General features: G+C 53.2%; 14 protein-coding genes across 14 annotated transcripts; 5 read left to right on the top strand and 9 right to left on the bottom strand.

Moving 5' to 3' along the window:
• Positions 1-16,685: 16,685 nt before the first annotated feature.
• MIND_00270000 (Fatty acid synthase subunit alpha) lies at positions 16,686-29,338 on the bottom strand (the record flags this gene model as incomplete). The annotated part of the gene is made up of 19 exons (XM_037359573.1): positions 16,686-17,505; positions 17,550-17,737; positions 17,785-18,199; positions 18,252-18,358; positions 18,407-18,617; positions 18,667-18,747; positions 18,794-19,304; positions 19,349-20,055; positions 20,105-21,158; positions 21,208-22,839; positions 22,891-23,092; positions 23,144-23,239; positions 23,284-24,148; positions 24,200-25,035; positions 25,090-26,007; positions 26,059-27,460; positions 27,508-27,811; positions 27,864-29,223; positions 29,276-29,338. The coding sequence occupies 19 exons, from the start codon at positions 29,336-29,338 to the stop codon at positions 16,686-16,688; spliced, it is 11,772 nt and encodes a 3,923-aa protein (XP_037224668.1).
• Positions 29,339-29,442: 104 nt separating this feature from the next.
• On the top strand, positions 29,443-29,864 carry MIND_00269900 (uncharacterized protein; the record flags this gene model as incomplete). The annotated part of the gene is made up of 2 exons (XM_037359572.1): positions 29,443-29,644; positions 29,701-29,864. Exons 1-2 carry the CDS (start codon positions 29,458-29,460, stop codon positions 29,862-29,864), a joined length of 351 nt encoding a protein of 116 aa, XP_037224667.1. The 5' UTR covers positions 29,443-29,457.
• Positions 29,865-32,414: 2,550 nt separating this feature from the next.
• MIND_00269800 (uncharacterized protein) lies at positions 32,415-33,005 on the top strand (the record flags this gene model as incomplete). The annotated part of the gene is made up of 4 exons (XM_037359571.1): positions 32,415-32,566; positions 32,614-32,685; positions 32,737-32,768; positions 32,815-33,005. Exons 1-4 carry the CDS (start codon positions 32,544-32,546, stop codon positions 33,003-33,005), a joined length of 318 nt encoding a protein of 105 aa, XP_037224666.1. The 5' UTR covers positions 32,415-32,543.
• Positions 33,006-36,160: 3,155 nt separating this feature from the next.
• Positions 36,161-37,136, bottom strand: MIND_00269700 (uncharacterized protein; the record flags this gene model as incomplete). The annotated part of the gene is made up of 3 exons (XM_037359570.1): positions 36,161-36,491; positions 36,538-36,734; positions 36,777-37,136. The coding sequence occupies 3 exons, from the start codon at positions 37,134-37,136 to the stop codon at positions 36,161-36,163; spliced, it is 888 nt and encodes a 295-aa protein (XP_037224665.1).
• A 1,065-nt stretch (positions 37,137-38,201) lies between these two features.
• MIND_00269600 (uncharacterized protein) lies at positions 38,202-39,494 on the bottom strand (the record flags this gene model as incomplete). The annotated part of the gene is made up of 3 exons (XM_037359569.1): positions 38,202-38,612; positions 38,662-39,297; positions 39,351-39,494. The coding sequence occupies 3 exons, from the start codon at positions 39,492-39,494 to the stop codon at positions 38,202-38,204; spliced, it is 1,191 nt and encodes a 396-aa protein (XP_037224664.1).
• Positions 39,495-39,857: 363 nt separating this feature from the next.
• MIND_00269500 (uncharacterized protein) lies at positions 39,858-40,190 on the top strand (the record flags this gene model as incomplete). The annotated part of the gene is made up of 1 exon (XM_037359568.1): positions 39,858-40,190. The coding sequence occupies exon 1, from the start codon at positions 39,912-39,914 to the stop codon at positions 40,188-40,190; it is 279 nt and encodes a 92-aa protein (XP_037224663.1). The 5' UTR covers positions 39,858-39,911.
• Positions 40,191-42,891: 2,701 nt separating this feature from the next.
• MIND_00269400 (Forkhead box d1) lies at positions 42,892-43,801 on the bottom strand (the record flags this gene model as incomplete). The annotated part of the gene is made up of 4 exons (XM_037359567.1): position 42,892; positions 42,945-43,330; positions 43,380-43,512; positions 43,566-43,801. Coding segments are annotated over 4 exons (756 nt in total).
• A 794-nt stretch (positions 43,802-44,595) lies between these two features.
• MIND_00269300 (uncharacterized protein) lies at positions 44,596-45,595 on the bottom strand (the record flags this gene model as incomplete). The annotated part of the gene is made up of 2 exons (XM_037359566.1): positions 44,596-45,036; positions 45,086-45,595. The coding sequence occupies 2 exons, from the start codon at positions 45,593-45,595 to the stop codon at positions 44,596-44,598; spliced, it is 951 nt and encodes a 316-aa protein (XP_037224661.1).
• A 1,492-nt stretch (positions 45,596-47,087) lies between these two features.
• MIND_00269200 (Glucoamylase) lies at positions 47,088-49,177 on the bottom strand (the record flags this gene model as incomplete). Its single annotated transcript, XM_037359565.1, has 9 exons — positions 47,088-47,110; positions 47,162-47,287; positions 47,333-47,597; positions 47,647-47,922; positions 47,967-48,395; positions 48,441-48,586; positions 48,634-48,685; positions 48,740-48,964; positions 49,019-49,177. The coding sequence occupies 9 exons, from the start codon at positions 49,175-49,177 to the stop codon at positions 47,088-47,090; spliced, it is 1,701 nt and encodes a 566-aa protein (XP_037224660.1).
• An 887-nt stretch (positions 49,178-50,064) lies between these two features.
• On the bottom strand, positions 50,065-50,448 carry MIND_00269100 (uncharacterized protein; the record flags this gene model as incomplete). Its single annotated transcript, XM_037359564.1, has 1 exon — positions 50,065-50,448. The coding sequence occupies exon 1, from the start codon at positions 50,383-50,385 to the stop codon at positions 50,065-50,067; it is 321 nt and encodes a 106-aa protein (XP_037224659.1). The 5' UTR covers positions 50,386-50,448.
• A 4,577-nt stretch (positions 50,449-55,025) lies between these two features.
• On the top strand, positions 55,026-55,487 carry MIND_00269000 (Anaphase-promoting complex subunit Apc11; the record flags this gene model as incomplete). The annotated part of the gene is made up of 4 exons (XM_037359563.1): positions 55,026-55,028; positions 55,076-55,262; positions 55,311-55,412; positions 55,459-55,487. The coding sequence occupies 4 exons, from the start codon at positions 55,026-55,028 to the stop codon at positions 55,485-55,487; spliced, it is 321 nt and encodes a 106-aa protein (XP_037224658.1).
• Positions 55,488-55,714: 227 nt separating this feature from the next.
• On the bottom strand, positions 55,715-57,324 carry MIND_00268900 (uncharacterized protein; the record flags this gene model as incomplete). Its single annotated transcript, XM_037359562.1, has 9 exons — positions 57,175-57,324; positions 57,106-57,123; positions 57,029-57,051; positions 56,826-56,976; positions 56,491-56,779; positions 56,383-56,443; positions 56,316-56,337; positions 56,009-56,266; positions 55,715-55,957 (listed from the first exon to the last, which is right to left on the bottom strand). The coding sequence occupies exons 1-9, from the start codon at positions 57,217-57,219 to the stop codon at positions 55,715-55,717; spliced, it is 1,110 nt and encodes a 369-aa protein (XP_037224657.1). The 5' UTR covers positions 57,220-57,324.
• Positions 57,325-60,934: 3,610 nt separating this feature from the next.
• Positions 60,935-61,978, top strand: MIND_00268700 (uncharacterized protein; the record flags this gene model as incomplete). The annotated part of the gene is made up of 3 exons (XM_037359561.1): positions 60,935-61,135; positions 61,195-61,399; positions 61,452-61,978. Exons 1-3 carry the CDS (start codon positions 60,950-60,952, stop codon positions 61,976-61,978), a joined length of 918 nt encoding a protein of 305 aa, XP_037224656.1. The 5' UTR covers positions 60,935-60,949.
• Positions 61,979-62,431: 453 nt separating this feature from the next.
• On the bottom strand, positions 62,432-63,207 carry MIND_00268600 (uncharacterized protein; the record flags this gene model as incomplete). The annotated part of the gene is made up of 2 exons (XM_037359560.1): positions 62,432-63,022; positions 63,076-63,207. The coding sequence occupies 2 exons, from the start codon at positions 63,205-63,207 to the stop codon at positions 62,432-62,434; spliced, it is 723 nt and encodes a 240-aa protein (XP_037224655.1).
• Positions 63,208-64,036: the final 829 nt, after the last annotated feature.

Here is a 64,036-nt window from a genome sequence, read left to right as displayed (position 1 = left end):
TAACGATCTCGGGCTTCTTCTCGGTGCGTATTTCTTCTTCTCTGCCGCTCGTTGTGCTGACAAATGTTGTAGAGCCTCGTTTGCCTCATCGCGGCATTCATCGGCCTGTCCCTCGTCAAACCCGCACCACACTACCAAGCACCTCTCCCGCGGCCAAAGCCCGCGCGGGTTGCTGCTGCCAACGAGAGTGCAGACGAGCGCCGCCCTTCGCTGTTCAAGCGCTTGTTGCAAAAATGCAAGGGGTCGTTCAAATCAATCACAGCGTCCAAGGCAGTTGAAGCCCCCGCTCAACCCTCTTCCTCGCCAGCCAAGCGACAAGCCCCTGCAGTGTTTACTGCGTGGAGGCGCCACATCAAGCTGCCTGCTTGCCAGTGGAGACGCCACATGACCCTTGTGTCAAAATACCTCTCCACGCGCAAGCTGCGAAAACAGCAACAAGAACCTGAGCAGCAGCCTGAGGCAGCGCACCCCTCACCAGCGCTAGCCATCACGTGTTGAGGGTGTGGACGACAACCACTTCGGACTTCTCGTTTACTTAACACTTTGCTCTGTCGAGAAGTCTGTATACCACCTTTGTGTTACCTCTGTTTACTTTAAACAACCAATGAATGAATTCGTTGCAACCATTACTTGTACTTCCAATGTTCACAGTCTACATAAGTGACCCGCAAGGAAAGACAGGGGACCATTCGTCCCTTAGACACCGACACCCATGTTGCCCCCGGTCCTCTCCCCGCTGCATTGTCTGCGGCTGCGCTGCCCACACCTGTTCCCTAACAACGTCTTTGCGCGCCCGCTCCCGTCGGTGCAGCGCCGGAAGGAGCGGCGGCTGGCCGCCCCGGGCCGGTCGATGCTGAACCCCGCATGGACGCCGCCCCCGTCGGTGCTCACAATCCCGCGCTACTACGGCCGACAGCGCTTCTACGGTATGTCCATCATGATGCTTTCTGAATCGGCGACAGTCGCTGACTGACGTCATTGGACAGCGGCGCAAGCGAGAGAACGGCCGCCGCCGCCGCGCCGGAAGTACCGGCCCGTGGACGGGATCGTGCCCGCGCAGTGGGATGGTTGGGGCGAGATCTTGCAGCTCTATGAGATCAGGGAGGCGGCGAATGCGAGGCAGCGCAGGTGGGAGCGTCGGTTGAGGCGGGCTCTGCGCCGCGGCAGGAAGAAAGGGACCGAGAGAAAAGAAAAATAAGGAGACAGTGCACGAGCCCGGGCCGGCGCCGGTGGGAGCGTCGGTAAAAAGGGAACTGAATCTCTGAGGCTCGTTTGTAAATTTGTACATAAAGTACATGCTGAAGGACGAATGAAGACAACAACATATTATTATATGGGTCCCGACATCCCAAGCAGCTGAGAGTGACGGCCCGAGTTAAAGTCAAAGTCTCCATATGGACTTAGGGGCTTTGTGACTCGAAGCCCGTTACTTGCCTTTGGTCGATGTCGACGACGACGACGACGACGCTGTCACTCTCACCTCTGGAATTCCTGCGCTTCCGCTGCCCGCACCTCTTCCCCAACAACGTCCACGAGAAGCCCATCCCCTCCGCGCGTGAGCGCCGGGAACGTCCGGCCCGCCGACCGCCGTCGCCGCCCTCAACCCCGCCTGGACAACCCCGCCGCCGCCGCGGACAAGTGCCGAGGCTCTCATGCGCTCATACTGTGTGTACTTACTTGCGGCCATCCATTCGTTGCTGATTCCCGCGGGCAAAGGGACACTGTGCAGGATGCGGCAGCCCAACCCCCCGAAGAGACGGAAATATCGGCCGGTGACGGGCATTGTCCCGGAGCACTGGGACTCGTTCATAGAGTACTTCCAGCGAATGCAGATAGACATTGCGACGAAAGAACGGCAGCGTCGCGCGGAACGAAGGCTCAGGCGGGCATTGCGACGGCCCGGGGTGGAGCACCAGAAGGGAGAAGCCGGGAACAAACACGTGATTACTAATAATACTATTGGTCAAACAGCGAGGTTCTGAAGAGTAGGCCGACGCGCGGCGGGAAACCAGAATACTACGGTTTTCTGGATTCAGAGATCAATCAAGTTAACGCCCTCACTCGAGATTTTTTCTCTCAGTCCCTTTTTTCCTGCGCAGAGCCCGCTTCAACCGGGCGCCTCCCACCTCCGCTGCCTTGCGCATGCTGCCGCCCTGATGTCGTAAAGCTGCAATGTCTCGTGCGTATTATCCCACTCCGCCGGCGTGAACCCGTCCACGGGCCGGTACTTTCGGCGCGGCCGGGGCGGCTGGGCTCGGAGACGCGCCTCTGCCCCCGTGTCAGTCAATGTGCTCCGCGCCAACTTGAATGGCATCATGATGGACATACCGTAGAAGCGCTGCAGGCCGTAGTAGCGCGGGAGTGTCACCCGCGGCGGGGGCGGCGTCCCATGCGGGGTTCAGCATTGACCGGCCCGGGGCGGCGAGCCGCCGCTCCTTGCGGCGCTGGGCCGAGGGGAGCGGGCGCGCAAAGACGTTGTTGGGGAACAGGTGTGGGCAGCGAAGGCGCAGACAATGCAGCGGGGGGAGGACTGGGGGCAGCATGGGAGTCGGTTTCAAGGGAGGAATGGTCCCCTGTCTTTCCTTGCGAGTCCCTTGGACTACATATGTCGATTCATGGGCGGGCACATACGAGAAATGGTTGCAATAATTCATTCACTGGTCGTTTAAATAAACAGAGGTAACACGAAGATGGTATACAGACTTCTCGACAGAGCAAACTGTGAAGTAAACGAGAAGGCCGAAGTGGTGGGCACGAATGTAAGGTTAACGTTGTCGGCCACACCCTCAACACATGATGGCTAGCGCTGGGTGCGGGGTGCGCTGCCTCAGGTTGCTGCTCAGGCTGCTGCTGTTGTTTTCGCAGCTTGGGCGCGGAGAAGAGTTTCGAGACAACTTTCAGATGCCGGCGCCACTGGCAAGCAGGCAGCTTGATATGGCGCCTCCACGCAGTGAACACTGCAGGAGCTTGTCGCTTGGCTGGCGAGGAAGCGGGTTGAGCGGGGGCTTCAACTGCCTTGGAGGGTCTGATTGATTTGAACGACCCTTTGCATTTTTGCCACAGTCGCTTGAACAGCGAAGGGCGGCGCTCGTCCCCACCCTGGTTGGCAGCAGCGACACGGGAAGGCCTTGGCCGCGGGGGAGGTTCTTGGTAGTGTGGTGCGGGTTTGATGAGGGACAGGCCGATGAAGGCTGCGATGAGGCAAACGAGGCTCTGCGACATTTGTCAGGACAAAGAACAGAATCGAACAAGAAATACGCACCGAGAAGAAACCCGAGATCGTTGAAGGGAAGGCCTTAACCTTCATAACAAGCGTCACCGTCTCCTTGTTGGAGGAGAACGACTCGGCGACGCTGGTCACGGATGATCGCCGACTGCGAGGCAGCATCGAGCTCGCTTCAGATGAAACACTCGAAGCGACTGAGGACTTGCGAGAGCGTGTCTGTTTCGGCACAGAGCCCTCATCGAGTGGAGTAACCTCCTCGACCGGAGTCTGGATTGTCGACTCCTTGTAGTCGGGAGTAGCGAACTCGGGCGGCGCCACAAAGTCCTCAGATTGCTTGCGACGACGGATATGGTCGACACCAGCATGTGACAGGCGCCGAAGTCGTTTGGGAGTGTGGCGAATGGTAGCCAGCATCTCGGGGACAAACGGTGCCGGGGATGGAACGGAAGGCAAGGACGTTTTAAAGTCACAGTGCTTCGCAGCAAGACGGGCAGTCTCAACAGGTGAGCGGGTTGCGAATGTGTACGACATAGTAGAGTGTGGTTGTGGTTTGTAGTTGAGAACGGTTAGCGGGAGGGCCATGCTTTTATACTCGAGCGCCGCTGGATGTCTTAGACCACCCGCTGTCTTACCCAACGGAGCGGATGGACGGAGTGCTCCACGCTGCCCCAGATCGTCCCGCGTGGCACAGGTCTCATGCTTCCGGCCGGGCGTGGATGAGACTGGGTAACCAAGAGTTCGGAGTGGTCTTTTTGTGGGACATCTGGTATGATGGTTGTTGAAAACTAACCCGTGCATGTACGTGTTGATCATAGTTGATCATAGGTCACAAGAGGAAAGCCAGCCACGGCTGACGGGGTCGCATCAGCAGCCTTTTCTTTCCCAACGCCCCAGTCTGGGAACGGGCCGAGCGCCCGACGGAGCTGCTAGACATGACGTCAACTTGAATCTGCGACCACGGAGGCAACTCAGACCTGTGCGGTGGAAGCAAAAGTGTCTCGCTTCACTTCCGGTCGGATGCGAGTGGCTGGGGAGACAAGACATATGCGGGGGGGTCTTTTGCGGGGTATCTCCTTGGTGGGGCAGAAGAGCAACCCATCCGCCATGATGGTGGTTGGAAACCAAGCCCTGTTGATGACATCGGCTGATATCAGTCACGAGAAAACGTCAACCACCCTGATGTCTGCAGTCTTTTCTTCCCGACCACGACCACGTCTTGAAATTTTTCGCGTCTTTGTGGACTCTATGCACGACTCTAACTCGTGGGCTGAAGTGCCCGATGGGGGATGCGAGACATGACGTCAAGGCAAGACCTGTGCGACGGAAGCAAGTCAAACCAGTGTAGGGGAAGTAAAATGTCTTACTTTGCTTGGCTATAAAACCCTCCTGGCTCGTTGGACTCTCCAGCTAAATCGCTCTTGCATTTGCACCACTACCATCTACCAAACCACTCTTAACCCCCGTTTTAACCAACACACCATGTCGAGCACTACCATTCCCGCTGCCTTCGACAACAGCTCCGTCTCCTGTTCATCGAGCGAGCAAACAACCCTTACTCTCCGGGAGCGCCGGGGCTTCAACCTCTACCTCTCATTCGCCCCCGCGTTCCCCAAGATCGAGCCAAAAGGCCAGCTTGGACCCACCCACGCCAACCTCCCTCGTCGTCGCAAGCGGAGCAGCGTTGTCTCAGTCGAGATGCCCTCATCAAAGGCCGCTGCTCCCCCCGCTGAAAACACAGCGTACTTCTCATAGACGATGGCAGGAGTTTGGTGGGGTGGAGAAAGTTATCGCGTTAGCATTTGGCGTGGTTGCGCGCTGGAGGGACATTGTGCCCGATGCTATAAAGGGGCAGGTCGAGCAACTTGAAACGAACTTACCATAACTATAAACCACAAATGTTCTATGCTAGTCCTGCTTAACAATCTTGTTTTGCGTTTGCTTCGTTCATATCAAGTACTTAGACGGTGGTGATGAACTTGAACTTTGGAAGAAAACATTCGATTGACCGAGTAGACAAATGACAATTGCTCCATATCCAAATCGTTCACTACAATAGTTGGCCACTTTTTTTTCGTATGACATTACAGCCTGAGTGAAGTTGCCAATAGAAGCTTGATTGACCGAAAGCGCAAGGACAACCGGGATAGGAATAAAGATCGAAATCTGAGAGCCAAATGGAAAGACTTCTCGAGTTTCGTCACCACTATGACTTGAAAGTGTAGCCAATCACAGTAGGTTCGCAAAGCATTGTGTTCGAGAACGAGTTTACTAACCAGTTGAAGAAATGGGCCGCATTGTCGGCTGGTTTGCCTAAAGTAATATCATTGAGGAGCCAACCTTCGAAAGACGCCGTGATGACGTTGACTGGCCCATCTTAGACTGAAGGCACCCATTTGACTGCAAAATCGAGGGTGTCGATAGAGGCACGAAAGCCCATTGAAAACGATCACTGTATGTTAACGGAGGCACTTTTGTGTTTTTGTACCATTACGAACACGCCGAAGTTTGCGATGCTTTGTGCGAAGTCTTCAGACATATTTGATCTCGTACTGGGCATGCCGATTTCCAAGCACTTGATCCATTTGAGCACGAACATCTTGTCGGGGTGTTTGAGGAGGTAGTAAACCATGAATGTTATCATGCCGGATGAAGCTTCATGGCCAGCAATGAGAAATGTCAGAAGCTGAGCACATTCGTCAGCAAAAAAAATGTAGAGAACTAAGACGACATACATTCTGTGCAATGAACTCCTCATACATGGCTTGTTCCGCTTTTGAGGTCCCAAGAAATGAGCATCGTATCAGGCAAGTCACGTTTCTCGACAGGATTTTGCTGACGGTTCTTCACGATGGCGTTCGCCAGCTCGCGCATTGAGTTCATATCTGTAATGCTGTAATAATTGGTGTTAGTCTTGCAAATAATCAACTGGAACGATTCGGGACGTGTTGCTCGTCAGGAACCACACTCCAGAAGAAAGTCGCCCAGTGCAGTTGCAAATTCGGGTTGAGGTAAAAAGAATTCAAGGTCAGGCGGTAGGACATCGAGCGGAATGTCAATTTGTGAGAGGGTAAGACGAGTGAAGTCGTCAACGACATCAATGGTAGCTCTGGAGCCAAGACGCTCCCACTACTAGTAAATATTTCACGTCAGAAAAAGGCAGGAGGTGGAACTCACTTTAATCAGAAGCTAGTAATATCGCGCATCTCTTCCATCGTGTCATTATAAGGGTCGAATGTAGGCATCCAAGGCGATGTTTGAAGCATTACGGGGGGGGGGCTAATTCCCTCAGGAAGTGTCGACTTACGTGCAATTAGACTCTTCAGGCTGAGCTGTAAACAAGCCATCCCCAGTGATATTACACACTTCGCCGAGCCCGCTGCTAACACGTTATTGGAAACGCTTCGCGTCGTATACTTCATTGGTAAGGTGATATGACGGCCATTTGACGACTCTGTTTCTCTAGAGTCAACAGACAAACAGAGTCGGGAACGAAAAACTCACATGGCTTTGTGAGTTGATAAATCTCCCCGTACTTCTTTTCCAGAAGCGAAAAAAATACTGCATGGGGACCCTGCGGTCCACAGAACTTCAGAAGTCCCATTCAAGTCGCATTTCTGAGGAAAGGCACGGTGCTGGCTGGTCAATGGGGATGGGGATCGTTTTTTCGGAGTCAGAGTCAAGTCAGAGTTGCGCGTATAGTCCACGACAACGCGAAAAATTTGAAAATCGCCGCCGCGGTTGGGAAGAAAAGGCTTGTGTAAGACGTCCTAACGTGTTTGACAATTCTCTCTCGTGAGATTTCGATACCATCAAGCTTGGTTTCCAACCACCATCATGGTGGGTTGCTCTTCAAGGACTCTCCAAGCCAACTGATACCCCGCGAAAAGGAGACCCCACAGTGCCTTGTTCGTCATGTCTCACAACTCCGTCGGGCACTGCCTCGGCACGTTCCCGGACTGTGGCGTTGGGAAGAAAAGCGACCCGTGGTTGGCTTTCCTCTTGTGACCTATGAGCAACACGGGTTAGCTTTCAACGACCACCACACCAGATATCCCACAAAAAGACAACTCCGAACTCTTAGTTTCCCAGTCTCATCCGCGCCCGACCGGAAGCATGAGACCTGTGGCACGCGGGACGATCTGGGGTACCGCCCACTCCGCTCTGCTGGGTAAGACAGCGGGTGGTCTAAAACATCCAGCGCACTCAAGCCTGGCCTTGCCTCTAACCTTTCTCAACTCCAAACCACAACCACACTCACAAACATCTGGCCACATGTCTTTCACATTCGCAACCCGTTGACCTGTCGAGACCGCCCGTCTCGCTGCGAAGCATTGTGACTTTAAAACGTCGCTGCCTTCCGTTCCGACTCCTGCACCGTTTGTCCCCAAGATGCACACTCCCAAGCCCATTCGGCGTTTATCTCATACCCGTATCGATCACCTCCGTCGCAAGCAATCTGGCGAAGAGCTAGAGGAATTTGCGGCGCCGCCCGAGTTCACTACTCCCGACTACAAGAAAGCGACAACTCGAGGAGGTTTCACCACTCGCTGTCGAGGGCTCTCGCAAGTCTCAGTCACTTCGAGTGTCTCTTCCGAAGCGAGCTCGACATTGCCCCGCAGTCGGCGGTTGTCTGTAGCAAGTGTCGCCGAGTCGTTCTCCTCAAACAAGGAGAACGTGACGCTTGTCATAAAGGCCAAGGCCTTCCCTTCAACGATGTCGAGCTTCTTCTCGGTGTGTATCTCTTGTTCGACTCTGCTTGTTGTGCTGACAAATGTTGCAGAGCCTCGTTTGCCTCATCGCGCATCAGCATGTCCCTTGTCGGGCCCCGCACCAAACCACCAAGCACCTCCCCCCGCGGCCAAGGCCTGCGTGGGCTGCTGCTGCCAATCAGAGTGAAGACGATCGTCGCCCTTCGCTGTTCAAGCGACTGTTGCAAGCCTTGTTGCAAGCTGTTGCTGAGGGTGTGGCCGACAATCTTACATTCCACCTCGGACTTCTCTTTTGATTTGCTTTACTACTATGTACGTCGAGAAGTCCACATACCAGTTTTGTGTTACCTCTATTTCTACCTAAAATCAAGTCGTTTCAATCAATATTGTTTTCTATTGTTAAAAGACAGGGGTTGGGTTATGGATTTGCCCTCCACCACCACCGTGACTGTTCTCTCACCGCTGACATTTCTACGTTTCCGTTGCCCCCACCTATTCCCGAACAACCCATACCAGCGGCCGCTGCCCTCGGTCCGAGAGCGCCGGCTGCGCCCACTACCACACCCATCACCGCTCAACCCAGCGTGGACACCTCCGCCCGCGCCGCGCAGCCGCTTTGAGGAAGCCCAGCGTTTGTTCAGTTCACTGCGGCGGCGGAGCGGGGTCGAGCCGGTGCGCCGAACGCGCCGGCCGGTTGACGATATCGCACCGGAGCACTGGGATTACATGGACGCCTGGCGCCAGGATCTGCACATAGAAAAGGCAGCGGAGCGGCGGGAAGCGACACGGGGAACGTCGATTGAGAAGAGCATTACAGAGAACATAACAATCGCACTACACAACTAGAGAAGGTGACTATCCTTGCTGACTTGGAGTTTCGACTGGCATTTGTACCGTAATGTTGTTTCCCAAACGAAGAATCCGCTTCACTTCGGTCTTAAATTTCTCCAAGAGCACCTTTTTTTCGTCATCGCTTGCACTGGCGGCAGGCGGAAACTCTGAGTTCATTCCACTGTAAGGGCAACCCTGGAGACTCCGACGAAAGCCTAGCAGGGGAGGATCCAAAGCGTGAATAAAAGCTACGGGAAATACACGGAGGGACCGACCTAGCAGGGGAGGATCCAAAGAGAAGAAACTCTAAGGGTCCGCCTGCTAGGGCGCCAACTATATACTGGTCGTCCGTAACTGCCGACGTAGAGCGCAGAAGGCCTGAGCGGCGTCGCAGGCTCTGTCCCAAGGTGATCGTTGGGAGGGTCTTGACGGATCGGTGATTGTGCGGGCGAAGGAGGCCGTGGACGATGGTCGGGGTGGGTCGGAGCGTCCGAGGGGGCGCCGGTCGGATGCGCCTCGGATGCGTTCGGAGGGTCCGAAGGAGGCCAAGGGGGTTCCCCTGACATCACCCCCCTTTGAATGCGGCGTCCCCGACGCATAATACGGAAGGGCAGCAGCGAGTCGAAGGTTGCTGAGGCGATGTGCCGTGGTTTACCCGGTATCTCCGATAGAAGTCCGCAATCTTGTCTGGCGCAAAGACACGGTCGAACCGAACCCACGAGTCGTGTGAAGCATCGTAGCCCTTCCACCTGACGAAATAGTTAAGACGCTTATACCTTATCCTGGCATCCAAGATTTCCTCGACTTCCCATTTGGGAACTCCGTCCTCTAGTTCGGGGGGCGGTTCGTCGTAGCCGGGTCGTCCATCGAAGGGGTCGTCCTGAGCGGGCTCGAGCTTAACAACGGGGAAGACGGGGTGGAGCTTGGAGTAACGCGGGGAGGTCTAGCTTGTAGGCACCTTTGCTAACCTCTGCGAGCACCTTGAACGGTCCAAGGCGCTTGTGGGAGAACTTCTCGGAGGGCCGAGTCGTTCTAATGTCAGAGGCGTCCAACCAAACCTTATCACCAACTTGAATATTCGGAGCGTCCGAATGTTTCCGATCGTAGTACCGTTTATACTCGTCTTTGGCTTTAACGAGTGCGGCCTTTGCCTCGGAGACGCCGTTAGCTATCCGATCGCGAAACTCGTTTACCGACTCCAACTCTGAGCGGGCGCCTGGCTCGAAACCCATTCGGGAAGCCGGCCAGTGTCCGTCATAAAGGGTACCTGTTGAGTGGAGGAGTGAACGTGGTTGTTATAGGCGAACTCAGCGGCAGGGATAAGCTCGTCCCAGTCGTCTTGTTGGTAGTTGGTGAAGATCCGGATGTACTGCTCGAGCTCTTGGTTAACGCGCTCGGTTTGTCCGTCGGTTTGCGGGGTGGTAAGCCGTGGAGGTAGCCGGTTTGACGCCAATTAAGCGCCAGAGTTCGCGTGAAGTCAGCGATGAACTGCGAGCCACGGTCCGAAATGTACTTCTCGGGGTTTCCGTGGTGCCTCCAGACGTTCCGATAGTACAAGTGGGCAGCTCCGACCGTCTATTGTCGTATGGCACTCAGTGAAGTGGGCGCGCTTTCCGAGGGCGTCGACCACTACCATAACCGCGTCATACCCATGGGCCTCGGGCAGCTCGACAATGAAGTCTACAGTGACAGTGTGCCAACGTTCGGGCGGGACCTGGTCGGATGGAGCTCTCCATGCGGAAGCCTTCGGAGGGCCTTCGTGCGGCAGCATAAGTCGCAGGTCGCGACGTAGCGTCCGATATGGCGAGACATCTGCGGCCACCAGTAGTTGCGCGAAAAACCAACTCTAAGGTCTTGAACCGCCCGGGCGTGTCCGGCGACTCGCGTATCGTGGCAGAGCTCGATGATGCGCCTCCTTAGGTCCTTGTCTTTAGGGACTACAACCTTGCCGCGGAAGTACAGGAGGTTGCCGGAGACGGCCCACTCGTCCGAACGTGATGAGCGGGGGCCCCGAACTTGACCTCGGACCTTCAAGAGTTGCCGGGCCGCAAGCGCGACGGGCTCCTCTAGGTCAGGCTCACCGGATAGCGCTTCCTTGATGTCGCGGACAAGTTCGGAGCCAGGCCCAGAGACGGTGACGGCCTCAAGCGCGCAACGTGGAACAGTTCGGGCGTAAGAGGGTGACATCCGAGTTGTCGTCGGAGATACCGTGGTCGGGCCGGGCGAGAGAGAGCATCGGGACGGCCCATCTGGCGACCTGGGACGTGGTGCAGCGTAAAGTCAAACCTGGAAAGGTACAACGACCATCGGGCTTGCCGACGGTTAAGGTGCTGTGCCTTTCGGAAATACTCCAAATTCTTATGGTCAGTCCAGATCTCGACCGGATGCGCGGCGCCCTCGAGGAAATGCCGATACTCCTCGAGTGCGCTGGATGATCGCGAGCATCTCCTTGTCGTGAATCTCGTAGTTGCGCTGGACATCATTTAAGCTTTTGGAATAGAACGCTACAGGGTGCCACTTCCCGTCCGGGGCGGATTGTTGTGAAAGAACCGCCCCGTCGCATAATCTGAGCTGTCTGCTTCAAGTCGGAAAGGCCGGGAGTCGTCCGGGATCGCTAAGACGGGCTCTGAGACGACCGCGTCTTTGATAGCTTGAAAGGCGGCGGCCGGCGTCTCCCCAGGCCCATTTCTGGTCTTTCTTGGTGAGCGCGAAGAGGGGTTGCGCTAGGGCCGAGAAATCCCGAATGAACCTGCGGTAGAAATTAGCAAACCCCAGGAACTGCTGGACGTCCTTCTTGTTCTCGGGCGGAGGCCATGCGGAGACTCCGGCAACCTTAACGGGATCCATTTCGACGTGGTTGTGAGAGATGATAACCCCCCAGGTACTCGATTGACGATTTCTCGAAGTCGCACTTCTCCCTTGCGAAGGTACAGCTTGTGCATTCGGAGTCGCCGAAGGACTTCGCGGACGATCTCGCGGTGCTTACGGAGGTCCGAATGCGCGATAAGGATATCGTCGAGGTAGATCATGACGTCTCCTGAGAGAATGAGATCCTGGAAAATGTCATTCATCATCGTTTGGAAAGTTGCGGGGGAGTTCGTCAGGCCAAAATACATCACCAAAGGTTCGAACAACCCTCGGTTGGTCCGAAAGGCCGCCTTCCACTCGTCTCCTTCTTTAATCCGGACGTTATTAAAGCCCCAGCGAACGTCGAGTTTGGTGAAGTAACGGGCGCCCTTAAGCCTGTTGATAAGGTCATTAATCAACGGGAGGGGGTACCGGTTCTTAATCGTCATTGCGTTGAGGGCGCGGTAGTCCTGGACAAACCGAAGTCCTCCGTCCTTTTTCTTAACGAAGAAGACGGGGGAAGCCATCGGAGATTTCGAAGGGCGGATACGGCCTGTGGCAAGTCCCTCCTCGATGAACTCGTCAAGTTCGCCTGTTCAAGGGGGAGATCGGATACACCTTGCAATTAGCGGGCTTCGCGTCGGGGACGAGTTCGATAGCGTGGTCCCAAGCCCTCCGCTCTGGTAACGTGTCGAAGGACTCCTTGTCAAAGACGTCTTGGAACTCCTTGGCCCAGTCCGGAATCTCCAAGGCGGGGGGGCCGAAGTTACGGGCGAAGGCCTCTGCAAGGCGTTGGGACACGGTGCTCCCAGCGCAATCTCCTCGATTGGGCGAAAGGAGGTGTAGAAGATGCGGTCGCCGTCTTCAAGATGCTCGTCGTCGTCAAGGTCTGGTGAGCGCTCCAGAGGGTCCGAAGGAGCTCCGAAGTTCGTCGTCGGCATCGTCTGGGCCAGCGATATCAATAGCGCAAACGGTGGGGAAGGCGCCCGCAAGTAAGCGCGATTTAAGGAGTCGGAGGCGGCGAACCTCAGCGCGCTCGGTCCGTTCCTCGTCGCGGCAGGTGGAGCAGCTCGGGGCAGCGGCTCATTTTCACCTCCTTTGTTTCCCAGTTGATCTCGGGGTTATGCTTTTGAGCCAGGAGTACCCGAGTATCAAGTCCTGTTTCCCAAGGTGGGTTACAGCCAGCTGAACGCGTTCGGAGTGTCCGTTGTATCGTAGGACCAGGTCCGCGATTTGACGAATAGACCCAGCATCATTGGGGGTGCCGTCGACATTGTAGACCGGTATGGGTACTGAGAGATTTTGGACTGGCACGTTGTTTCGGTTGACGTATTCTGTGTCGATAAAGTCCAGGTGGCTCCGCAGTCGACCAGACCCGAGAGGGAGAGCTTGAGCGCGTTCGCAGTGGACTCAAGTTCAAGGGGGAGGTGCAGCGAGTTAACGCCAGGAGCGGCAGAGATGGTATAACTGCCAGGTAGCTTTTTCTCCCAGGCAAGTCGGCGAATCCGAACGGGGGGCTTCGGAGGGGGCAGGGGGTGCGTCTTTCGTTTCAGGCCCGTTGTAAGGCAAGGGAGTTGATTCATCATACAAACAAGTGAAACGATTTATGGACGCGAACGAGGGCACACCAGTCACTCGTCGCGGGGACAAAATCCTCTGCCGGAGCCTCCGAATGCGCTTCTGCTAAGGCCGCGGTGTCGGACAACCGCGCAAGTAGCTCTCCCAGCATCTCATCGCCAAGTTGCTGGATCACCTCGTCGAGGATGTCCATATGGCGAACATCGGCGGGGAGCGGACAGTCCCGAGCCAAGTGATTGGGGTCGCCGCACCTGAAGCAGGCTCGACGAGGGGCGCCCCGAGCCCTAGTACGATCCAACTCCATAGGGATGGGAGCCGGAGGTACCGGGACGGGGGCGTGGGCCGCGGGTGGCGCAGGTGCGGCCACCGGGCGGATGGGGAACGGAGTTGCCGAACGAGTGATGGGGAAGGCGCCGCGGGAGCTCCCGGCGGTCCGCGGGGGTAGCCGTTCCCTTAATGAGCTTCGCTCGCACCAGGGCTTCATATTGTCGGAAAGCCCGAGTGCGCCAGCCCAGATAGTCACGGAGGTCTGGGGGTCGTTCGAAGAGGTGATGCCGTTGTTGATCAAGGGGTCAAGTCCGTGGCGGTACTTGGTTACCTTAACCAACGCGTCTTGAAGCCAGCGAGGTCCATCAAGTCCTCGAAGTCGTCGGTATATCCGTAGACATCCCGCGTTCCCATGTGATAACCCGCGCTTTCCAACTTAGCGAGCGCGAGGTCCTGTTCGTTCTCCTCGACGAACCGAAGGCGAAACTCGGAGAGGAACTGGCTCCACCGAGGGAAGGGGAAGGGGTTTTTGCTCCCATGACGCTCTGCGCATTGCTGAGCAGGTCCCTCCGCCATATAGGACATGGCGTAGCGGACGGCCTTTTCTTCGCTCGGCTCTCCGTTAACTACGAAGGCCTCCGGGGCAAGCCGAGCGTAGGTTTTGACCGCGTATAGGAAGGCGCGGCCGTTTTGATCTCCGTTAAACGCAAACGGGGGGTTTGGTGGTAAGACCAGTTTTGAGGCGACAGTAATGTCACCAAATAACGCATCCGCGTCGGGGGCATTCGGAGATGCCGGGCGGTTCGGGAGCTGCCGGAGGTGGTGCGGCAGCGGAAGCCTGGGAAGCAAGGTGGGTGAGGAGATTGGTGAGGTTGTCTAGTTTCGCCTCAAGTGCGTCCATGCGGCCGTCAGCGTCCGGAGCAGCTCCGGAAGACATAGCGGGCGTAAAGACGACAAGAGCAGAGGAGGAGGGGTCAAGTGGCAGGGGCGGTGACGAGGGGGGTACGGACTCGTACTCCAGGCCTGAGTCAGCACCAAACCTGGCAATCTTGACCGGTTAATCCCGTAGAGAGTTTCTTCTGCTGTAAGGGCAACCCTGGAGACTCCGACGAAAGCCTAGCAGGGGAGGATCCAAAGCGTGAATAAAAGCTACGGGAAATACACGGAGGGACCGACCTAGCAGGGGAGGATCCAAAGAGAAGAAACTCTAAGGGTCCGCCTGCTAGGGCGCCAACTATATACTGGTCGTCCGTAACTGCCGACGTAGAGCGCAGAAGGCCTGAGCGGCGTCGCAGGCTCTGTCCCAAGGTGATCGTTGGGAGGGTCTTGACGGATCGGTGATTGTGCGGGCGAAGGAGGCCGTGGGACGATGGTCGGGGTGGGTCGGAGCGTCCGAGGGGGCGCCGGTCGGATGCGCCTCGGATGCGTTCGGAGGGTCCGAAGGAGGCCGAAGCGGGGGTTCCCCTGACATCCACAAAGAATCTGCCCGATGTGTGTGAAAACATCCAACAGCGCTAGAGTAGATGGCATGTGCGTGAGCCTCAAATGACAAGTAAAAAAGTTACACACACCATCTGATTGCCAACGATGAGCTGGATGAACGGCTACAGGGTCTTGCATAATGGAATGCAGTCCGATTTTTTATTTCTCGCCATTTTTGATTGATTTTTGGCATAAGTGTGCCATCGGCTGGCATTCCCGAGCCTTTCCGAGCCCCCTTATGCCTGATTTCAGCCCAAAACAGGTGGCAGCTGTCACACAAATCCAAAATCACGACTGCACTCCATTATGCAAAAGTCTGTAATGATCGCAATTAGACCACAGTCAATGACAGCCATGAAGTCGACACATACACGCTTCCGATGCTTGAAGTCGTGGGGCTCACGTCGTTGACGCTGGCCGGGAAATTAGATGGGTCGGCGCTATGGAAATCACGGCGTTGACGTCAGTGGGTTGTGAAGAAAAAAAAGCGGCAGCATGACGTACCGGTCGTTTGTCGACATTGGGCAATTGCAACAATGCAAACCGCACCCAAGGCCTGGCTATTTATCTGGATGCGCCTCCGGGGTGGACAACCCCGGAGAATTCTGGAACTGTGGAGACTCAGGGCGGAAAGAAGGCGAAAATTTCCTCTGACTCCCGCCCGTTAAAACGGGCCCAGAAGACGTTCACTTCCGATTCTTTGTGTCCTCCGCATCACAGCTAACTTTAACAGCACTACAACAGTAAACTTTCTATTCCAGCGCTGACGGGGAAGGAGAAGAGGCGCTTAGAACTGGTGGGCAGGGAGACAACGGACTGAATTATGTATAGACAGACCGTTGACCTCTACAAGACAGGGGCTTATGACAATTCCTGCGCTGGAACTTGACAGAAGAGTCTTCCAGGCTAGAAGTTGGAGAAGCTGGCTATTCCAACAGTCAGTACTGCATCGGGAGCGCGCGTACAAGTGGAAAGCCTTCGCTTCTTTTGCCACCTCGCATTTGAGTTGAGCATTATCAAAGTGTGCCAAAAAAGGCAGGACGACAATGAAGCTTTGTTGTTCGCGTCGAAAAGAATGGCAAGTTGAGACGGAGCACTCGTTTGTGTAATGTGTTGAGGATAAAAATGAGAATAGAAACAATAATAATTGAACACTGCTAGTTGCATACATGCATGTTTGTACGAACAATCGGCCTCCAAAGACTCGAAGAGGTCGCGGAGAGCCCGCAACTAATAGCTACCCACAGATCCGTGATATCGATGGCATGAACGCGGAAGAAAACTAGCTAGAGCTGAGAAGCCATAAGCCCTTGATCGCCTTCAAGATCAGCTCGAAGGGGCTTGGAACGAACCTGCACTTCCATGGTCTTCCCGGGCCGGCGCTCTTCAGCTAAAGCCTAAAGGTACTAGTAAGCGAAAAGACGCTAGCAAATGGAGAAAGGAATCATATTATGATCAATTGAAGTTCCTGGAGGCTGGAGCTGCGGGTCAGTTTGACATGTACCCGAATCAGCTTTTCGGTTACTGCTTGCTTCAACCAGGAACACATGTAGAGAATACCGCAAAGCAATCACCACATCTTCTATTCTTTCTATTAACAAGCAACCAAAAGATTGAGAGACAAGAAAGATTTCTATTGCATGCGAGGATTATACGTAGAGTTTTACAGCCAAAAAGGAAAAGCAGAGAGTACTTGTAGTTATATGCGCGTCGTCAGTCTAATGCAGTGTTCGTAAAAAGGAAAATCATGAAGCCGTGGCCTGGGCAAACGCAATCGCGACCGTCTCCGAGTGGCTGAGCGAGATCATCACCTTGCCCACACCCTTCTTGTCCGCGGCAGCCTTCGCCTCGCCATGGAGCCTCACAACTGGCGCACCCGTCTGCTCGTCGTTGACAATCTCGATGTCTTGCATGGCCGCGCCAGCGCCCTTGGACGCAACGCCCAACGACTTGAACACGGCTTCCTTGCCGGCCCAGCGAGCAGCGAACGAGGAGGAAGGCGAGGGCTGTACTCGGCAGTAGGCGATCTCCGCATCAGTAAAGTTGCGCGAGACAAATGTCGGGTTGGTGGATGGTACAGCAGAGATGAGCTCTTGGTCAACACCAATTCCAATGATGCCGGGAGTTGAAGAAGCAGCCAGGCTCTCAGTGATGGCAGCGACGTTGGCAGTGTCAATCGGGACAGCGGTTGAAGGCTTTGTGAACTTGTACGAGTTGGTCTTGATATCCAAACTCGTGCGCGCCATCGAGTTGAGCAGAACAGGCGCTTCAAGCTCGGGTGAATAAGGCGGGGCCTCCTTAACGCGGACCAGCGAATGCTTGATCATCATCTCGCTCATCGCCTTGTACGACTGCTGCGCCCGAACTTCGTGGCGGACCTTGTACGCGTCGTATTGCGATCGCTCAACAGCGCCAAACAGGAATCGCGGGTGAAGGACCATAGCGATACCACCGACTTGGCCAAATCCGAAAGAGGACATGACACCAGCGCGGATGCCGTCGGTGTGGACAGGCTTGGAGGGGAAGAGCAGGTAGCGGCGGTCTTGGAAATGCGAGTCGATGTTGCTGGAGAGGATTAGAAACAATAACAACAAAGGGAAGAAACATACTCGGCATTTCTGTTGCCCGGGACAATACCACTGTTGACTGTCTGCAGCAAACCAGCCATCTGCCAGGCGGCAGATCCACCCTTGGAGTGACCAAGCAAGCTCTTTTGTGCCATAATCGGAACAGCATTGCCAGGTGTTCGAGCAAGGGAAGTGAAGATGTCGTTCCAGATACGTGTCTCGTTCTCCTCCTGTATGAAACGGTTAGCCTAATTCAATTAACAGTCACAACACAAACGTTAGCCTTGGTGCTGGTTCCGTGAATCGACAAAACACCAATATCATCCGCTGTCAGACCCCAAACAGCCAACGCACGACGAAGCGGCGACACTCTCGGGTCAGTGCCTTCAAGCATGCCATACATCGCCAACGCGTCTCGTTCTTGTTGAGCAGCCTCCTTCTCGATGTTGGCAACACGAGCGCCGAAGAACTCGTCGTCAACAGCATCGCCTTGCGCTTTGAGCAGCTCGACCTCCTCTTGAAGTTGTGCGTGCTCGTGAGTGAGCCATTGCGAGATCTGTTTGCGGCGGAAGGCAAGTTGGCGAGCGCGGTAAGCGAGGTCGAGGATAGGGAGAGGGTGTTTGGAGGGAACTTCGCGGGCAACGGTGAGAGGGCCGAGACCAGGAGCGGGAATAGAACGACCGGCTTTGTCACTGTACAAAATATGTTAGCTTGAGACAAAGGAAACGATAGATGGAAACCCACGTCGAAGTTGAGGTGAAAGCAAGGACACCACGGATCGGGCAACCAAGCTCAAGAGCAGTCTTGGCGCTCATGACGATGTGGACACCAGTACCTTGGGCCTCCATGAACTAATCGAGAGATAAGTAAATTGTTGAAGGAACTAGGAATCAACTCACCCCTGCACGAGTAGTAGTCGCTGGACGCGACATCTCAGTCGGCTCGCGACCCATAGCAAACTCAGACTCGGCGCTGCTAGTAGCCTTCATGTTGGCGAACTCGAACGAGCCTTCTTCGCTGAGGTCGTCGAAACCACCAGCAATCATGACCTTGGCTTTGCCAGAGAGAATCGTGTCGCAAGCAATCTCGAGTGATTGCAGAGCGGTTGCGCTATTGAACATAATGAATTTTCTCCTTGATTACGGTGAAAATGACTGACCAAGCACCGACGGGAATCTTGACGGGTCCACTCGACGACATGAGGAGCAAGTTGATCCAGCCCGCAGTCGTGTTGATGAATCTGGAAGAAAGTTAGTGCAAATCATAGTCAAAACTTCAAAACATACGTCTCTTGCAGAATGTCGTTCTGCACATCCCTCTCGTCGCGACGGTCCTTGAACATCTTGCCCATACTGATCGTTCCACCCATTCCACTTCCAAGACACGTGCCGACCTCGGACGGGTGCATGTGCTTGTAAAGCTCATACGGGTCGGTGATTCCAGAAGCATTGAGCGCTTCAGCAGTCGACACCAGCGCCCACAAAGTGCCACGATCGACTTGAGCGATGATGTCTTCGGGAATTCCGTAGCGACCCGCATGCCAACCAGTCGGAATCTGTCCAGCGACAGTGCGGTTGAAGTAGAAGCTCTTGGGGACAAAGACGAGGGCGCCCTTCTTGAGCTTGAAGAACCATTGATCACCTTCGCCAGCCCAAATGTCGCATTTCTCAGCGTGGTGAAGCTTGAACTTTTTGGCCTCGGACTCGGTGACTTCGACGGGCTCAAGGTCGTGCAGGAGCTCGATCTCCTGGTTGAAGACCTTCTTGTGCGGGTCGTAGCCACGGAAGAGCTCGGGTTCTGTTTTGATTAGTAAGTGATCACGTGCAAAATAATCGACTCACCAATAAGACGAACACCAGCGTGCTCGAGAATATCCTTCTGGTAACGGCCCTTGACGTCCTTGTCGTCAACAGGCTCACCACTCTTGCTGTCCACCCAGCCAACATACAACGACCCGTCCTTCAAACGCCCGTCAAAGTGCTTGATGTAGCCCATCAACCACGCCATCTCGATGCATCCCTGGATTGTGAACTCTCCACGCGCCTCCATCTCCCACCTCGTCCGCGAGCTGCCCCATGGTCCGACTTCACCATAACCAGTGATGACCATGACCTTGTCGAGATCGATCATGCCTTGCAACTTCGACAAATCAGCAAAGCTGTCGTGTGCCTCGAGAGTGGGGAAGTCGAAGCGGAAGTTGGCACGAGGGGTAACATCAACTGTCTGCAGAAGTCGCTCTGCCTCAACACCGTTGATGACTTTGAAGTCGGCCGAGTTGTCGAGCGCGATAGCGCGGCGGAGCTCGCCCTTCTTCATGAGGTCGGACCGGATGCGGCCCGTGATGTCGGCCAAGTCGGGCAACTTGTCCATTCCACCGTTAAGGTCGGCCCAGATGGGCTCGACTTGAGTAATGCTGAAGAGGAGCGGGTGCATCAGACCGAGGATGTTGAAGGCCATCTCCTTGGCAGAGAAGGTGCGGACACCGTAGCTCTCGAGCTCGTGGGCGACAATGTTGGTAGGGCCCATGAGACCAGTTCCACGAGTCCATCTGCGATAGTCGTTAGTTCACATGAAAGCAAACGAAGAAAAGAATATACCCAATAACAGCACCAGCCAAGCAAAGATACTCGCCCCAGCTCTCCGAAGCCCAACGTTGGAACAGGGTCTCCAGGGAGATCTTCGACTCCGAGTACAAACCGTCATTGCCGAACAGACCGTGGTTGGGCGACAACGGAAGGATGACTTGAGTTGGCCGAGTAACGAACTGGCGGCTCGCCTTCTTCTTCTTGACTTCACCGAGGATACGGAGCAAGTTGACCAACATGATGCGGTGAGCCAACTCGGACTTGTCGTCCAAACCATCGATTTCGCGACCATTTTCGGGAACACCGGCGAAGGGGATGATGTAGTCGAGATCCATTCCAAGGTTGGCGTAGATGTAGTCAACGAGCGCTTCGACATCTTGTTTCGAGCCTTGGTTGAAGGGAACAACGGTCAAGGAAGAGCCACGGCTACCAATCGTCTGGAAGATGGACTGGTAATACTCGACAGTCGAGCGGTTGTAGCGGGAAGTGGTGATGACGACATGGGCACCACCAGAAAGCAGACCCTTGACGATTTCAACACCAATTGAGCCTTTGCCAACACCAGTCAACAACGCGTTCTTGTCTTTAAAAGTCGTCCCAGATGTGGCGATTTCGTGGAGAATGTCGAGGTAGACACCACTCAGATTGGAGCTGTACTCCCAGTTCGATCCAACCTTGCGCTTCAGGTGAAGAAGGGGAACCTTGTCGGCGGAGACAGAAGAAATGTTGACTTGAGGGCGAAGGAATTGAGAAGACGAACGACGCTGACGAGGTCCAGTGCGACGGGTCTCAGGTGTCTTGCGAAGAGAGCGAACAACGCCTTCGTAGAGGGCCTTGATGCGGTTCTTCTGCTCCTGGCTGATACCAGGTTGCGACTTGACAACGGTCCAGAGCTTCAGCACATCCTCCTGGATCTTGTTGACGTTGACAGCGCCAGAAACAGCATCACCGCTGGCCATCTCCTCGACGTAGGCCTCGAGTTTACGAACATTCTCACGAACAACTTCGGAGTAGACGATATCGCCCTTGGCAGTGACTTCAGTGTGCGGGGCAGTCGGGAAAGTAACTAGATGGAACAAGTTAGACGAGAACATGAAACTGGTTGAACAACGAACCATCTTTGTAGAGGGGATCCTTGCCAATAACCTCACGGACGTTGTCGATGAGTTGCTGGCCGAATTTCTTCGCCAACGCATAGGTCTCGCCCTTCGTCGGGTCGGTTTGGTCGATGTTGTACTGCATATAAGCCAGCACCTCGGGATCGGCACGGTTCATCAACGCAATGCAACGAGCGGTGATATCACGATCGACAGTGGTCAAACGGCCAAAGATGATGTCGTAGAACATGAGGAGGGCATCTTGACGAACCCAATTCCACGACGAGTCGAATCGGCGCGCCTTGAGGGGGTCGAACATGGGCTGAATACCCTCGATATAGACATCACCATGCTCCTTTGCGATGTTGTCGAGCTTGGTTTGCAGCGCAAGGCTGTTCGCCTTCTCGTTGTCGAGCGCGGTCTCGCCGGCCCGGGAATCCCGGTTGAGGTAGCGCATGTAAAGCTCGATGTGTTGAGCGGCAAATGTCTCCTGATCAGCTTGGAATTTGAGGAACTCCTCGCTGTTAATGACTGCGCCTCCACCTCCACCACCTCCGCCGCCAGCAGCTGCTCCCGACGACAACGAAATGCCCGCCCGTTGCGCGTAGATGGCAACAATGCCATCAAGCCATGTCTTGGCCTCAGCTTCGGAACCAAGACGCTTCGCTGGCTCCATCGTTGTCGCCAAAAGCAGAACACCATCAGCACGACCCGATCCGAGACCCCAGGTCTTCGCCAAATGAGCCTTGATTGCAGTGGAATTGAAACCACCGGGCATCTTGCCACCCACGACACGCGAAACCAGTCCAGTGGTGTACTTGCCCAAAGTACCACTGTGGCCAGAAGAAAGCGCGCTTCCCAATTCTTCGAGCGGGAGTTCCTCGCCCTTCTCAGGAGCGGAGGTAAACTCGAGCTGGAGATCACCCAAGATCTCGTTCTGAAGAGTGGACTTGCCACCAACGAGGTCCTTGATGGACTTGGAAAGGGAAACCTCGTTGATTTGTTTCTTCAACTTCTGCGCGACAATGGCAGTAAGGACATCGATCGCCTTGACGGGGACATCGTCGATAGTTGCGACTGGGCCAGAAGGAGCGGCAACAACGACCGCAACAGGTGCGGCAGCGGCAGCGGCAACGGGGGCAGCAGCAGCAGCATCAGGAGTTTCGGATTCAGCAGCCGCCTCAGCCTCGTCCTCGAATTGGTAGTAGATCTCCTTGACGTTCTTGGAATGGCAAAGGATGGTGCGAGTTCGGCTAATCGAGTCGTCTTTCGCCTCGTACTTGGCCTTGAGAGTACGAGTGGCCATTCCGGTCAAAGTGGGAGAGGGGCCAAGTTCAATCAAGCGTTCGAAAGCAAACTCGGTGAAAAGGCGATCCTGAGTTTGAATCCAGCGGACAGGTGACGCGAATTGGTAGGCGAGGAGCTCGACAAGGATGATGTAGGCGAGCTTCTGACGTTGCTCGGCACTTGCCCAGTTCTCCTGGTCCCACTTCTTGAGAACTTTGTCGAGACGCGGGGAAGAAGTCTGGTCGTAAATGATTTGCGCGTACTCCTTGGTGACAGCGAAGGGGATGGCGATGAGATTGGGGATGTATTTGCCAATAAGCATGTCGGGATCCAGCTGCGTAACATTGATCTTCTTCGACAAGTCTATGAAAAAATGTCAGGAAAGTAAATAAATGAGAAGGATTGATGTCATACAAGCTCGGAAGGGCAAGACTCCAGCCCAGAGGTAGCGTGAGTGGAACGGCACATCGATACCGGGGAGCGGGATCGTCGCAAAGCCACGCTCGAGCTTGATGTAGCCCTCGGCCTTTTGCTGGTCTTGGGCACGACCGAAGCATTCTTTGACGATGTCGCCCAACATCTCCTTGACCTTTTCGACGGTGAACTGCTCCGTCAGCTGAACAAACACAATCAGTTAAGTCCAATGTAACGGATATGATCAACATACCTTGGAAATGTCGATCTTCTGAATCTTCAAGTAGTTAAGCACATTCGTCATCGTCTGCAGAGCGACAAGCTCTCCAGCGCAGACGTATTGTTGACCCTATAAAAATGAGAATAAGAATAACAGAACAAACCGAAACAAACCTCGACATTGAAGTTGACAATCTCAAGCAAAGTACCGGTCAAAGTCGAAATAGTATCAACAACCTCTCGCAACGCCGCATCAGTGAAAGTCTTGGAGATGCGACTCGGGTTAACAGCACACATCGCGTAGTTGGAGCGGTTGTGCGCGTCACGCTCGACAGCGCGCTGCATGGTAATACCACGGTAGAACACGACATCGACGAGGGCGGAGATGTGGAGGACATCGGCAATTGAGGCCAGCGCAGAATACTCTCCAAGACTGTGGCCAGCGAAAGCGCAGTCCTTCTGGACAAAGCCCTTCATGCGCATGTCCTCGAAAGCAGCCTTCTCAGTGACGACAAGCGCGATTTGAGCGAACTGGGTAGCGAAAAGCAGACCTTGCGGGTGGCTGAAGGTGTACTTGGGCGTGCGAACATCAATGTCCGAGAAGAGCGGGAGGGTCTTGACGTTCCCGTCCTTATCCATTGTGTCGTAGGTCATGTCCATGTAGCGACGACGAATAGCTTGACCCTTGATACCACCAAAGTGGATTGTCTTCTCCTTCGGGTTGTCTTTGACGATCTCGACGATCGAGAAGCCGTAGACCGCAAGCAAGTGGGTGTCGGCTCCATCCCAGACAGCACGAGCAGCAGGCGAGGAGTTGTACAAGTCCATGCCCATGCCCTGCTCTTGCGAACCTTGACCCGTGAAAACGTAGACCGTGGTGGGTTGCGAAACCTCGGCCGAGCCCTCCAGCACCTTCTCGCCACGAGAGTTAGAAGTGGCAATGTTGACAACGATGTTTCCATCCCGCATGCCAACGTGGCGAATTTTGACGCTAAGTTCGTCACCAGGAATGACCATGCCAACGAAGGAGACGTCGTAGCTGAGCAAAATTAAGTTAGAAAGGGAGAGAAATTAGACATAAAAAACTTACGAGAGAACGCGTTCAGGGTGACCCTTGGCAACAACAGTCTCGACATAGCGGCGAGTAGCCGCGCTGGACCACAATCCATGGGTGATCGTGGCAGGGAGGGAGGCATAGTCGGAGAAGTACGGGTTGATGTGGATGGGATTGAAGTCACCCGAGACCTTCGAGTAAGGCTCGTTGGTAAGAGGAGCGTGGAACGAAATTGGGGTCGAATTCAATGTATAGCCCTCGTTGGGGAGAGGCGTCGAGAGACCTTGCGCGACACCATGTCGTTGAATGTAAGCAACGACCGGGTTACCGCGGCAATCATCTTGCTCGAAGTCGATTGAGCCAACGGGAATGAGCTCCTTCAGCTGGTTGCGGACGAAGACTTGACCGGTGACGGTGACATTGCTGTACGAGGTCTTGTCCTTGAAAGTGACTTGAGATTGGACACGGAAAATCAAACTCGTTCCAGCCAACAACGGCTTCGACTCGTCGATCCACTCGAACCATTCCTTCGATTGTAGAACACCAACAGCAGCATCCGTTTCGAGCTTGACAACGTAGTCAGGTTCCTCCGTCGTCTCGAAAGTGTTCTCGTAGTCGGTAAAGCGACCACGGTAGAGGAAGGCGGAAACGACCTCGATGACCGGCTTCCCGGCCCGGTACACGTGACCCTTGACCTTGACCACTTTGCCCGGGTCGGTGTTGCTGACCGACACAATCTTGGCCTCAGCCTTGCAAACATCTCCGGCGCGAAGGGGTTTCTCGCCGTCGAGCATGCGGAAGCCGTTGGACAAATGGACCAGACGGAGCAAGTCGCCGTCGATGGAGGCGGGGAAAATTGACTTCATAATAGCCTTTGAAATGTGTTAGTAACTTCGGAGAATGAGACTGGAAATGAGCAGACAAACCTGCCAGCCAGTCACAATCGCGAAATCCATTGGCGCGGTCACTTCCTCGTTGCGAACGGTGGAGAACGACTCGCCCTGGTTGCCCACAATAGCACAGAATTGCTCGACAGCAGCACTCTCGATGGTGACCTCGGGACCATGGAAGGTTTCGTGGATGTCGATTTGGGGGAGGACAGCATCATCTCCATACCACAACTTCCAGTAGAACTGCTTGATGCGCGTGTTGCGATCAGTGGCGATTTCGTGAATGGGCGCGAAGCCCTGCGACGGCTTGTACTCGAATTGGAGGGAGAGCGGAACAGACACATCGCGACGATCTTCGAAAATGGTGATGTCGATGAGTTTCGTTGTCGGGGAGTACTTGATTTCAACGGCCTTGAACAACTCCTTGTGCTCGCCGTAAGAACGAGCGCTACCATAGAGGGAGACCGAAACGGGAGCGCCATTCTCGTAGCCGACAACAATCTTCTGGCCTGTTCGTGGCGCAAGAAGTCGCTTGATGGGATTGTCGATGTAAGAAGTGCCTTGAACGATGGTCGTCGAAGTGGTCAAAGCGCGCAACCAGCTCAGCTCTTGACCGCCCAAGGTTCTGAGCCAAACCGAGGTAACAGGCAAGCGGTCGACGAACTCGAAAGTGACCTCGTTCTTCTGTTGGGTGCGTTTAATGCACGGGACAACGGGAGGAGGAATGGGATGGGCAGCGAGGTAGTCGATGGTGGGAACTTTGCTTTCGTCGCCGTTGTACTTGGAAGCAAGAAGACGTTGAATAAGTTCGGCATGAATGTTGCCCAACATATCCTTGATCGGCTCGTCCTTGACCTTCGAGTGCTTAACAGCCATGGGGCCTTGAAGGATGCAAACGCGCTGGGGGTCTTGGTCGAAGACAGCCTCGATGTCTTCAGCAGCCCAAAGAGAGTCCTACGAAAAAACAATCAGTCATAGTAGAAAGATAGGGACAGTCAAACGAACCTTCTTGAACCAGACTTCGAAAGTAGCATCGAGGACAGGAATGAAGGGGACAGGCTTTTGACCGGGACGTTGGGAGATGGCGAGGAAGTAGGCGGAGTCTTCTGCGGCAAGGAGCTGCTTAGTAGCAATCGGATACTCCTTCAAGAAGGACTCGATGAAAGGCAGGGGGTCTTCCAGGGACTTGTAAGACTGAAGCAGAGAAGGCTTCTGTCCACCACCGTTCACACCCGCGAAACGCTCTTCAACCCGACGAAGCCAATCGCCGGTCAAGTTGCGCAACGAGACATCAACCCACCGTTGTTCGTGGGCAACGAACATCAAGCGGACCATACGCAGGACGGTTTCCTCGTAGGTCATGTCACCGAGTTCCTTTGCAACACTGCCATCCTTCTTCCAACCAAACCACGGCTTGCTGAAGTCGCGATTCAACTTGCCAATAATCTCGTCCCGTCGCTCCAACAACCAAGCGGCACGCTTCTCCTTTGGCATCTTGAAAACGGTGTCGTCGAACTCTTTCCACAATTTGACACCACGAGTTGCAACCTTGTGGATTGGCTCGCCAAGCTCGGACCTGACAGTCAAAATGCCGCCGGTGGGTTTGGTGTAGGTACCCTCCCATTGAGCATCGTCGACACCAGAAGCAGCAACAATGAGGTCCTTGACCGAAGAGCTGGTATGCGCTTCCTTAGCCACCATGACGCGACTAGCGAAAAGGAATCCATCAAAAGGCATCGGTTGAACTTCGTACTTGACGGCCCATTCACCAGTCAAGTATGGCCAAACATCCTCAGCGGCACCGAAACCACTGCCACCAACGAGAGAGATATTGGGTTGTTGGCGGATTGCGCGGTAGGTTTGGACAATGGGTTGATGGAAGTCCTCGTACGAGTGGTGACCACCAGCACGACCACCAGTCCATTGGAGGATGACGGGGAAGTCGGCGTTGGCAGCGGCGATGGCGACAACTTGTCTGATGCCGTCCACTGAGCCGGGCTTGAAGGCAACATGGCGGATACCAGCGAGACGGAGACCACCAATGATGTCTGCAGCCTTCTCCGTGCTCGGGATACCGGCCGCGACACAGAAACCTTCGATGGGGAGACCCTCTTTACGGAGCTCTTGCCACAGTGGGAGTTGGAAGCCGAATTGGCGCTGGTTGATGTAAAGGGCATTGAGCGTCAGACCGACACCAGCGGGAATTTTGGCCTGTATTTCCGCAACTTTGGAGCGGAGAGCGGCGTTGTTGTAGTGGCCACCACCAGCGAGCTCAATATGATATCCAGCGTCGAGGACGGCACTGACGAAACCGGCTTGGACAGTAGAAGGGGTCATACCGGCGACCATAATCGGTGGCTTGCCGAGGAGACGCGAGAATGGAGTGTCGACATACATGGTGCCATCGCTGAGTAGAATTAGTATGGGTAGAAATGAAAAGAGATTGTAACATACCTTGTCTTCACCAAACTCGGCGAGAACTTCTTCGTCCACCAGTCCTCGTACTTGACACTCTGAGAATCATACAACTCTGCGTCGCCCTTGGCGCGGTCGCCCACAACGATAACACGGACACCTCGGCCATCGAGGTTCCTCGCGGTCAAAGGACCAATTCCGCTCAGTCCTCCAGGTCCAAAGTCGACGGCATGGGTAGCGGTCTCGGGGAAGTTAGTCGCTGCAGACCAGTGGATTGCCCTCGTGAAAATTTGCTCGCAGAGGGACTGAGTGATGGAAGTCGATAGCTGACGAAGGTCAGACCCTGAAATGATTGCATCAGCAAGATGATCAAACACGTGAAAAAGATAAATCACCATCCTCCGTGTTAAAAACGGGAATCGCCAGATCAGAGGCCGCCCACAACTCCTCCCCATTCAAATCCTCAGCCATGATCTTCTCCGTCTGGCCGACAAGGTATCCGCTGTGGTACGGAACACCAACAACGAGGAAACGAACAGAGAAGACGGGCTTGCGTTGAGAGAAGGGAATCTTGCTCTGGTCAAGGCCGCTCAGAGCACGAACCTTCCGAAGGCTGGTGACAAGGCCATAGAGGGAGCGAGCTGGCCCGGTAACGACGAAGGCGCGGGGGCCATTGTGAAGGGAGACGCTGATTTGAGCATTCTCGGCAAGGTGCGTGTTTGTCTTCTTAATATGCGACTCGAGTTCAACGAGCTTCAGGCCCGTGACGGATAACATCGGGCTGGGGGTGCCCTCGCCGCCCTCGACGGAGTCATTCACGATGCCCGGCTCGAGGGCAACGACAGGGAAGGCTTGTTGGCCACGAAGACCCGAGAAGAAGAGCCATTTGATAGCTTTGAGACCGTTGGCGGTGAACGACTCGAAGGAAGTAGAAGCCGAGATGGCAACAGCAGACACGATGCCTTGGGAATGGCCAGTTGCACCCGCAAGTGTATCGCGATACTCGCCAGGTGTTAGGCCAGCCACGTTGCAAGCAACGAGGTATTGCACGAGTTGTGTCAGACCAATAAGCGGGAAGGACACTGGGACAGATGCGAGATAGGCGGTCGAGGGTCGTGGAGACGCGCCAGAAAGCCACGAAACGACATCGAGGCCGAACGTGTAGTGGAATGTGGAGTTTTGCGCTGCAGCAAGAGGGATAAGCGCATCTTTGGTGACGATTTCGATGAATTGCGCGACAAATGGCTGATAAATGTCGTAGAGCGATTGCAACTCGTCGAAATAGACTTCGTTCGTGCCTTGTCCGCCAAAAAGGGCGAAAACGGAGGCCTTGTCATTGGAAACAGCACTAAGAAGCGCTGATTTGGGAGCCGAAGGGATCTGGTCGGCGGAGGAGCTCGCTCGCAAAGTTGCAAGCGCGAGAATGTAGGAAGACAGGACGGCCTTGCGAACTTCGGTGTCGTATGACGCGGCCAGGGAGTGGATGTCCTTCTTTGTGAGGTACGTCGACGAAAAATGTTTGAAGACGTGGAGGAGGAGGGAAATACGGGCGTCTACCGACTCAGGCAGTTGGTTTGCCTTTTTGGCGACATGCCCCAAAAAGCGAGCAGTCAACTCGACGATGGCTTCTGCTTGATCTTCGAGCTCGGCGGTGTTGTCTACGGTGTCTATGACGGATTGCTCGTGCACGAACTCGTCTCTAAGGACCTCGGCAGAGATCCACTCGTCGGCACTGGTGGAAACAGGAATGGAGACCTAGAAATAGTTAGAACGCGTCAGTCAGTAAAAGAATGCAATGAAGACGGACTCTAAGCTGGCCAAGAGCGACGACGAGAGGTCGCATAGCGATTTTGGGGAGCCCGGCAGCCATGCTGCTCGATGGGAGAGGGCAAGAAGGATTTAAAGAATCGAACCCCAACGGGTGCCAAATTTTGGGGTAACGGCGTGACGCTGACGTTAATCTAGCCTCGTCCGATTATTACTCGCGCCATGGTCGGCATCCTTCAAGTGCTTATGTTTGGCTCAGGAGATTCTAAACACGAAAACGCGTTTGCTACCTTCAAATTCCAGAATTTCTACGACGCGTGCAACCAGTGGAAGACGCGTCCATGTGCGAAACACGTTAACTCCATTTGGACGAAGCAAATCCTTCCTGACCCTCCTTCAACATCTTGGGGTGCGTATTCGGTCGTCGTAAGCTCTCCCGCACTGTTGTAAACCCCCAGAGTCCAGACCTCGAGCAACGATTGTGTATCAACAGTGACTTGACACCATTCATCTTCCTCCCCAACGAAAACGTGACCCCGAACGCGCCTTACTGGCGTGTCCCGTGCTGTCTGACTGTGCAATTAGATATCTATTCGGCCATGCTGTCGGGCGGGGAACACTTAATCTAGACATCAATACCATCGAACAGGTGGGGAATCACCGCGATAATGACCCGAAGTTGCTGTCAGGATTGCGATCTTCGTTGCTTCAGTTGAAGGGCGAGGGAAAATGAGCGTCGATGTAGGGAGAGCTTGATCCATAGATCACATGTTTCGCAATTCCGATGTGCTTCAAGTTCGTTGAAGTTGTGTTTAAAACTGCAAGAAAGTTTGCTCCGGATGATACCACAGTCAGGACTACATGACCGTGCAATCGATAATCATTGCATCCAGTAGCCGTAGGGCAGTGGGAGTGGGAAGAAAGATACTAGAAGGTCATCATTGGCGCACTTGAAGCTGAACCACGTCCAATCGATTGGGATCAGCAGAGAGCGATTCTCAGCAGTGTCAGCACGTCATGTCCACCTATAGGTGGTTGCGCAAGCCCGTTGCCAGTGACAAGTACTCAGTATTTGACAGTCGAGATGGGTGTATATTGGATGGCCAGGAATTCCAATCCATTTGAGCAATTGGACGCAGCAAATTTGCAAAACAGCAGGAGCTATAAGCCCAGATGAAGTCTCGCAAACGTGGACTCGTCGTGGAGCGCCACCGTCGAGAACGTGACTAGTATTCCAAGAGATTCGCACGAAGAATGCAACTTGTTGTTGCCCAAGCAGAGGGGTGAGGCTTGTGAGGTACTCAAGTCGAAAGTTGTAACAGCCTGAGATTGAGATAGGTTTCTTGAGCGGTTCCTTGTGACACTCGGTGTCACACCCGATTCTCACGACCATGTCAGCAACGGTTTCAAGTTGCGCTCTGTTGCGCTCCTACGACCCACGTTAACGCTGGCGACCTGCACCTGCGGAGGCTATTCTACTTCCGTGTCCGAGTCCCTATCCTTCGCTGGCTCAGTAACAGCTGGCAAAAATAAACAGAGTTACATCTAGATCGATACTAGTATTGCACGCAGGCTCAATCGACAACTTATCTACTCCAACCTCTGGATTACCCGCCTCTCTGTACACACCACTGCCTTCCAAGCGTGAGTAAAACATGAAGACAAAGTGGATGGGGATATCAAACACCCCAGGTCGTTTCGAACTCGCTCTCACGACATCGCCACGCACTTCGAAGACTCTGCATGTACCTCTGTAAAACTTGACTCCAAACCATATTCAAGTCGTACCCCTACACCATGACTCTGTCTATCTCAGCGTCCGCCCGCTACCAAACACTCGAAAACATCAGCGCCTCGCCTTCAAGTTCTTTACCAATCGTGCAACTGCTACCTGCAGGTGAGAAGAAAACCAAAACGCGCAAACGCTGTGCGCTCTCCTAGTACTGCAGCATACATGCAATATGTTCAGAATAACCAACAGCCTATCTAAACTAAGACTCTCATGAGATAGCGAATGTCATGGGACGGTAACTGAGCTTACTGTGAGTGTGTTACCGCTTTCCGGTCCTTGCCTCATGAAACAGGCGGCTATACTTCACATTAGAATCATGCGGTGAACTCACCCGGCGGCTGGCAGAACCAGCAAAGCACGAGATGGACATAACCACGACCATTCGAATGGGTCGCGTCGGACCCGCCTGCGCTTCGGTCAGTCAAGTGCGTCTTGTACAGGTGTGTCTGCTTCCGTTCAGACAACTCAAAGTCTAGACACCCAAACAGGAAACATGCGCTAACTCTGCTAGGGTGGTGGTAGGCCGACGCATCCCCATCATGTGGGTACATGCTGAAATCCAAAGCACGAAGCAGCTCCCACATTTCGTGCTGCCCAGCGGGATCCTGCGAGAGCCAGACCTTTTTGACTGGGCGGCCCGGGCAGCTCCTCGTTCAACATCCACAAACAATGTCGGCGGGCTCTGACTCGGAAATGGCGCAGAATCGAACCCCGCTACGTGTACGTACTTGTCTGGTGGGCATTCTTGAGCGAGAAGTCAAGCGGAACTGGCACGAGAGAGTGGATCGTATTTCTTTTCGGGCTCCCCGGGCCCATTTGATTGACTTGCGATGTCGAGTCCGCATGCATATGGGTCCCGTGCTTCCTTCACAGGCCACCTCACTAACAGCGAACCGACAGCTGTCGCGTCATACAATCCGGGAACGGCAAAGTCAAACCAAAAACAGGCAGCAGGACTGCGCGAAGAGTCGAGGAGCACTTTCCTGGCGCGGGAGAAGCCAATAAAGCGCCAGTGGAAGCAGTGGGACTTGGGAAACAGGCGTTTTGCGTTGTCGTTCGCTTCCCGACGTTCTTGAGTTTTCCTGCGTCTTGACTTTTGGAGCCTAATGTGGAATCGACAACCACAGCCACGCTCATGCTGAATCTTCGAGCATCGATGGCGCAACGTTAACGGTGCAACGCGCTCGGCTCAGGCACGGTCACTTCGTGACTTATCGCACTCAACAATCGCAGCGCTACTTGCTAGCCTACACACTATGGTGGGCTGTGGCGTGCTGGAATGTCGGAAACAAATGTCGGCGAGAGCATAACAATCCTACTCCCGATTTGTATTCACCGGCTTAGAGACCGCTGGCAAAGACGATGATGATACGTGTCGCATTTTCCTTTGCTTCCTTTGCACACTCCACAGTTCTGGAATTCTCCGGGGTTACCCACCCCGGAGACGCATCTAGATAAATGGCCAGGGTTTGGGTCAAGTCCGAATCATCGCCCACTTGTTGCGTCGCACTTCCCCATGGCTGAGAACAGCGTTAAACGGTACGTTGTCGCTGCTCTTTTCCACACACACTGACGCCAAGAGTCAGCATTTCAAAATCAAACTTCCCCGCAGGAGTTGACGACGCAACCATCATCAGCCCCACAGCCTCCAGTATCGGGTGCGTCCACTTGATGGCTTTTGTTTACTAGCGTCTTATTGCGATTTTTAGTTCATCCGCCACGAGTGGCGCCACAGCAACCAGTGCGTCCATGTTTTAGACCAAACATTCAGAGCTGACGCACAGTAGCCTTGGCGGAAGTTTTTGAAATTATTCTCAAGATTCTGTGCGGCAAAGACAGCCGTTTCCCACTCACGAATGCGACGGAAGAGGCAAAGACGCAGGCTTTTGACGAGCTGATGGCCAAGGTTAAAACCATATTATTTTCAAACAAGATTCCCATTCAGATGGCCTCCGACATCAACCCATCGATGTCTTGAAAACTTGTATCAGTAGTATTAAATATGTACAAATGTGTCATTTTGCTGTTGCTTTCTTTCTAATGCCCTTCTCAGTCTTCGCTCCCAACGGCGCTGAGTCGTCTCCGCTAAGTCTCTGATGGACATATTCTGACCTGAATCACACTTTGAGTCCCACTGCTCTGGCGGCATCCCGCCCACAGGCCGATGTACGCGGCGCTTAGGAGGGGCCGGTTGTCTTCGCCGTATCTGGCCTGTCCTAATTAGCCATGTCAATAATGGAGAGCATAGTATACCGAATGTGCGCTGGATGGCCTCGAATCGCGTCCTCGGCGGCGGCGGCGGCGTCCATCGCGGGTTGAGCGGCGACGGCCACGGCAGCGGGCGCTCCCGGCGCTCACGTGCGGACGGCAGCGGCTTCTCGTACACGTTGTTTGGGAAGAGGTGCGGGCAGCGGAAGCGGAGAAATTGGCGTGGCGAAAGCACATTATCCGTCATGGTCGGTGAGCATTGAGGGCAAGCTTGTCTGTCACAAAGCCCCTCTCAACCCGCCACCGCCTCAATGATCCTTCTTACGAAGGAGCCCGCCCTCTTCGGCCTGTCTCACTGTCATGCGCGTGCGGTAGCCTGGAGGCTAGCGCAAAAACGAAAGCCTCTATTTTAATGGGCACGGGCTGGGAACTCAGTGGTCACTGGTGGAAAACATGACTGATATCCTCACTCTCCATTAACCAAACGTTCAGCGCGGTATTCAAAGCATGTCCTCCAAGACACGCTCAACACATTGCAGCATATCACAAGCAGCCCACACGACTTCTAGTCACTGCTTGACAAACTCGAATGCTCCGCCGAATTCGGCTGGGAGCGTGAGCGACGCCTCGGGTTTAAACCAGGTCTTACAAGTCTGAATACGTATTCAACCCAAATTCAACCCGTCTGAACCGACGAGCCTCACAAGCCAAGATTTGCTCTCGCAGGGTGCATAACTGCACTTTGAAGGAATCTTCACGTCCGTGCTTGGCCCGTCCGTGCCCTTCGTTCTCCGTTCAAGCAACAACTTGAACTGCCAGTGATGAATCCCCAGACTCTCCCCGGACCTCCCTACGGTGGCCAAAGGACACGACACCACGCTGTCGCATTGATGTATGAAGCCTTGTAGGACGCTCGGGCGCGATTCCAGGCTGACCTTTTGCTTTGTACTATTTGACTCGCATGTCAGCACTGCTTGATTTTGGGATCACCAAACGCACAAATTTCACCAGCTGGGCTGCTGCAACTAGTACTTCAAGCTTCAAGTTGTTGTGGTTGGGCGGATTGAGCAAAGTTGACTCTACTTATTTCCCGCAGCTTCGGTCTCGACTCCCGCCATAAGGCTGTTCTTTCTTCCACCATCTCATTGTCAACTTTGCGCGTCGTCGCCCAAGGTGTGTTCGTGGTTACTGCGGGCTCGTCAATACTACTAACTTAATAGGGCTCCTCTTCCACAGTCATCGATTTTGTATCTAAGTCGGGGTACACCCCTTTGCGATGCGAGTATTTGCCCAACATCGTGTCACTGAAGACGGCGAATTTCCTGTCTCATTTGACGGATTTATCAAGTAAGTACACGCCAAGTCGATATCTAGATGTACGATAATGAGAGCTTGATTTACGCAGCCTTTGCATCAGTCTTTAAATTTTTCGAGCCCTTTTTCCTCCGCAAAGCGCGCTTCAACTTCCGCTCCCACCTCCGCTGACTCGTGCGCGCCGCGTCCTCGATCTCACATAGCTGCGAGACCAGCGGCATATGGTCCCACTGCGCGGGCGTGAAGCCGTGCACGGGCCGGTGTCTCCGGCGGGGCCGCGGCGACCAGCGCCGCACCATCGGCTCTGTCCATCGCCTGAGCCAGGAGCGTGGGAAACAAAGAGCGGTGCACGCACCGTATATGCGCTGCATGGCGTCGTAGAGCGGCAGCGTGTACAGCGGCGGGGGCGGCGTCCACGCGGGGTTCAGCATCGACCGGGCCGGGACGGCGCGCCGGCGCTCCTTGCGGCGCTGGGCCGAGGGGAGCGGGCGGGCGAAGACGTTGTTGGGGAACAGGTGCGGGCAGCGCAGCCGCAGGAATTGGAGAGAGGAGAGGACCGTGGTGGGAGAGGGAAAGGCCATACGCCCCTGTTTCGTCCTCCCTTAGTGTGCCTGTGCCTCGACCTCAGTGACCTGCTCGACATTTCTGCCGCCCTTCTCGTCTCTGTACGTATAATGCCGCTTACTGTGCTCCAGAGAAGACCGCAGACTAGCAAATGGCATTGAGGACAGAAATCCAGACAGACAGATTTCCCGTGACTGATCGTGATGCTCACCGGACACGTTGCCAAATTCCAACCGCTACGTCGGATGGCATCGCGCTCTCCTCCAACTGCGCAACATGTTCAAGCCTCACCACCTGGCACCCGCGGATGCCACTATATCTTCCAACATGTTGTGGCAGCTCGCAAGAAACACTTCGCGTTCCCAAGGTCCGACCTGGACCATCTCTATGCTACTGCGACCTTTCGTGAAGCCTCACGGCCAACGTGGGTGAAGCGCTCCAGCCCGTCCGAGCCATCGCTTACTAGAAAGACTGGTCTTCTCTGCACGTACCTAAACCACAACTTGAATCAAGTCGTGTCCATCCACTTTGCCTATCGCAACCGCCCGTTCCTCTTGTCACCAGCCGCTTGAAAGAGCATCAATGCCTTGCTTTCAAGCTCCCGTCAAGATCCCTTTCGCGCGGTCACAATCTGTCCTGTAAAGCCGATGCTCAAAATTCTCTCGCCAGGTGAGTTATTTCTTGATTATTCTACTAGTTTCTAGATGACTTTTGTAGATACAGCTTCGCGGCCTCGTACAATAACCTATAGAACCAATCAGGTAGACTGCCAGTGTAGCAAGTAAGTTTATTGATAATATGAAAATATGGAGCGACTCCTCAGGTGTTCAACAACCCGCACTTGGTTAGATACGCAACGCGTTCGTGTGCCGACAGTACAGCCACTTCGGGATATTCCTCGTCTGGATCGACGAGCTTATAGTGGCCGTTGTAGACTGGCCGCCAGGCGGAATACGGCTTGGCCCGCTGCGCGAACAGCGCGCGCGGGTTGTCGACGCCGGGGTGCGCTTTGAGGTACTCTGTATGCCAGTCGCGAAATTTATTATTTCAAGACGCAATTCTGCTGGGGTAATGGTAGGGCGGCACATCCTCGTTAGTATCTGGATGCGCGTTGAAGTCCAGACAGCACGTCAGTCCAGCCATCTCGCGGCAGCCAAAGGTTCTTGACGGGACGAATGCCCCGAGCGGGACGGCTGGGAGCCGGCGCGCGCAGACGTGGCCTGCCTCCGCCTCCGAGAAGTCCACGATGTAGCATCTGAGGACCTGGGTGGCCTCGTAGTGCGGCATGTCGAATATGACTTTCTCGAGGAGATCGTCCGTGCCGCGGTGGACGACGCCAAAGTCGTGCAGCAGCTCAAACACACGGCCAACGCGGACCCTGGCGACGTAAGCCCAGTGACCCCGAATGACAGCAACGCGCCCACCTGATCGACTCGGTGTCTGCCCGGGCCCGAACAAAGTCTGTGAACGGGACACCACACCACTGGAGCACGCTGAACAGGACGATCCCCGCCCACTTCCCGGTGTCCATGATCCAGATCCCGTGATGCCGCGGGACCAACACCCCGGCGGCGTCGGCGACGAGCTTCTCGTACCTGCTGAAGCTCTCCAGCGCGCGGTCCTGCGTGGCGTCAGACCTTATTTCAACACCTCATACGACTACCTGGGTGGAATGCTCGGCATTCGGGAGCAGCCGGAGGAAGAACCCGTCGTCGGTCGTGGTGCTCCGCGCGTGGACATACAGCGCCTCGGCCTCGTTGGACGGCTTCCGGCCCCAGCCGCGCACGTGCTCGACGGAACACCGCAGGCGCCGCCGATCACCGACATACGTCCTGTACACCGCGTCCGCCGCGACATGGAGCGAGGTCACGCCGCTGGGGAGCGGCGGGAACCCCCGGGCGTGGTCGGGGATTTCCCATTCATATGCGGCGAAAGACGGCGAGTCTTGGAAGGAGATGGTGATGGTGGGTGCCTCCCATTCTTGGACCGGCCGCGCCGCTGGGGTGGACATGTGCGAGCCCATGGGTGAAGAAAAAGAGGAGTATTGATTCAAATTTCACGTGACCAGCGCTACATCATGTATATGTACAAATAACTTGTCTCTCTTGACAGACCCCGCGTCGGCATGTAAGCTCTCCGATTGTGCTACTAGCTTCTCTTCAATGCCCTCCTCAGCAGCCAACCCCGGTCCTCGTAGACGCGTTCAATCCGCCGCCAGGTCAATTAGCATCCGCTGGAAGAACTCCACCAGTAATCCGGGACATACCCCGGCGCGGGCCGGTACTTACGGCGCTTCGGCGGCAGCCACAGTCTGCCTGCAAGAACTCAAAATCAATAGCTATGCTACCCTCTTGTGACTACTAGTACACACCGTGCGACCGCGCCATTCCCTCAGCATTTGTCCGCGGCGACGGCGGTGGCGGCATTCATAACGGGGTTCAGCGGGACACCTGCCGGGCCGGACGGTCCCGGCGCTCGCCGATGGGCTTTTCGTGGACGTTGTTAGGAATAGATGTGGGCAGACCATACCCCCCCTATCCAGTACCTTCCGTTGAACCCACCTCTTTCCCCCCCAGCGCCCTCCTCAGCCTCCGCTCCCCGTGTCGCCTCCGCCTTTCCACCGCCTTCTCTATATGCAACTCCTGGCGCCAGGCGTCCATGTAATCCCAGTGCTCCGTCGACGGGCCGGCGTGTCCGGCGCACCGGCTCGACCCCGCTCCGCCGCCGCAGTTGGCTGAACAGACGCTGTGCCTCCTCAAAGCGGCTGCGCGGCGCGGGCGGCGGTGTCCACGCTGGGTTGAGCGGTGATGGGTGTGGTAGCGGGCGCAGCCGGCGTTCTCGGGCCGAGGGCAGCGGCCGCTGGTACGGGTTGTTCGGGAATAGGTAGGGGCAACGGAAGCGTAGAAATGTCGGCGGGGAGAGAGTGGTCGTGGTGTCCATAAAGCAGCCCCTGTGTTTTTTGCAACATTGATTGAAACGATTTTATTGATTGGTAGGTAGAAACAGAGGTAACACGAAAGTGGTATGTGGACTTCTCGACGGAGCAAGGTGAAATAAAAAAGAGAAGTCTGAAGTGGTGGGTACGAATTTAACACACGATGGCTGGTGCGGGGTGCGCTGCCTCAGGCTGCTGTTGTTGGTTTCGCAGCTTGGGCGCGGAGATGAGCTTCGAGACAAGTTTCAGATGCCGGCGCCATTGGCAAGTGGGAAGCCTCATGTGGGGCCTCCACGCAGCGAGCACCGCAGGGGCTTGTTTTTTGGCTGGCGAGGAAGTGAGTTGAGCGGGAGCTTCAGCCGGCGCCTTGGAGGGTGTGGTGGATTTGAACGACCCCTTGCATTTTTGCCACAGTCGCTTGAACAGCGAAGGGCGGCGCTCATCTCCCCTCTCGTTGGCAGCAGCGACACGGGAAGGCCTTGGCCGCGGGGGAGGTTCTTGGTAGTGTGGTGCGGGTTTGACGAGGGACAGGCCGATGAAGGCTGCGATGAGGCAAACGAGGCTCTGCAACATTTGTCAGCACAACGAGCAGAGTCGAAGAAGAAATACGCACCGAGAAGAAACCCGCGAGAGTACGAGGGAAGGCCTTTGCCTTCATCACAAGTGTCACCGTCTCCTTGTTTGAGGAGAACGACTCGGCGACGCTGGTCACGGATGATCGCCGACTGCGAGGCAATGTCGAGCTTGCTTCAGAAGAAACACTAGAAGCGGCCGACGACCTGCGAGAGCGTTTTTGTTTCGGCACAGAACCCTCGACAGCGAGTGGTGAAACCTCCTCGACCGGAGTTGTCGCCTCCTTGTAGTCGGGAATAGCGAACTCGGGCGGCGCCGCAAAGTCCTCTGGCTCTTCACCAGATTGCTTGCGACGACGGATATGGTCGACGCCAGCATGTGACAGACGCCGAAGTCGTTTGGGAGTGTGGCGAATGGTAGCCAGCATCTCGGGGACAAACGGTGCCGGAGTCGGAACGGAAGGCAAGGACGTTTTAAAGTCGCAGTGCTTCGCAGCAAGACGGGCGGTCTCGACGGGCGAACGGGTTTCGAATGTGAAAGACATGGTAGTTTGTGGTTGTGGTTTGGAGTTGAGAACGGTTAGCGGGAAGGCCACGCTTTTATAATCGAGTGTCGTTGGATGTCTTAGACCACCCGCTGTCTTACCCAACGGAGCGGATGGACGGAGTGCTCCACGCTACCCCAGATCGTCCCGCTTCGGAGGTCTTACGCTCCAGCCTCCGGTCGTACGCGGATGAGGTGTAGAATGGTGGGTAACCACAACGTTGAAGGTGGAACTTGAGGAGATTTCTTGCGGGGCCCCACGCGCCGCATAGGGAGCTTTAGACTCCGCGGATACCAAGTCCATGGCGGCGAAAAAGAGCCAGACACCATGATGGTCGTTCGAAACCAAGCCGTGTTGCTGACATCAGCCGAGTCACGCAACACGTTCCTTTTCTTCCCGACCGCGACGGCCACAATTTTCGTGTCTTTGTGGACTGCATGCGCAACTCTGACTCTGGGGCGAGGTGCCCGGTGGGGGGATGCGAGACATGACGTCAAGGCAAGACTCGGACTTGAACTCGACCTGGGGAAGAAACTCTGTGCAGCGGAAGCAGAATGTCTTACCGACAAGGCATGACGTCAAGGAAAGACCTGTGCGACGGAAGCAAGTCAAACCGGTGCAGCGGAGGCAAAATGTCTTACTTTGCTTGGGTATAAAACCCTCCCTGGCTCGTTGGACTCTCCAGCTACATCGCTCTTGCATTCGCACCACTACCGTCTACCAAACCACACTTTAACCAACCAACCATGTCGAGCACCACCACTCCCGCTGCTTTCGACAACAGCTCCGTCTCCTGTTCATCGAGCGAGCAAACAACTTCCACTCTCACTCTCCGGGAGCGCCGGGGCTTCAATCTCTATTTATCATTTGCCCCCGCGTTCCCCAAGATCGAGCCAAAAGGCCAGCTTGGACCCACCCACGCCAACCTCCCTCGCCGTCGCAAGCGGAGCAGCGTTGTCTCAGTCGAGGCGTCCTCATCAAGGGCGGCTGCTCCCGCTGCTGAAATCACAGCATACTTCTCGTAGGCGGCAGGGATTTGGAGAGAAACAGAACGGGTGAGCAGTTGGCGTTGTTGCGCATTGAGGGACATTGTGCCCTTTAAGCTGCCAGGGCAGGACGAGCAAACGCACTATCATGAACCATTAACAATAAACGTTGTACTAGTATGCTAGTCCTGCCTAACCATTGTTCATTGCTTCATGAATCATTGATCGTACTCGAATATGACTGAAGTCTAGTCGTTCCATTCTGACGCTTTCGTTTCATCGTTTCATGAGATTTCATGCTGACCTACTACTTAAACCGTTTTCCTTGCCAGTGTGTTGTGCTGCAGTTAAGATTTTAAGTTACCGCCACTCCTAGAAGTTCCTCGGGAAGTGTTGCTATACTGACATACTACACTGCTTTCCTGTTGCGCTACAGATCCTCGAAGTGAGTGCGCGGCGACGGCTGCAACATCGCGACGTCACGCATCACATGACCATGACGCTTCGTGAAAAACGACTAGGCGTGTCGGCGCAGAACTCGATTAACCCGCGTGTTAGTCCGGCGGCTCGCGAGATAGCACAGTAGGGTCACGGTAGGTAGGACAAGGACAGTAAACTGAATGATTCGTCAGTGGACAATGAATGTCCCACAACGGATGGGGACGCGCACCTTTCCTTCCATCCATAACGACTCTCCTACCCCACCGTTGACGCCGTCAAGCTGCGCAGAAGGGACATTGACTGGTAAGCACCCAGACACCAGCGGTCAGAGTCAGCAAATGCTTCCTCTATGTTGGGGCGCGGTCGCTGACGCATCTGAGGAGTGAGTAACTGTGAGTTGGGCCGGTTTCAAGGATCAATCAAGGCCACACTCACCGGGTATCCAAGCCAGAGCAAACTGCAAATGCACAAAGTAAGAGAGTAGCAATGAACGAGAAAAAAAAGGGTGCTTACTTGGGTCGGACGGGTGCAGTTTCTCGGGAGAGATAGCGGAGTCTAAGCGGACTCGACGGCTCTTGCCGCTACAAACGACGGACAGTAGGTCAAATCACGACGTCGACACGGGCATACTCACCCTAATTATAAGTGCACAAGTTCTTGCTCATTTGGCCTAACGTCGATGAACAGCTCAGAAAAGCATCAGGGAGGAAGAGGGCACAGCTTCAAACAAGGTAAGATAGTGCGGCTATGAGAAAGATATACTAGTAGTGCTTACTCTTCTCGTCGAGGAAAGATGCTGCATGAGGCGGCAGGGCAACGCGCGCCGCGCAGGAGAGAAGGAAGCTGGCGATCCACAAGTAAGACTACGAGTGCGGCCTGAGTGTCCGTTAGTTTGTTCTTGCTCATTGGGTCCAGGCCGGAAAACGCGCGCCATGTTGATGTTGGAGAGAGAAGAAGTCCGATCGATCATGATCACACTGGCACGTGCCCGTTGACAGCGGGCTTTTGCTCAACCACCCGCCCGGCACCCGCCACGGTTCCCAGTCGCATCGAGTTCAGAGGCCATCTCTCGCGCTCGTAAGGGAGATTCTTCGCGCTGCCACAAATGACAGGCGAAAGAGTCGACATCTAGTAGTGGAACTCCTCCAAGTCGGGTCAAAATCGTTATATAACAAGGTCAGCCTCACAAAAAAGACTATATGAGCCGCCAAGAACGCTTACCTTGACGAAGAGAACGCCGGCTCTGCTTCGACTACGATCTCCAAGTCGACTGCCAAGGCGAAGACGGGCTTCAAGTTGTCCGCGAACGGAAGCCTCGACATGAAGTCACGGACTCATGGTAGGACAGTACCAGAGTTTGAAATGCGTCAGCTTCGCACAAAGGGCGATGCACGAAAGCAAACCGTTGAAGTCGTCTCTAGTATCCGCGACCTTTCACCTGTGTCAAACCGCCAGTACGTACTGTACAATCGGCAACGAGGATTAGCAATGGCGATGAAGAAGGAGAGATACTTAGTTCGGATTCAGCCCCGTCGTTGTCAATACGCCCAAGCGCCAATCGCACCGCGGCACTATTCTCGTCAAGGATATTGCTATCTTCCTCGCAACATACGAACAACTTGAACTCCGCCAGAGCCGGGTTCAAGCCGTCCGCAAACCTGCTTTTTGCCGTCACCCCTCAGGTGCAAAAAAATGGGGAGAGTCTTTGGTTTTGTACGATGCGAAGGTGAGTGCTGCCGGCGTTCCAGTTCAACCACATTAACGCCATGGCTGTTGTAGGAGGCTATGGATGAGTGGTTCAAATTGTCCCGGATGCTTCACTTTGAAATCAAGAATCGTAGCGGCGATGGCGATGCCACAGGTGGAAACGATGTTGAATGCTTAACTCGAACTGCTAGTGTTTCGATCCAAGAAGTGATAAATAAATGATTGGATACCTTTGCTACATAGCTACACAGTTAAGGACAGATAAGAATACGGACTCAGAGTATGTACAAATACTAGGGACGCCGGGAGTCACGGCGATGATTCTGCACACTGGCAAGAATTGTACCGTTGACACAAGGGAAATTCAACAGTTGTTGCCCTTGCAGAATGGCTTCGAAGAGCCTTTTTTGTTCCTGTCAGTGCAAATTACAACGGCAAGTAGAATGTCAAGAGTGCACACACGTGGTTTGAGGTTTCCGGATTTGCAGTTGGTCCCCCATAAAATCAATGTGCCAATAACCACGGCCAGGTCTCCCTGTAGTTTTCACCAAGTGAAAGATGGTGTACACGGAAAGAGTGTGGCGGATAGTGCTCTAGGTCAGTCATGAGCATGATGGACGGTGTCGGAGACTTGGAGTCAGATACTATATACCAACCTGCCATCGTTCAGGTTCAGACCGTCGATAAAAAACGAAGTGCTCCGTAAGAGCCTTGATGATGCCTTGGAGTGATAGCATGCGGAATGGACTTGAATTGATGGCCAAGGCCACCAGGATCCAGGTAGCCATCCCCGGACGCTCGCCAGTATCGGGAACGATGCTGAGATCTGGGAAAATTCCTTCGGGAAGAGCAAGACGGCGGCGGAGATGGGGCGAAGCATCTGGAAATGTGCCTACTACTAGTAGCGCTTGAAGGAACTCGCCATCAGCGAGGTCTGCCTGTGGTTGAGAAGGCTGGGCCGGCGTAGTTGGAGAGCTGCTAGCAACAGCCTGAGTAGCGACTTGAACGTCGGGCACAGAATATTCCTTCAACTATCGACCTTGTGAGTGAACTAAGACTTGGCCAATTGCCTCAACTCACATATTCAGCCCCAGAAGTTTCCCGGGGTGGAACAAAGTCGGATCCTTCACACTGGCAGTCATTGAAGATGGCACGTGGATCAATGTAAAGCGGTGGACTCGGACAGCCTGAAGCTTCTTGGGTAGTAGTGCACCTTCAAGTATGACAGAGTCTCTCATTGCGGCTAAGCGTGGTTATCTAACGTACCTTGAGTTCCCAGATAGTATAGTATCAGATGCCAGTGAGGATAGAACGGTCTCTACGCAGAGCACGTTGCCATCCTCTGAGTCAGGCTGGAAGCTCGCCGGCGGAACCAGATCCTGTTCGGAAACCCGTGCGAAATCATGGGGGAAATCGTTACTTGCCTGGGTGTTGAGGTCGCAAAGTTCTTGCTGTAAGTAATCTTCGAACGTGACTTCTTCAGAACTGAGACTGGAGATCATGATGTCGACGTTGTTCTTTAAGTTTTGGCGGAGTCGAATGACGAGGGTAGGAGGCAACAAAGAGTCATTTGTGGACTCTTTACGTGATTAGTGGACTTGCGGGATCGAAATGCCATCCTTATCATGACGGTTGACCGACGCCTTCCATTAACATTACCCTTCAAATTCCGAAACCAGTGGCCCGTGTGTCTCACTGCTACGGGCCTGCGGCGCGATCCCGTTGGCAGGCCAGCGTGTGGTGGGGCCCGGCAGCCCCGGCTTTTCCAGAGCAACTTGTCAAATACGACTTGCGCTGCAGGTACCGGTCCTCGAAGTGGGTGCGCGATGGTGGAGAGGACTAGGCGCGGAGGAGTAGTGGGGTACCGGCAGAAGGGTGGGCAATGTGCATGATGGGTCCGACGCGTTTGGGGGCGCGAGATACGGTCAAGAAGAGGTCAGTAATGTGACTAATACATCCCGCTATGGAAAGTGCCCAGACATAGCACAGCCACGGTGATGATAGTGCCTGTCCGCACGTGCATGCAAAAGGCAGCGGCCGCGTTGTTGTCTGGGAGCTTGTGTAAGCACAGGAAGCTAGTGGTGAGAAGGCGGTGGTGGGAAATGGGAAGGTTAAGTCCGTGCAGTCCGCCCCTGTCCTTTCGCAAGGCTCAATCATTTTGGTTGCTCGCAATTGTTGAACAAACATATTCATTGCGTTTTAGATAGAAATAGAGGTAACACAAAAGTGGTATGTGGACTTCTCGACGTAGTTGTAAAGCAAATCAAGAGAGAATTCCGAAGTGGTGGGTACGAATTTAAGATTGTCGGCCACACGCTGAACACACGATGGCTGGTGCGGGGTGCGCTGCCTCAGGCTGCTGTTCAGGTTGCTGTTGTTGTTTTCGCAGCTTGCGCGTGGAGAGAAATTTCGAGACAAGGGTTATGTGCCGTCTCCACTGGCAAGCAGGAAGTTTCATGTGTTGTTTCAACGCGGCAAACACCACAGGGGCTGGTTGTTTGGCTGGCGAGGAAGCGGGGTGAGCGGGGGCTTTAGCCACATTGGAGGGTGTGATTGATTTTAACGATCCCTTGCATTTGTGCCAGAGTCGCTTGAACAGCGAAGGGCGGCGATCGTCTCCATTCTGGTTGGCAGCAGCAACCCGCGCAGGCTTTGGGCGTGGGGGAGGTTCTTGGTAGTCTGGCGCGGGTCCGACAAGGGACAGGCCGATGAAGGCCGCGATGAGACAAACAAAACTCTGCAACATTTGTCAGTACAACAACCAGAGTCAAAAAAGAAATACCCACCGAGAAGAAACCCCAGATCGTTGAAGGGAAGGCCTTGACCTTCATCACAAGCGTCACCGTCTCCTTGTTTGAGGAGAACGACTCGGCGACACTGGTCACGGATGATCGCCGCCTGCGAGGCAGCGTCGAGCTCGCTTCGGAAGAGACACTCGAAGCGACTGAGGACTTGCGAGAGCGGTTGGGCTTTGGCATGGAGCCCTCGACATCGAGTGGCGAAACCTCCTCGACCGGAGTCTGAGTTGTCGACTCCTTATAGTCAGGAATAGTGAACTCGGGCGGTGCAGCAAAGTCCTCTGGCTCTTGACCAGATTGCTTGCGACGACGGATATGGTCGACGCCGGCATGAGATAGACGCCGAATGCGCTTGGGAGTGTGGCGAATGGTAGCCAACATCTCGGGGACGGACGGCACAGGAGACGGAACGGAAGGCAGCGATGTTTTAAAGTCGCAATGCTTTGCAGCAAGACGGGCGGTCTCGACGGGCGAACGGGTTTCGAATGTGAACGACATAGTAGTTTGTGGTTGTGGTTTGTAGTTGAGAACGAATTAGCGAGAAGGCCAGGCTTTTATACTCGAGCGCCGCTAGATGTCTTAGACCACCCGCTGTCTTGCCCAACGGAGCGGATGGCGGAGGGCCCCATGCTACCCCAGACAGTCTCGCGTGCCATGCTTCCGGCGCGGATGAGAATGGGTAACCAAGAGTTCGGAGTTGTGTTTTTGTCTGAATGCCCGCGCGATATCCTTGGTGGTCCAGAAGTAGCAGATGATGGTCGTTGAACAAGACGAAAGCCAGCCACAGCTCAGCAATCGGGCCGCCAGGCTTTTCAACACGACCAAGTCTTTTGGCCCTTCGAATTCCGAATCCGAGAACGGGCCGAGGTACGGAGGCGCTAGACATGACGTCAACTTGAATCTGCGACGACGGAAGCAACTCAGACCTGTGCAGCCGAAGCAAAAGTGTCTCGCTTCACTTGCTGGGGAGACAAGACAGTGTGGGGCCTCTTTTTACGGGGTAGTAGTTGGCTTGGAGAAGAGCAACCCATCCGCCATGATGGTGGTTGGAAACCAAGCCGTGTTGATGACATCAGCCGATATCAGTCACGAGAAAACGTCATCTGCAGCCTTTTCTTCCCGCGACCGCGACTTTCAAATTTTCGCGTCTTTGTAGACTGTATGCGCGACTCTAACTCGTGGGCCGAAGTGCCCGATGGGGGATGCGAGACATGACGTCAAGGCAAGACCAAGCAAGTCAAACCAGTGTAGCGGAAGTAAAATGTCTCACTTTGCTTGGGTATAAAACCCTCCCTGGCTCGTCGAACTCTCCAGCTAAATCGCTCTTGCATTCGCACCACTACCATCCACCAAACCACACTTTAACCAACACACCATGTCGAGCACTACCATTCCCGCTGCTTTCGACAACAGCTCCGTCTCCTGTTCATCGAGCGAGCAATCACAAACCACCCTTACTCTCCGGGAGCGCCGGGGCTTCAACCTCTACCTCTCATTCGCCCCCGCATTCCCCAAGATCGAGCCAAAAGGCCAGCTTGGACCCACCCACGCCAACCTTCCTCGCCGTCGCAAGCGGAGCAGCGTTGTCTCAGTCGCGGCGTCCTCATCAAGGGCCGCTGCTCCCGCTGCTGAAATCACAGCATACTTCTCGTAGGCGGCAGGCGTTTTGTGGGGGGAGGAGAAAGTTTCCATGTTAGCACTTGACGTGGTCGCGCGCTTGAGGGACATTGTGCCCTTTGCGCTAGAGGGGCAGGACGAGCCAACGTACTACCATAAAAACCGTAAACCACGAATGTTGTATGCTAGTCCTACCCATCTTGAACAATGTGCCTTGCTTTATGTTTCTCTCACCTTTGTTTGTGCAAATTCTGAGTAACCTCCCTTTGGCGGCGGTAGCGTCGAATAGTGTTCAAGAAAATTCGAGGTACAGGAGAGCAAAATGATAATTTACAGATGCCAATGTGTCTACAAATGCTTTTCCAATTGTCAATCATCTCCACGTATCGTTAAGCACTAGTTGGCCAAATCAGTTTTTGCTGCACTCAAAGTCGACTAGACACATACCCAGTGTCCCATTTGCGGGCGAAGAAGCCGAGTTGTTTGGATCCGACTCCCAGGATGTGAGCACACCGTTCATCTTGCGGATGTACTTGTACTCGAAACGAGTCGACGCAGGCAAAGTCAGAGTAACTTGAAACAATCAGCGCTGCCAAGAGAAAGACATTAATAACTGACTACTCCATGTAGGGTAGTTGGCGGGAGACAGAATGAGGGCATTGTCCGGGCTCCAGTTCTGCAGGGCACCGATTGAGCCAGTAATGTAGATGTTCTCCCCAAATACGGTAGTCGCAACGACATTGAAGGTCACGCTAACGGTTGGCGGTGGCTTGCAGACTAGTCCATTGGCACCCCAGCTGGCGGGCGAGACACCAGCGCGTGCCGAAAACGCTGTCAGAGCGGCTGCATACGACCACGTGAGATCAGCGGCAGATAACGGTGCCTGTTCCAAGATTAGATTTGATAAAGATTAGATTGAATAATAGACGAACACCAGTGGCTCTGTTAAACTGTTCAGCCAGCGCGCCGTTTGCTGGCGTATATTTGGCATGAATGGCCAGGGTGTCGTCAGCGAATGTCTTAATGGCTGCTGTGAGTGTCGTAAATGTTGAGGTTGCGGAGGCGTAAGTGCCGACAGCGACTGAAGATAGGAATTGGCGGAAGAAAGGCAGGGAGATTGATGTGACTTGGAGCGACGCCTGGGATTTCCAAACAATGAGGGCGTCGTAGAGCTGCTCAGCAACGACAGCTGTTGTCAAGTACCATGGCTTTTGCCCGTCAGTTTGGTCAAACCAGGAATCAAGCCACTCACGTTGCCTCCAAAGTAGACATCTTCTGGATACCTTCCTGTCGCAACGGCCGCATTCGACGCAATGCCTTGGTTGATAGCATAAATTGAACGGAATGAATCAACGTAAACCTTGAGGCTGGACAGGGCTTTGTCGGAACAGGGCTGGAAAGTTGCCGCATCACATCCGGCGGCGGGATCAAAGGTATGGATCGATGCCAGAGCCGTGTTGGCATCCTTTCCGGACCGGCTACCACCAGTGTTGGCGGTAATGTAGCCGCCGGTGGGATTCCAGTATGACTGCAGGAAGCAAAGTGCGTTGTTCGCTTGCGTGGTATATGCTGACCCATCCTGACCCAGTGCGCTCGCCAGAGCGGCACCTTCACGAAGAGACCGATGCTGGACGGCGGTTGTGAAAAAGGAAGATGACGATACTTCCTCCCAAAGATCAAACTGTGAATAGAGTTAGTTTTAATAGTTTTCGGAAAGGACACGCACCCCAGTCGAGTTCCAACTCGCCACAACATAGTCAAGATCGAGTTTGATAGTTGGCCAAAGAGTTTGAACTACGTTCGCCGTGCTTGTATTTGCGCGGAGCCAGTTCGCATAGGCTATCAACGCCGTTGAACGGAGTGCTGGCCCATCTACGAGCAGAGGGTGAATTATTTCAAGTTGAAAGCAAGGGAGATACCTCGTTGGGGTCTTCCCCAAGAATCCGTGAAAGCGGTCAGGTCGATGTTGAACTAGAACGTATTGATTATTGCAGTTTTCGTTCTTCCATCTGGTGGATGACATACCTTAGGCTCGCCCAATCCACCTGTGGTTACCGTCCCACTTGGATTCGACACCTGTTGAAGTGTCTTCTCTGCCGCCACGAAGTTTTGAATTTGGCCCAAAAGACTTTTATCTTGTCCGCTTGTGAACTGGTCGATGATGACCTTGAAGACGAGCGAGGAGTCGCGGACCCAGGTATACAAGTAGTTGGGGTTCACCGTGCTAGGACTAGCGATGACGACACCAGCCTAAAAACAAGACAGATGAGTGTCTTGCACCGAAATATTCACACAGCGACACACCTTCGCACCCGCCGATTTCGCGCCATTCGGCCCAATATTGGCTAACAATCCCGCCTTCGCAATGGGTGACTCTGTTGCGACATATGCGTCGACAGAAGCTGAGGAGGCCGCGAATGCCGTTCCGCAAAGGGCCAGTGCTGAAGCGAGGAGGACCCGCATTCTGGAGGGTTAGTGACTGGACTTGGTGCAAGTGGAACAACATACTGCCTTCCTTATATACTTCTGCCATGGTCCAAGACCGTGAATGCGGGGATGTGATCTCCACATGCGAGAATGTCGAGTAGCACAAGGAGTAGCAGCGTGGTTGGTTGTTCTCGTGACCACGGGGACGATCTTTGCAAGATGCCGGCGACGAAAGAATCCTGCACTACGTCTAGCACATTATTCTGCCCAGCACATTATTCTCCCGACTTTGAGCCGCGGCAAACGAGTAAAATAGGCCTCACTGTTATTGAGCTACAAATCATAGAGCGGGCGTTCAAAACTTGAAAAGGTCCAACTGGCCGCAACGATGGTGGAATCTGTTCAAGTTAACTTTCACACGCTTGTTGCTGTCGATATCATGATGTCATCCGAAATGAAAATGATCGCGGTGTGCGCAAGGGTGTGAGGGCGCTTGGCGGGCGTCAGGTACTTATGATAACTCTCAAGACTTGGCCCCGTCAACAGACTGACAATACACAAGGACTCAGAGAGCGGTCAGGCTGATTTGTGAGATAAAGCAACACGAAACTGGTTCACTCCACAGACGTTAAATGGAATCGAACGAAGAGTACTTTCAGATCCTCATTGCGGGTACAAATGATGGAAGTTCACCACTCGGCACAGTTGGGCTTAGGTATATGCGGCTCAAGTTCAAGTTGGAGCATAATGAAGATGCTCGAAATTGTTGGGCAGGACTAACTTAGCATACAGCGTTTATGATTTATAGTAGTACGTTTGCTCGTCCTGCCCCTTGAGCGCGAAGGGCACAATGTCCCTCAAGCGCGCAACCACGTCAAGTGCTAACGTGGAAACTTTCTCCTCCCCCACCAAACGCCTGCCGTCTATGAGAAGTATGCTGTGTTTTCAGTGGCGGGAGCAGCGGCCTTTGATGAGGGCATCTCGACTGAGACAACGCTGCTCCGCTTGCGACGGCGAGGAAGGTTGGCGTGGGTGGGTCCAAGCTGGCCTTTTGGCTCGATCTTGGGGAATGCGGGGGCGAATGAGAGGTAGAGGTTGAAGCCCCGGCGCTCCCGGAGAGTAAGAGTGGAAGTTGTTTTCTCGCTCGATGAACAGGAGACGGAGCTGTTGTCGAAAGCAGCGGGAATGATAGTGCTCGTATAAAAGCATTTTTCGTTGTTTACTACTGGTCGAGGTTTGGACATGTTTTCAGTGGTTTTAATCAGTGGTTTTGCGATCAAAAAGTGGTTTTGGACAGTGGTTTCACCTAGTTGGGAGGTTCTGTGACACATTGATCTGGTGGTGCAAAAAATAAGTGAACTTGAGTTTGAGTTTTGAGCTTGGAGTTTAAGTGTGAAATACTGTCCTTGCATTATTTTATGTTCAAAATAGGCAATGGCATAACTTGTGCAATTGGGATAACAAAAATATTTTTAGAAAACAAGATTTGCTCAATTGTTCAGAATTTCCTTTTATAGGCATGTTCATTAAATGGTAACTGCAGAAACAACTTAAGCTTAATCATTTATTATATCATGTAACACAAGTCACACTAACCACACCTCCCAGTCTCAGACTTATAATTAAGCCTAGTTATTGCATATATGAGTCTACCATACCCTCTAGTGCTCAAAAGTTTTAAAAAATTGGATCCAAGATGTAGCCAAGTTAGAGAACAAAAGTGTGACTCTCATCATCATCAGAGTCACACCTCCCCCAAACTTCCCAGCCTCACACTTATAGTTAAGCCTAGTTATTGCACATATGAGTCTACTGTACCTTCTAGTGCTCAAAAGTTTCAAAAAATTGGATCCAAGATGCTTTCATTATAATCAAGAAAATATTCAGTTAACTAATAAGATAGACCTTGATCAGACAGTCCTTGATTTGACCAAAGATATTGTTAGACACCAAAATGAATATCTACATATTATGAGAGCGAAGAACACGTAATCTAGGCCCAGTAACTAGCTCTGTTGACTAGCCTATAATCATCTTGTTAGCACTAATGCGTTGCTTTTTCTCGCCAGTAAGCTTTCCTGGGCCGGCAAGCTGTACAAGATCAGATTTGAATCGCTTTGCTGCCCGCTCGTAACCAGCTGCGTAGGCATTTTTGTTCTCCTTTGCCCGCTTGGTCCCTGTTTGCAGTTTGACTCCGCTCTCAGCTCTATCCTCTCGCTCTTTAGGAATTCGAGGGTCTCCATGACACACAGCAAGCCTATTTAAATCAATACTCTATACCAAAGTAAAGGCAGCACATACCGAAACTTCCCAAAACCATAGTGAATCCAATGACGATTACCACAATACTCAAGCGGACCAATTGCGACATGTCGAGTCTTGCCAACACGTTTCGAAAACAGGGCTTCTTTTTTTCGCTTCCTCATTAAATTGAGTTATTTTGTGTTTTCTAGAGAATGGTCATTTGGAATGGAAAGAAAATGAAATGGAAAGTAACACAGTAACACTCACTGTAATGCCGGAGGGAAGTTGTTCAATGGGGTCCAAATGCGCTTCCCAGCACCTGCGGAATATGCGAAAGTGGGGAGAACAGCCACGTCAAGCTCGGAACTGGGTAGGAAAAGTGGCTCGAAGGTTGGTTTCAGTTTTGTAGGTTTTGAGAGTAGTTCTATAAGATATTAGGACTGAACTACAACAGTAAGTTGTTGTTCCGAAGGACGGTGATGATGAGGAAGCTGAGGCCAGTGTGGGCGCAGTAGCCACAGTTGGGGAAGGAGTGGATGAGAAGGAAACAGGTATGGTGGTGGTGGTGGTCCGATATGCTGCAATGGGTGGTGGTGCAATAGGTGGCGCATTTGACGTTGTTGCCACTCCAGAAACTTCAAATAATGGTTGTGATGGGGTATTAGCAGCCAGAGTAGGTGCAGATTGAGTATTATTTGCTGCAGCCTCGAATTGTAGAAAGCGCAGATAGCGCTGGTACGCTTCAGGGTCAGCCATCACTGCTCACAAGGTGGATGGAGAGTGTGTAAAAGCAAAGGAATGGTGGAACAACTATAATAAGTCAGCATTAGAATGGTAGCCTATTTCTTAGCTTACAAGAGTGGATGTTAGACTTGGTGCAATGCGACGCAGTGAACGAACGACTTGAACAAACGAGAGCCAATGTCACGTGTGACATGTGACCGTGTCATCGTCTCAAAGTCTATTGAAAGGCCTTGTTGTGCCAAAACGAACTAAACACTAAACTCAGTAACTCAGTAATAATAGGAAAAGCATTTTGGAGGATAGTACTGAAGAAAATAATGGCAGGCTTTGGGGGCAAAAGTTTGGCAAAATACTTGGTGTTGTGGGCAGGCAAAAGAAGAAAAATAAAAATTCCCAAAAAGGAAGGAGGAAGGAAAAGAAAAGAGAGGGATTTGAATAGATCTCTGTACTGTATTCCTACTGTTTATACATGCAAAATGAGCCTTCCTCAAGTGTAAATTTCTCTGAGCGGCGCCTGCGGCGGGCAGTTTGGTGTGTGACACATCTCGTGTGAGGCATCACAGAATACTGTCAAAAATTTCCATTTTCGAATATTTTTGCCGCGCGGCACCTGTTGATGGCAAATACTGAATCCAAATCGGGTTTTTTTCCGGCCGGCTGTTTCACGGTCCGGCCCGTCACGTCATGTGACACAGCTCATCAAATAACAGCGGGCAGCTCTGTGCGCCTAAGGAGATGGTAAGTGGTTGGGAGCATGGTCCAACAGTGTAGATGTAACAGACTCCCTACTCTCTAGACCAGATATTAAATTATTTGCTCCTAAATATATATTATTGTGTCTATTTCATTCTTTGTGTTGTTCCAGCAGCAGTTCCAGCAGTAAATAAATCATGGAGCAAGACAAGGTACATAGTACATCTATAGTATGTAAGCTAAGTCCAGCACAAAGCACCATTTGAATCAATTATTGTCTACAAAAGTATTGGGCAACGGCGCACTTGAACGCGGGCCTCCGAGAATCACGGAGGATCAAAACCCGTCCCAAAACGGATACTTGGTGATGTCAACGTCACACCGTCAGTATTACTGGCAGTATTTGCCCACAGAGTATTTAGCCAAAAAGTTTCCCAAAGAAGATTGATGAAGTTTCGTCACCATCATTCCGCGGCAAAACCACTAACCAACAGGACACACAACCACATCAAGATCACAAGCTCTAGTATACCGAAGGTCAAGCTAGTTTACAACGATAAATGCTGTCATATGCTCGACATGGTGTGTTGGTTAAAGTGTGGTTTGGTAGATGGTAGTGATGCGAATGCAAGAGCGATTTAGCTGGAGAGTCCAACGAACCGGGGAGGGTTTTATGCCCAAGCAAAGTAAGACATTTTACTTCCGCTACACTGTTTTGACTTGCTTCCGTCGCACAGGTCTTGCCTTGACGTCATGCCTTGTCGGTAAGACATCTTGCTTCCGCTGCACAGAGTTTCTTCCGTTGCCAGACCGTTGCCCCAAGTCAAGTTCAAGTCTTGCCTTGACGTCATGTCTCGCATCCCCCATCGGGCACTTCGGCCTACGAGTTAGAGTCGCGCATACGGTCTGCAAAGACGCGAAAATTTGAAAGTCGCGGTCGCGGGTCGGGAAGAAAAGGCTGCAGATGACGTTTGCTCGTGAGTGATATCGGCGGCTGATGTCATCAACCCGGCTTGGTTTCCAACCATCATGGTGGATGGGTTGCTTTTTCGCCACCAAGGACTCTTCAAGCCAACTTATACCCCGCGAAAAGACCCCACGCCGTCTTGTCTCCCCAACCACTCGCATCCTGAAGCGAGACACTTTTGCTCCGCAGAACAAGTCTCATGATCCGCTCTCGCCTTCAACTTGATGTTACTCTCGCGGTGTAATATACGACTTGCGCACAGATCCAGACCTACCACTGCTACCTCAAACGCAGACCAGAGTTTCTTCTGAATTCATGTCGGTTTGCTCAACCACATGCCGAGGTGCCCGACGAGGGAACGACGAGGTAAGGCAACTAGGATTCGCAAGATCTGAAACTCGAACCTGTGTAGCGGAGGCAAAAATGCCTATGACGTCGAGGCATGACACCAAGTGAAAACCTGACGGAAGCAAGTAAAACCTGTGTAGCGGTGGCGGCCCGGGAATGTCTTATCTTGCTTGGGTATAAAATCCCCCCCGGTTCGTTGGGGTCCCCAGCTAAATCGCTCTTGCATTCGCACCACTACCATCTACCAAACCACACTTTAACCAACACACCATGTCGAGCACTACCATTCCCGCTGCCTTCGACAACAGCTCCGTCTCCTGTTCATCGAGCGAGCAAACAACTTCCACCCTTACTCTCCGGGAGCGCAGGGGCTTCACCCTCTACTTATCATTCGCCCCCGCGTTTCCCAAGATCGAGCCAAAAGGCCAGCTTGGACCCACTCACGCCAACCTTCCTCGTCGTCGCAAGCGGAGCAGCGTTGTCTCAGTCGAGATGCCCTCATCAAAGGCCGCTGCTTCCGCCGCTGAAAACACAGCATACTTCTCGTAGATGGCAGGGGTTTGGTGGAGAGGAGAAAGTTACCACATCAGCAGTCGACGTGGTTGCGCGCCCAAGGGACATTGTACCCTCTGCGCTAAAAGGGCAGGACGAGCAAACGAACTACCATAAACTACAAATGTTGTACCTAGTTCTGCCCAACCATTGTTCGGTGCTTCGTGAAATATTGCTCATACTCCAGCATGATTTTAGAAGTCTAGCGATCAGCCAAATACTATTAATAGGTGCTCTCACCCGTTACAAAAGTGGCTCCTCCGACTTGCATAATAATATTCTGTCGAAAACATTGTGCCACAGTCCACGAATCTCCCTTTGAGACACTCTTTATAGATGGTACGAGTGCCGCTGCTACTGAAGCAGCCAGAGATAACAACTGCAAGGACTTCTTGTCTTCCACCGTCATGAAAGTCACGATCAAGCATTGGCACGCTGTCGCCCAATGGCGCTGGGACACCGGCGCAGACGATTCAGCGTCGAATGAGGAGGAGGACGTGTGTGGCATCTGTCGCGTTGCGTATGAGGGCTGCTGCCCAGCGTGCAAAGTACCCGGAGATGATTGTCCACTCAGTGCGTCACGAACCTCGTTTACCTCCAACCTGAGCTTACGAAAAGCAGTCTGGGGCCAGTGCTCGCATGTCTTCCATATGCATTGTCTGCTCAAGTGGCTCGGGACGCCGGCCTCGAAGCAACAGTGTCCGATGGATAGAAGGGCTTGGGGTGCGTCTTTGGTTCCCAAATTACTCGACTCTTATACTTTTTACAGTAACTGCGGAGCGCAAACTCGTTGTTTAATGACCCAAGTCCACAAACTTTGGACTGTCTCACCATGAGTGTATCGAACATGCTCAGGCTATCGCATCTCAAAATTTCTGTGAATCAGACGACGACCTTTCTTCGTATCAAATAGCCTGCCATGAAATTTCTGCTAAACCGCTACACCGTTTTCCTTTCGAGTCCTCGACGACATCAAATCAAATATACATACTTAGAACGTCCTTTTCTCCCTTGGAGTTACTTCTTCACACAAGCTGTTCAACGCCAGGCGGTAACTCGTAGCCACCCTGCTTGCGCACGGCATCGAACACGGTCATCGCCAGCAAACTCTTCGCGTGTCCCCACAAAGCGCTTTCCTTCTTTCCCTCCCTTATACACCGCGCGACTTCGTCTGCCTCGAACTGCATCCCATGCCCAATGTAGTCAAAGACCTTCTCTTCCTCTCGCACCACCTTGTTCTTCTCTTTCCCTGTTCCAAAATACTCCACCTGAAAGTTGAGCGTTAGTAGGAGATGAGATAGATTGGAAAATGTAGCGACCTTGTATGATTTTGGAACAAATATTGGGGCCGCAACCCGAATAGTGCCTTTCTCGCAGCGAATCGTGACCCCAGGGTTAGTCAGTGTTGATGCGTTGATGCTACAGCTGAGAACTGCCTGCGCGCCAATTTTGTCGAAATTGAGTGTGAAAGAGGTGTTGGCATCGACCCCCGTGATGGGTGTTTTGACGATACTGCCGGTGATGCTCGACGGACTGGAGAGCTCATTGGCCGGGTTTTCGTAGAGGGCCATGATTGCCTGTCCGTGTATATTGAGATAGATCAAATGAGTGGGGCAGAAGTAATACCCAAACGAGAGGATATGGTCCACTGCAAAAAAATGAGACGGAATATGATGAGAAAGTACCCACTCACAGATCCAAAATGGCACCTCCGCCCAAGGCAGGGTCTAAAATTCGATGCGTCTTTGGTATATCTACCTTCAGATCAGCATCTTATCACTTCCCAAATCTGAGAACACACCATGAAGCCCAAAGTCAGCGGACAAGTCCCCATGCACAACCACAGGCTTCCCAAGCTCTCCGCTCTCCAACAAACCCACGACCGCAAGCGAAAGCGGCTGAAATCTCGTCCACATTGCCTCCATGAAGAAAACACCGTGCTCTTTTGCGGCAGCCAACAGTCCTTTGAGCTCTGCGACATTAGAGGTTACTGGCTTCTCGCACAGAACGTGTTTCCCCGCTTTCATGGCATCAAGGGAGTTGGTATAGTGGAATGTGTGTGGGGTCCCAACATAAATGACGTCGACATCCTAAAATTTTCAATCCTAATACTTGGGAGAAAGAGTAGTGGCACACCTTATCGGCGTAGACTTCCTCGTAAGTTCCATACGCCTTGATCCCCTCATCGCCATGGGCATTTGCCGTGATGAAGGCATTCGCCTTGTCTACTGCCCCGTTTCGCGACCCAACTGCGACGACCTTGTGGACGATATCATCAATGTTGCGCCTAGAACGGCTTTCAAGGCAGAACTGGGAAGGAATAAAGCAAGTAGATTCACGTTTTGGGGTCGACGAGAAGATCCTATTTTGTGGTGAGTGAGCACTGTAGGGCAAGGCAGATTCAAGTTGTCTATACCTTGACGAATGTAGCCGACTACAAAAGATAGCATAAGCTTGAATATGTGGTGGTGGTGAAGAGACTCACGATACCGCCCGTCGAGATGATTCCCCAGCGCAAGATTGTCGTCATCGTGGTCGACTGCAAAGGTAAAAGACCCCGGGCCGGTATTGATGCGGTTCTCCGAAGTTGCTCTGTGCCAATGGCCAAGCCATTTCGAGAGCAGGTTTGTGGATTGAACCATTCGCTAGTGACCTACTCGAGATGAAGGACGTCGTTGACTCGAATTTTTTGTGACTGATCCATGCCAAACGGCTCTTGGAGACGACCATGTTGCTTTCCACCCTTTGCCACCCACTTACAAAGTTGCAATGCCGACGCCGCGGCCGTGCACAAGAAAGCGGGCCCGCGGATACTTATATCACTTACGCGGTCCTCGTCAACCATACGCTCTTGCTAATAATCGCCTTGCTTGAGCTCAACAGCCTCAACTTCCTCTGCAGCTTCAAATTCAACATGTTATATCAACCTCCCCCCCTCATAGGCTGATTTTTTTCAGTCTGACTGTGGGAGACAAGATACTTTTTAAAAACTACCCCTATCGCTCGGTATCGGAACTTTGCTCTTCAATCGACCTATTTCCTCAGCAGCTTGAAGTTCTTGTTGCCCAGTATTCCAACGTTCAGTTCTTTTGCGCTCAATCAGTAATGAAATGAGGAAACTCATCAATCTTCTGCGCAAACTGGAGTTTTCTCTGCGGCGCAGGCAGTCCCTTCGATCAACCCAAGACATCGAGATTCACTTTAAAAGACTGAGTCTCCCCGCCTGCCTCTGTCAACTTCAAGACGCAATCAGCCACTATGTCTTTCTCATCAACTGCGTCTGTCGAGACCGTCCGTCCCGTCAACAAACACTCCAAATCATCATTGCCTTGCCTTCGAGCTCCTTTGCCATTTGTGCCCGAGATGTTGGCTATCATCCGCCATACGCCCAAACACATCCGGCGCTTCTCCGGCGTTGACCACATTCGTCGTCCCCGCAAGGTTTTGGAGGCAATTGTTGACGAGCCAGAGGACTTTGAAGCACCACCCGTGTTCACTCTCCCTGACTACACCGAACCCACAACTCGGCCTCCGGTGGAGGAAGTCTCGCCGCTCACTGTGCAGGACGATGCTCTTCGCTCTGTACCGGCAAACAACTTACGGTCTCGCAAGCCGTCAGTTGCCTCAAGTCTTTCGACCGAAACTTCTACAGTACGCTGTCGCAGACAATCTTCTGTGACCAGTGTTGCAGAGTCCTTCTCCTCCAACGAAGATAAAGTCACTCTCGTCATGAAGGCTCAAGCTTTCCCTTCGACTATCACGGGTCTATTTTCGGTGGGTATTTTTCCTTTAAGTTTTCTCATTGGGCTGAACAACGTCATAGAGTCTTGCTTGCATCTTCGCCGCATGTCTCGGATTGTCTTTTGTCGGGCCCGCTCAAAACCAACGATCCCCTCCTTTGAGTCCCAATCGCAAGGCTGCCGCTGTTGCCGAACAGGGTAAGCACCATCGTCTTTTCTTATTAATCCGCTGAGATCTGACAACTACGTATAACAGAGGAATACGAGCGTCATCTCCCTCGTCCTTCGCTATTCAAGCGATTCGTACGAAAATGCAAGGGCTCGTTCAAACCCACCACATCAACCACGTCGTCCCGTGCAGTCGAAGCTCCCGTCCAATCTTCTCGCTCAGCAGTCAAGCGGCGCACCCCCGTCTGGAGACGTAATATGAAACTTGTGTCCAAGTTCTTCTCCAAGCTGAAGCAGCAACGCGTTGTGGAGCAGATTTAGCATGCGGAGCAGGGTTATGGCAAACACTTGACCGGACTTGATTCGTTGTTGTGCACAAAGTTCGCATATCCACTTTTCTGTTACCATCAATTTCAACCTTGAATTCAAACAACTTAAAGCGTTCTATCCTGTTGTGAATGTCTGCATAGTTGAATTGTCGCTAGATGAGATTGGGTTGAGAAAATCGAGCGTCTCCTATCTTTGGTGGCGGTGCACGTCAACTTTTTTTCGTCCTCTCGCCATACATCCACAATGAGCAGCCCATTGTCACTCACCATTCTCTGCGTAAAAGCCTTCCGAGTGTAACCCACATGATTTTAGATGGCAGGTCTGCATCTATGGCTTCCAATGGAGCTTCCGACGCATTCCGATCCATTTCAGACAATGTTGCGTCACTTATAAGACGACCTCCCGCGACAACACACTCTATTCACCATGTCTTGCGCTTCTACATCGTCCGTTGCAACCATTCGCCCTGTTGCCAAGCGCTCCGAGTCTTCTGAGTCGGCTTGTTCGCTTCGGGCTCCCTTACCGTATGTGCCCGAGATGCTAGCGACACTTCGGCCTTCTCCAAAGTATTGCCGTCGTCTCTCTGGTGTGGACCTCGTCCATCATCGATACAAGTGCTCAGAGCCAGAGGACTTGGAGGCGCCGCCGGTTTTCATCACTCCCAATTACGAGGAGGCAACCACCCGGCCCCCAGCTGACGAAATTTCGCCGCTAACTGTGCCAGATCCCGCCCCTCGTCGAGCGGCTTCTGTCCCGCTAAACATGAGCTATAGTTTCAAAAATCGCAGGGTTTCTGTGGCTTCGGATTCAAGCATCTCATCTGAAGCCAGCTCCAAGTTGCACCGTCGTCGTCGACGGTCATCAGCAACAAGTGTCGAATCCTTTTCCTCCAACGAGGACAGAGTGACCTTGAAACTCAAGGTCCAAGCGTTCCCTTCGACGATGTTGGGGATTTTCACGGTGTGTCTCGTACCATTTTTGGCTCTGTTCATTAGCTGATTGATTACCACAGAGTGTTGCTTGCATAGCAGCAACATACCTCGGTGTATCGGTGGCTGCTACAGCCCCGGTGCAATCACCTCCCCCCAGACCGTCTTCACGACGGTCTTCTACGAGGCGAAGTCAGTCCACCGTCACAGAGAGAAGAAGGTCGTCGATCGAGACAATCACTACCGTTAGCGCTGCTGCGAGAGTTGCTGAGCAAGGTACGTGTATCTTATTGCCTGGAGCGGCAACCGACCACTTGAGCAGAGGAATACCAGCGCCATCTTCCCCGCCCCTCAAGACTCAAACGTTGCCTGCGCAAATTCAAGCGTCCCTTTGCGCATATCACCGTTTCTCCCACCACCTCCTCCCGCGCGATTGATGTTCCTGTCCAACCAACCAATGAAGCAGAAGGTTTGGTGGTTCCGCGGCGTCCTACGTGGAAAGCTCGGATTTCCAAGCTGTTCTCTCGACGAAACCGGAAGCAGTAGTAGGAAAAGTATTCATTATCATGATATGAAGCCCCTCCCACCCGCCCTTTACTACTCTAGCGTACACTCCTTATACCAGTCTTTTTTTTAAAAAAATACTACTTTAGTTGCGAATCAGCGATAACAGGGACTAGTACTTAGATGGTTGTTGTTACACGGTAATAATGCCTTCCCTCAAGCAAGCACAAGACAACATGGAAGCAACACTTGTCATCGTCGTCGCTATACAAGCCGTAGTTGACCGCAAGCACTTTCATCATAAACTGTACCGCATAAGTAAACACTTTCATGCTCGCCGGGGCCATCCAGTGCTGCGCTAAACGATCGAGCTAATTTCACACTCGATGAGCGGATCTGGAGGGTATTGATGCGGGCTTGGGGAACGGATCGACAATGGCCATGCCGTTTGTCCATATTGAGGCATATTGTCCGCTCGCGCGACCACAGGAATGTCAATGTGCAATGGTAGGCAATGGTTCTGTGTGTGTTGTGACAATGTGTGCGCGTGTGTGACAGTGTATTGTTGTCGCAACCTTCTGCAACGGTCATGTCGGGTGGCACTCAAAGCACGCAGCAGAGCTATTACTACGTTATTCGTGGCATCTCCAGCTCGGTACTCAAAGTACGCTGCCCGAAAGAGGCGGACGCTCAGGACCTTTTGCAAGAGATCCTGAACACGAACGACAAGCTGAAGCCATGGCAACGCAGATTCGGCGACTTATGGGTTTATAAGGTAAGACGTCATATTAGGAACCTGGCCTTTGCCTACAGCACGCTCATGTTCGTGAACAGGTTGTGACTCCAGTTCCTCATGGCCTGCAGAGTGTTGAGGAGATAGAACGTCATCTCACTCCGGAGACACTCACTAGGTCGATGGGGCCAGATGAACTTGGCCTGCCCGACGCCGAGAGTGCGGTGGACTTCGTTATAGTTCCCCGTGAGGCCAAGAAGGATGAGGATAAGGAGCCAGACTCTCTTGAAGAACTTCCTCGATTTCGTGAGCTTGCTCATCCCTCTTCCTTCGGTGTAGAAGCTCACTTGACCTTCAGGACTCCGAAAAACTCTGAGAAGAGGCGAAATCAGAAAAGCACCCAGCGAGGGCTCCAAATCACTCTCGTACAAAAATGACCAGGGCAATCCTCATATTCTCGACGGACGCTGTGACGTTGGCCGCCCTAACGACAGCAAGGTTGGCCCTCCTATAGAGATCTTCCACGGTTGCTTTGACCAGTTCAGACGTGATATCCAAAATCTTAAAGTCCCTCCTGAAAAACTAGTCGCTGTGGTCGAGTTCATACACCTCTCGTCGGCTATCTATTCGCTCGAAAGCCAACGTTACCAAAACATTCATGATGGTTTCTACGCGGTCACTGGCCTCCGGTTGTTGACCATTAGGAACGAGGACAAGACCTACCTAGACGGAATTCGTATCTCAATAGCGCAAAGTCAAAGCGGAGAGGTCCACTTTATCTTGATCGTGCGAGAAGATGAAAATGAGATAGGGACAGGAAGTTCAGCACCGGATGTGCAAGCAGCATTATTCTATTTGCGATCGTGGAGTCAGTCTGGGGTATGAACCGCTTTGACTTGCTTCGTCTTGATGTGATACTGACCCATCTCAGAATGCGCCCTTTGTCAACTTGAGCTGCTGTCCTTGTTTTATTTTGGCTGTTAATGGACCTTATTTGATGGTGCTTGGCGCTATTATCGCTCAGGCGGTGACTGTTCAGCCGTTAACAGCCGTTATTTTAATGTCATATCTCTGCGCGGTTAATCTGCTTGCTCTGTGTTGCAAATAACGAAGGACCAACGATTTTTTGTTTTGTGATCGGAGAAAAGGGAAGAAGGACATCAGCAAGCATCAGGATTACCGTCCACACTCCTTATACCAGTCTTTTACTACTTTAGTTGCGAATCCAATAATGGCTACGCCTCATCACGGTATCGTTATTAGAATCTACAGAGACAGTGAATGGTAAGCAAGCAAAAGACAACCTGGAAGCAACACTAATCATCATGGTCGTCGCTGTCAAAGCCGTACTTGAACGCAAACACTTCCATCATAAACTGCGCCGCATAGACACTCGTGCTCGCCAGAGCGATCCAGAGCTGCTAAAGGATCGACCTCCCTCCCAAGCCAATTTCCATCTATGAGCGGGTCCGGAGGGCATTGATGCGGCCTGGGTAGCGGATCAGCGAACACAGAAGGACGGCCATGCCGTTTGTCCATCATATCGAGGACACGCATTGGATCGTGAGGCTTGATGTGGCCCAACGCGTCGTCGAGAGCGTTGACCTCCGCTCGCGTTATGCCCATGGCTGTTTGGAACGCGGGATGATGAGTCAGGTCAAGAGTGCGAGGGAGATCGAGAGGTTGGCGGCTGCATGGTTCCTCGTTGATGGGGGTTAATGCATGTCGGCCCATACATGTGTGCACCGTGCCATCATCCAAACTGGAGAGAAGGAGCAAGGAACCTATAACGTGAGCCTTGACTTCCTCTTCCAATCGATTTAAGATGGGGTTCAGAATGGCGCGACCGTCGGGATGATTGAATGCTGGTCTATCGAAATTCCTGATGATGACCAGCAGTGGGTGGTATGCGATATGATGAAGCGAATGCTGCAAATGTGGAGATCAGGGGACAAAATAAAACAAGAACAAAGGTAGCATACCGCGAGTAACGAAATGTATTCGTCTGATTCCTCCGAAATCTCATCCACCGTTGGTAAACTGGTGCGCTTGTTGAGACCGTAATGAGCTATCAAGTTTCGACACTCTTTCCCAAGATATGCGTGAAGTTCCATGCGGAGGTCGCCCTTGACCGGAAGGAGTTTAAAATCCAGGTCCAACACAAAGAAACCATGGAGGCGGTGGTTCCATGGCTCCGAAGTCAACGAGTCTTTTCCCAGTAAGACTTTTGAACGGGTCTAGTTGCGGATCGTAGTCTTTGTCGAATGCGGCTGAGACCATAGACGCGAATAGGTCAAGGCCCCAGCCTGGTTGGCGACGCAGCGATAGGGCGTGATGAGAATCGAGTAAACGAGCGAGTTGCGCAAGAGTGTGGCGCTTGAAAACGAGTGGGACACCAGTCACGGTCGCATTCACAATATCATCGAATTCTTCTTCTGGGAGAGGCAGTCGCTGGCCGAGAGGTAAGTAGGTTGAATGCTTGTTCACTAAGATATGAAGACGCACTTCGATGGTCCCTCCCTTGCAAAAAAAATCGGCCCGTGGATGTTGGTGAGACGGTAAGATTTAGAATGAGATATGCTGGCTGTCATTCAGCGAGTTCAGGTTGACGCTGTACAACTTGTCCTCGTCCAAGTTCACCGTATGGCATTTGATGGCAAAAGTGGTGGCAGGCCACCCGGTTGATAGTTCAGAGCTCTTCGATAAGCCTGATGATGAAGCCATAACAGTGTGGAGGAGCGGTCCAAGTTCCGACTCGAACCAGTCGCTATGAAAGTGTGACTTTGATAGCTCGTGCTTGCCCATCAACAACCGTTGGGAGCTGGCCTAAGCGAGACCGTCGCTTGATCTGGTGATGGGACATGAGACATGGGACATGTCGCATGTACCCGACCACAGCTCTTGCATTTTCCTCATGGTCACAGTAACCCCCGTGACTGTGAC

This window comes from Mycena indigotica, assembly GCF_014461135.1.
Source record: "Mycena indigotica strain 171206Taipei chromosome Unknown Mind.scaff0002, whole genome shotgun sequence".
NCBI classification, from domain to species: Eukaryota; Fungi; Basidiomycota; class Agaricomycetes; order Agaricales; family Mycenaceae; genus Mycena; species Mycena indigotica.
The sequence above is the reverse complement of the archived record's forward strand: the minus strand, read 5'-3'. Positions and strand labels throughout refer to the sequence as shown.